Genomic DNA, 72,089 nt, shown 5'->3' with positions numbered 1-72,089 from the left:
TCTAAGTTTTTTTAAAGAATGTAGACTATATGAAACTTTGTAATTCAGGTGAACTTTCAGATATCCCAGTCTCAACTGTGTAGGGCTCAGAGGCAAGAACCTCACTTTGAATTGGGCTTGGATCTAAATGAAAGCCAGTTAGATTGATGTGTAGTTCTGAAAAGCACATATCAGGAAGTGTCAGGGCCACTGCAGTTTGCATCAGCCTCAGCTCCTGACATGCAGACATAATAAGTATGTAAGTTTAACAACTATGAAGCAGTGGTGGGCAATTTGTGACTTACCAGATTTTCTCCCCAAATTTTAAAATTTGTTTTCAGAAAGCACAATAGAAAGAAAAAAAAGGGGGGGGGGGTATGTAGGACAAAAAAAACCTAGGATCATTCCCAAGATTTAGCAAGCAACTCCTCATTTAAACACATTTCCAATAAATAAAAGTCTCTATCAACCACTTTCCCATCCAACCCATTCAGTTCTCAGTCATATATTTATCCAGAGCCTATACAGTTAGTTATAGGTCATAACATTGCTTTGGTGATTAATAGTAATCACAAACATTTGGAAAAAATATATTTTCTGTAACCATTATTTAAATTGTTTGTAGTAAGCCTTCCATCTTTGAGTAAATTATTTAACTGGTCTTCTGTTGTCATAATTCACTAGCTTCACCATTGTTGTATACTCAGCTAGTTTGTTTTGCCAGTCTTTGACTGCTAGGCAGTCTTCAGCTTTCCATTTTGAGGCAATTATCACTCTTGTTGCTGTTACCATTTATTTGGGATAGTCTCTGGGACAAACTCAGTAACATGTACTTGGCATTCACCGGAAAGTCCATGTTGTGTATTTTCTGCATCTCAGCATGTATTTGCTTTCATTTTTTTGATTCTGTCATATGTCTACCACATATAGTAAAATGTCTCATCTATTTCTTTGCATTTCTAACATTTTCTGTTATAATTCTTGTCCATTTTCTGTATATCTTTTAGGCTAATATACCACCAGAAATGTATCTTACGCCAATTTTACCTTAGTGCTTGGCATGTGGTAAATGTTACGTCCTTGTCCATAAGACTTCCCATTGATGTGCCAATATTTCTTCTTCAAGATTCTGCATCCAGCTCTTCATGCATATTTTGTCTTGTTGAATCTCAGTATCATAGTTAAACAAGGTTTATAAACATGTCCTAGGAGATGGTCTGCTTGATTTTTAATTATATTTTCAAAGTCTGTCAAGTTTCTTACGCCTTTTCCAGTTTGAATTTCATTTTTTTAATCTTGAGACTTTTTGATGATAAAAGAGCCACTCTTTTGTTCTTTCCTGCATCTTTAATTCTTGCCATGAATTAATCCTTCCAAATGTTTTGATCTACAACTCCCATCAATCTTAGTCAGTGTAACCAATGGTGAGCAAAATGGGAATTGTAAGCCAAAACATCTAGAGGATCACAGGCTTTCCACCCCTGCTTTAAAGGAGATGTCCTTTATCATGTACTGTAAGAAAATTGCAGTACATGATAAAGGACAGTAATTGGGTTTAAATTCATCCTGAGAACTGAATTTAAATAGAAAAAGAATAACTCTTAACCTCTCCCACTACCTACCCGTGCTCCACTGGAAAATATAAGTAAAAAAAAAAACAGCTTTTGCAAACAGTAGTTTATAATAAATTGGAAGGAGTCTTCAGAAAAAGCAACAAAATGCTAAATTATTATTGTTGTTATTTGGTTATTTAATTGATGTCTATGCCACCCAATAGTGTAAGCTCCATGGGCAGTTTACAGCAACACATTAAAAATATATACTACACCATGTTAAAACTTAATTAAAAAGTTTAAGGTAGAAAACTTTAAAGTAAATTTAAAACAGATATTTTTTAAAAGTTACAATAATTTTAAGACCTGTTTAGCAGCTAGCAAATTCCAGTAAACTAGTTAAGCGCCCTGTACTAAGATCTTTATCTAGCACCAAAAAGATAGTAAGGTTGGCACCAGGCAGGCCCCAGTGGGAAGCTCGTACCATAACAGGAGACCACCACTGTAAAGATCCTTCCCCTTGTCGCCACCAGCCAAGCCTCCCTCAGAGATAGCAATCAGAGGCAGGCTGCAGAACTTGATCATAGTGTCTGGATAGATGAAGGTTAGGAAAGGTGCTCCATCAGGTATCACCGTCCCAAGCCAAGTTGGACTTTATAGGTTAAAACCAGCAACCTGAATTGGGCTTACAAGCATATAGGCAGCCAGTGCAAGTGGGCCAGAATTGGAGTTATATGTCCAGACCATCAGTCCTTTCCAAACAGTCTTCAGGGCAGCCCTGTGTAGAATGCATTGCGTAAATGTTACTGTAATGTCTTGTATATATGTGTAGAAATACATGTTAGAACTTTTAGACTCTGTATTGTAGCAATTGTGCTTGCATTTTCCAGGATGAAATGGCTTCAGTGAAACATCCAAATAAAAAAATAAAAACAGAAAAAGAAAATGAAGAAAACCCTGATATAGATATTACTATGAAAAAGGAGACTGATGAGAAAAGAGAATCCAAGGAAAACAAGAAGGATCTAAAACGGGAGAAAAAAGAAAAAGAGGACAAGAAGGAGTTGAGAGAAAAAGATATAAAAGAGAAGAGAGAAAGCAAGGCAAAAGAATACATGCAGCGAGAAAAAGAAGTAAAAGAAGAAAAGGTAGTTACATTTGGGCAGTATTAGATCTCCCCATCCCCAGTGAAAATAGACTGTATTTTTATTTCCTGTACTATGGGGCTAGCCAACAAGGTGCCCTTGGGCACTAGTGCACCTTTGCACAACCTTCTTGACATCTGACGAGGTGCTCTCCATCCCACATTTTATTTGATTGAAATAATAATAGTTTCTTAGGGGCAGCTGGAGTGCTTCAGTGTGAATTAAGGGCATCTAGCTGTTCTGTCATCCTTTCAGATAAATTTCTTGAGCTAAACTTTAGGTTCAGATCCATTCTTGGGCAATGAAGATGGCTGCAGGCCAATGCTTTCATCTGCAGCACACCCATTTTGTAGTAGTTTCCAGGGCAGTTTCTCAAATTGCCAAATATGCCCACAGGCCCCAAAAAGTTGCCTACACTTGCTGTACTGTATGCTTCAAGTGGCATGAGGCTATAAGCTGTCAAAGGGGAGGGAAATTTTGACTGGCTCTTTGTATATTTGCTTTCCTGGTAAAATTATTTTCTATCCAGTGTACTTGTGCAATGTGTGAAGCAGTGCTTTGCATTTCACTGTATGTAACCCATTATTTTAGAAATCTGGGATCTTTTACATTTCTAGACAAATGAGTCCAAATCTGAGAGCAAAGACAAAACCAAGAAAACCCCTTCAGCAGACACACCTGTTCATATAACAGCAAGTAGTGAGCCAGTTCCTATATCTGAAGAATCTGAAGAGCTGGATCAGAAGACATTCAGTATAGTAAGACTTATTTGATGCTAATATTAAAGATACAATAGTATGTCATTATTTTGTCATGCCAGCTTGAATTATGAGATATATGAATCCAGTATCTATATTATCAGGGGGAAAACACATATACCCTGAGCCAATTCTGGCCTCTGGAAAGTTGTTGCCAGCAACACCAATCCAAGGGCAAAAGAAGAATATTGAAATGGCAACTGCAGGGATAGTGTATTCTGGTGGGTAATTCTGAGAGGTTAGCTTTGGAACATCCCTTTCTCACGGCAACCTTTGACCAAAATTAATTGCTGACCAGAATTGCACAGAGTGTGTAGCTTATTTATAGCAGGAAACTACGGGAGCTCAGATTCCTATAAGGAGTACAAAAACAGGTGCAGTTTCTTCCCAACCCCACTAACCTGAAAATAACACACGAATATCAATTAGCAACTTAGTTTAAAGCAGCAAATTAGCACAGGAAGGACAGATGTGAACAAGTGGGAGGGTGGGCAGGCCAGAAATAATGTGCTGTGGATTCAAGCAGAGTTGCAGCTGCCCATGCAGTACAGCACAGAGAGATAGGAAGCATTGTATGTGTTTTGTCCTCTCCACACTACTATTTTATGACTGCACCCTTGTTCACATGTCCTGCCCCTGAACAATTGGTTAAATAAAAATTATCCTACCATGCAGAAGAGCAAGATGCTTCCCGAAACTTCTTTCACATGCCTCCCATTTTGTCTTGCTTTCCTTCAGAGGTTTATAACCATTCAGATGCCCAGGCATACCAGCATGCAATTTGCCACAGGGTTTTTAAGTAAACTTGTTTATCATTTTACTGAACTCAGTTTCATTTTGTGGAAACTTATGTTAATTGGTCAAGTTAATTGGAAATTTATGTTAATTGGTCAAGTGTCATGAGTATTGATAGCACCATAAGTATTACAAATGGTACTAATGGACTTGATGCTTTAATTGTAAGAATATAAAAAGAGCCGTGTTGGATCAGACCAAAGGTCTATCTTGTCCAGCATTCTGTGCACATGGGCCATCCAGATGCCCACAAGCAGGACATGAGCGCAAGAGCACCCTCTCATGCATGTTCCCAGCAACTGGGGAGAGGGGCAGCATACCACCTCTCCTTTTGGAGATAATACATACCATAATGACTGGAAGGTGTTGACTGTTTTATGCTCCATGAATTTGCATGATCGTCTTTTAAAGCGACCTAAGTTGGTGGTCATCACTACCTCTCCTAATAGGAATATGTCATATAATAATATGCTGTATGAATGAAATAATCTATCCTGAATCTCCCATGATACTGCTTCATGAGATGAACCCATATTCTAGTATTATGGGAGAGGTTTTTCTCATTACATACATTTTCTATATATAGTATAATATATGGCTGAAACTCTATCAAGAACTCTATATGAAGATCAAAGAACAATAACATCAAGGATAGGGGTTTCCAGTACAGAACCCATAGGTGCCACAGTACTTATGGAAACAGCCTCAGTTGTTCCCAAGTTGTCCTAGCCTTTCTGATTTTACTTTTATCAAAAATGTGTCTGTGTCAGTAAAAGTATGGCTTTGATTTGCAGCATAACTGACCAGAAACCATTCTTAGGGAATAGGCAAAAATGGAGTCAGTTGTACAATGGTGCTCAATTTTGAATGTGCCCAGTTGCTCTGGAAAAACTTGGGCATAGCAAGGAGCACCTTCAGCAGTGAACAGTCTGCATTCTCAGAAAATTTGGTATTTTTGAGTAATAAATGTTGGTGGTTTTGTACTTCCAAATTGTCTTAAGAGATTTGAAATATCAGTAATTTATATGTAATGTTCAATAATAGAATTCAAATGGATGGAGTGTCATAGAAAATATGCCATGAAAAACTACTGTAAGCAGAATCTTCATAGTACATATGCTCAGTGTATCCATAAATTTGACCGTACTGATAGGTTGTTTGGTAGAATTATATGTCTCCATGTCTGGGTATTCAGTTGCATATTATTTTTACAGTGCAAAGAAAGAATGAGGCCTGTCAAAGCAGCACTAAAACAGCTAGATAGACCAGAGAAAGGTCTTTCAGAAAGGGAACAGCTGGAGCATACTAGGCAGTGTCTTATCAAAATTGGAGATCATATAACCGAGTGTCTAAAAGAATACACAAATCCTGACCAGATCAAACAGTGGAGAAAGTAAGTAACCTCAGAGACAAAACAAATGTTTTATAAATGCCTTTGTTACAACTATGGGCCAAAGTATGCATTGTCATGGTTCTATGCCTCCAGCTCCCATTTTCAGGAAAAAATATGCATGTGAGTTTGGAATCTCAGTGGTCGTGGGAAAGGGCTGCTTATCCATTCCCTCCTAGCTAAAATTTTCTCACCTGTTTTTGATTCTGTGTGGGAAGAACAACTTTAGTTTGCCTTCCATTTGTTGAAGGTGAAAAACACTGGAAAAAGTTACAGATTTGCCTTTTCTTTGTGGTTTCCATACATCGCACATATGGGCTCTGTGCCTTGGTGGGGCCTGTTGTCAGGAAGAATTTCCTAGCTAAACTTAATTTCAGAGGGAGTTCCACCCCTCTGCACTTAATATAAATAGGAGGAACTCTCACCATTTTCCCGAGTTCTTCTCCAACCGCTGTTTTGGGTGCCTCAGGTTTCTAGCGCTCCATTTCTTCCTAGCATCTTTGCTCGACTTCTAGAATCTTCTTAACCCTGAAATACCTGCTATCTTTCTCAATTTTATACCCACTTTTACTGAATCCTTATTTTTTAAAAAAAAAAATCATGTAATCCTTCTGTTTCACTTACCTCATCTCTACTCTTCTCCCTGATGGCCCCCACGGCAGCTTTTCAGAAATACGGCTGCTGTGGCACACAAATGCCCTCTACAGACATGGATTCTCTTTTCCTTTTTCGTCTTGGCAAAGACAGTGGCTCCTACTGCCAGGTTTTCACACAGCAGGCCCACAAAAACCAAACCAGACAGTCTAAAACCAAGATGTTCAACTGTGCCCTTACAGCAGTACAGTTTCAACCATGGATCCACAAGACCATCTTCTTTCCCTGGTACCGAGATCAAACTGTCAGTCTCAGAACTGGGGAAATGACAGGAGCACTTCCTATTTACCCTAAAGGGAAAGGGGGCAGAGCTGCCTTCAAAAATGAGCTTAGCTTGGAAAATCTTCCCAACAACAGGCTCCGCACAGGTGCAGAGCCTATATATGTCAATGTACAGATGACCACTCGAAGAACATCAGTTACAGGTAAGGAACCTTTTGATGTATAATTCAGCCACATGTAGGTATGTTGCAAATTAATATAATTTTTTGAGAAGATTTAGGAATTCGCCATTCTCTGATGCTTTCCGGTAATCAACGGAGATCCAAACGCCTCTTTTCTTAACATATACAGTATGCATTTAATGGATGGGGTTTGCTGCCTGGCCAACATTTTAAAGGCATGGAAATTGTGTATATCTTTTTGTATTTAGGGCCATATAACAAAAAACTAGTAAGCCTAGCCTTTTAGGGTAGGAGAAGGTTTACAATAAAAAGGCGTTTTGTCTTGTATTGTTCTTTGTCATGAAGCAACAAAAAAAAAGCAGCTATATCTTAGTGCAATCTGTATATTAGCCACTAGGTGGTGGCTTCTCTCTGTTAAATCTCTTGTTCAGTCACAAAGTCTAATATGTTGAAATAAAAGATTCTCCACCCAATTAGAGTATTTTTCTCTTGTGAAGATTTAGGTCTCTGTAATTATTTTTTATATTTTATATGGCACAGTTAATTTTATAAGAAAAACTCAAATGAATGGTAATACTGTTATACCAGTTATACGTTGGAGAATCAGAAGCATGACCTATTAATGGCATTTCATAACACTGAGAATCTAATTCACTTTCTTTTTCTCTCCAATTGTAGAAACTTGTGGATTTTTGTTTCCAAATTTACAGAATTTGATGCCAGGAAGCTACACAAATTGTACAAACATGCAATAAAAAAACGTCAAGAAACTCAGGTAGAAACTTTTTAAAATACGTCTTATGAATTTTAAATACACATTAATAGAATGCAGTGTAGCTGTGAACAAACAGTTTGTAAGAAAAGTTATTGTAGCTGAAATCTGACTATCACCAAACTAAACCTGAATTATGCTTTCCTTAATTCTTTCTTTCAGCAACACAATGAGCAGAATATCAGCAGCAGTGTGAATACACATTTTATCAGAAATCCAGGTGAGAATGTCAACCTTAATCTTTGTATAATAAGCACATATGTATCATAGTCCAGTTCTAAAATCAGTGTGTTTGTTTATTTGATGTATGTACTTCCAAACTGACATGTGCTGTCAGAGTGCTTCACAAGCATAAAACCCAACTCATCTGAAAAATAACAATCATCACAATAATACAGGCAAAGAAAATGTTAAGATTAAATGCTGGCTTGAAGAAAAAGTTCTTAGCCTGACACCTGAAATTATACAGTGAAGACACAAGGTTTCCCATGGGGAGGATGGCATTCAACAGACTGTGTGGCCACAGTAAAAATGTTTCTTCCCTGGTAGTCACCTATTGCACCATTTTGGGGGCGGGGGGCAGCACCCAGAGAAGAACCTCTAAAGATTTTCTTGAACCCTTGGGCAGGAGTATGTGGAAGAAGCCATCTAGGGTTGCAACAAAGCATGAAATTCATCCCTCTGTCTCAAGCTCAGCGCTGTCTTAGAAAGCAAGCGAAGCAGAGAGGCATCCACAACCACTTGCAGAACAAAGGTTGCGCAACCAGAAGCCTTCTTTCATGCCACATGGAACACAAGCAAAAGCTGGTGTGCCTGACGTGAAAGAGAGACGCCACTCGTGCAGCATTTGTGCAGGTCTTAGTTCCTGGCAAATGTTGCACAAACACTGGGTGCATTCGCCAGGAACTCAAACTCAAAGTTGCAGCAAAGTGGACTGTAGTCCAAGAAGCCAAGCCCAGGGAATGCCCAAAGTAGATTTGGCACACATCTCTGAAGGCATTTTTTTTTTCCAGCTGAAGTGCTCCTAAACCATTTAGAACTTTAAAGTTTGACATCAGCAATTCAGCTGTGTTCATACAACATGACAAGCAACCATGCATGGTTACCATTATTCAGTTTTTTTTACCAGGATCTACTTGACAAACAATCAAGTGGTTTCTGCTTCCCATGGTTTCCATCCTCCCCACTCGGTCTTCCCACTGTTGGCACATACCCTATCAGCCACTGTGCCTGAAATTCAATCCCAAGGTACATCATTCCTTGCCTGTGTTGCCTGCCTCTCCCTCATTGGTCCACACAAAGGGGCTGGATGGCTGGAGCAGCTTCTGTAGTTTCCCACTATTTCCTGAGTAGTTCTATGATAGTTGCATACTAGGACCATAGTAACCATTATCCTGGGCTCAGGCACATGGCAAACCATTGTGGTACAGGGAAACCATAGAACAAACCAAGGCTTGTTGTGTGGATCCAGCCTTTGAATCCTGCCAGAAAGCTGACTAGCAACCAGCAAAGTTTATGTATCACTGGAGTAGCACATTCAAAATTCCTAGTCCTGGCAAGGAGCCAATGTTTTTGTACAATCCTTAGTGGTCGACCCACATGTAACTTACTGCAGTAATCCAGGCAGGATGTTACCAGCAAATGGATAACGCTAAATGGGCTTTTTCTGTCTGGGCAGTATTCAGGTGGTATATCAGCTGAAGCTTAAAAGGTGTTTGGAGGCTCAGATGACAAAGTTAGATCTGTAAGCACTCCCAGACTACAAACATGATCATTCCAGTGGAATGTGATCCTGTTTAGAGCAGGTTGAATTCTATATATCAAGACAGACAAACCCAAGCAGAACCTCTGTTTTGTCTGGCTTGAATCCAGGTTAATCTGGCTCCTCAGTGAGTTCAAGGATAGTCACTGCCTCACCTGCATTTGATAAGGAACATTAGAGTTGAGAGCTAGTAATTTTGATTATGCAAATAAAACAAAAAAAAACTCTCTTCTTCTGTTTAATCAGATGTGGAGCGACTAAAAGAGAACACAAATCATGATGATAGTAGCAGAGATAGTTATTCCTCTGACAGACACTTATCACAGTATCATGATCATCACAAGGAGAGACTTCATGGAGACACCTACAAAAAAAGTGATTCTAGAAAAAGGCCTTATTCCACATTCAGCAATGGAAAAGATCACAGGGATTGGGATCACTATAAACAGGATTACAGGTGAGTTCAGTGACAGCAGCTGAGCCTTGCTTCTTCCAGTATTATAATTAACTTGTCATGCTATTCAGAAGATGATGATGATGATTGTTCATATTAGTTCTGTACCACCCAATGAGCAGTACACAACAGCAGATAAAGTACAGTCAAAATACAATACAAAGTAGCAATAACATATCCCAAACTGTAATATAGAATTTAAAACTCTGATTTAAACTCAAATTTTAAATGGTACAGCCAGCAGATTTTGAGCTCAGAAAAGGTTGCCCATAGTAGGTGGCCAAACAACTGCTAATGAATGACATCTCTTTTTTCATCTTCAAAAATATGAGTATTGGGAAGGGGCGGCATCAGCTGAGGGAGAACAAATTATTAAAGGGGATCAGGCATGGAAAGAAATTTTAACCCTCCCTTCCCTACTAAGAAAAATCCCTCTCATGAAGCTTCTGTTTGCATTTGAAGGAAATGCCTCATTGGCAGCAGCTGATGCAATTTTCATGTTAAAAAACAGCAAAATCAACCAAAAAGAGCGATGTAACCTTCGCTTGTTTTACATTGATCCTGTTCTGCTCACAAGAGGTTGATAGGATTGTTCTGCTAACTACTTACTTTCAAGAACCTTTTACTGTTCTTGCTTATCCTACTCTCTTAGGAAACATTTCATATACTTTTTTCTGACTGCAGTTTGAAGAATATGTTTTGCTTTTAGGAAACTGAAAACATTTAAAAATAATTATTTATTGATGCAAGCCCTAGAGGTTCTACTGTTTATGCTAATTTCCATTCACATTATTTACTTTTCCTATTTTTTAGATACTACGCTGATGGCAAACATAGAAAGCTGGATGACCACAGGAATAGAGATCATAGGTCAAATGTGGAAGGCAATTTAAAAGACACTCGGTCACACTCAGAGCATCGAATACACTTAGATCATCGATCCAGTTCAGACTACAGCCATCATAAATCTTCAAGGGATTATAGATACCATTCAGACTGGCAAATGGATCACAGAGCTTCCAGTAGTGGCCCTAGGTCACCCTTGGATCAGAGATCACCCTATGACGCACGATCTCCATTAGGACACCGATCTCCTTTTGAACATTCAACAGATCACAAAAGTACACCGGAACATATGTGGAGTGGCCGGAAAACATAGCAAAGACTTATTATTTCCTGGACTGTTTTTTAGCCATACACAATAAACTAACACAGCAATTGCCTTACATGACTTGAAAGACATGGACCGGATGTGCTATGAGTAGCAGTATTGTTACTACTTTCCAATATGCTAGGTCTATTATCCCAACAGAAAAAGAAATATTTTTGTATTTAAAGTTTTAATGCTGCACTGTGTTGCAAATGTTGTAGCACATTTTTTTAAAGAAAAGATGTTTACTTTTTACAGGGACCTCAACACTGCCCCACTCAGACTGGATCTTAATCTGAACTCCTTGTCAAAGTGGTTTTATCCTGAACACAATTTAAATTATGTTTGTAGATGAGCATTCACATCCTGTGATCATATTTCAGGAAAGAATCAAGAAGGGGGTTTTTTTGTTTGTTTTTTTTAAGAGAGAGAGAAGTATTCAAGGACTTTGTTCACTTTCCAAAGCTACTTGTTTACATTGTACACTGCGACCATCTTGCCGCTTTTTCATCACAAGCTTGAATATTTAAATTCTGTACCTATAGTTGTAAAATAGCCAGGCGTTCTCCAGTTTGATCAGTTGTAATGCCTTTTTACAAAATGGCTGTAAATTATTGTAAATTAAATGAGTTTCCCTCCCCCTTCAGTCTTTTCCTTTCAAAATTGGCCTGTGGCGATCAAGTGTGGAAAAAGCATTACCTTCTGAAATAAAATATCCGATGAAACCCTTGCTCAGAATATAAAACTGTGAAAAAGAAACCTCTTTACTCTTTCTGTAATAAGATTTCTAGTTAAACTATTGGTTGATTTTTTTTAGAACTAAAATGTTGTTGCTTAAAAGTTGTAATGTGAAAATGTTCATTGATTTGGTCATGCTGGAATTTTTAAATACATTGCTTTTATAACATGAACAAGTCTCACTAAGAGCAATTCAACAAGGGAGGGGAGTGAGAGTCCATGGTGAAACACTAGCCAAATCCAGCTGTAGTCACACTAAAGAAAGGAAAAGGGCATGCCAGCTGCACGACTGGTCTGTTGTCTCCTCTTTTCAGGTACTATGTTGGGGGCCTCTTTCCTGTTGATGTTCTTGGTGCAGCAAGAATGGGAGAAGTTTCTGTACTCAAAACAAAGATACTTTCCTGGTCAAATCTCTCTCTCCTCTACATGGACTTCACTCCTAGGATACCTTCAGGGTCTAGTGTGATTGTAAGCTGTAGAAGCATGAGTTTACCGATGATGCTTCCATCGTATGAAACGTGCATGGAAACATCCATTTCAGTGGTCAGCACAATTGCAATGTATTTGTGGAAGCATGCATTTTAGCAAGACTATCAGAACCATTACAATATGAACAAGCCCTGTATTATGGAACACGTTAACCATGTGGAGGTACTATAGCTTGATTTCCCACATGAGTATGAGGAGTTTCTCATATATGCCAACTGGACAGGTGGATAGTGCTAAGTTTGCAGTGGCTGACTGTAGGAAGGGGAAGTCACAAGTTGACAAAGTTTGCAAAATTATTAAGGATTCTTGGAGGGTGGCCATGTTGCCTTGAAACAAAAGCATCTTGCTAATTGTTCATGGACCAGGTACCAAAATGTGCATGAGGTGCATTTATGCTGCACTTGAACTCGGAAAATAGGTCTGTTCCAACTGCTGCTCCAGTGAGAGGTGCCAGTTCTCATTCAGTTCCTTTTCAGCCACTGCAAATTGAAAAACCTTTCTTATCTCAGTAAGTTTAAAATTTTTAAATTATGATACATGGCCACTGTGCATCTCGGCAAACTTTGATTTTAGCCAGGGTCAATATCCATGTAGCAGAAAGACCCATCCAAGGACAAAAGGCAAAAAATATTTAACAAATGTTTATTACATCAGAAAGGGAATAAAGGAATAACAAAGGAATTGAAAGGAAGCGGTCTTCACCAGCTTTGTACCCTCCAGATATTTAGGTCTTGCATACCTCAGCTAGCAAGGCCAATGAACACATAGGCCACAACAAGTGAAGGGCACCAGCTGGGAGGAGGCTGCTGTACAGAACTTGTTACACAAATCTATAGTAACACACAAAACAGTACATATAAAAATCTTTAAAGTTCGAATGCAATGAACTACATTCCAACACAAGCCAAACATGTTTAGGGTACAACCCCATGTAATGAAGTCTGGGGAAGGTTTAGAATTTCTGGAGACCCTAATCTGAGGTCCTGAACTGGGACATGTCCGCTTCCTTTCCAAGCATGCAACTGAGGCTTGGAGAGGATAGAAAGAAACATGCCAGGAAAGGAGGGAGGCTGGTTACACAATGATTCCTATCACTCCCCAGCCGCCACCTCTCAGCTTCTCAAGCATGAGAGAGCAACAACCAAACATGCATTTGCGGGGGGGGGGGGATTGCCACACCATGCTTCATTCATTGAATTCACAGGCCACAGGCTTGTATGCATCTACTGTGGATTATCAGATGGAAGTCTTGGATACAAAAAACTTCATTGATGGTATAATATCACAACACTCTACAAATGTGTAAAACAAAAGCAGTTAGCATTTCCAAGAGAAGGTTAAAGGAAGAAAAAATGTACTTACCAATAGGCTTTGGCCCTTGCATGCAAAACTACAAGAAAAAATTGAAAGACCACCCTAAATAGTCTTGACTGTTACTTGAATCATGCTCCTATTATCCTAATACTCAGGCTACAGAATTAATTTTCTCATAGTTTACCAATTTATTCCCTGTGGTTGAATAAAGGGGGTGGGACCCTACCAAAACCAAATAATAAATCAGATCCAATGTTGCACAAGGGTACTTCATTAATGGAACAAGACTTACCCACCCTTTCCTCCCCACCCCAGCTCCCCATGTGCCTCCCAGATCCACTCTGGAGGGTCCCCCAATCTTCTGGAGTGTGTTTGGGGGCTGTACCGCAAGAAGGGAAAACTTTCCACCAATGCGGTTTTTTACTTTTTTTTTCTTTTATTGAACCACTGGATCCAAAGAAGTGTCATAAGGATCAATTGTTGCCGCAATTTATTTAGAAAAGGAATTCTCCAATTTGAAAGAGTGAGTGATTTGCTTCCCCTTTCCCCTCCCCAGTTTGTTCTTTCAAGGGAGCAATTTGTATGGAAATGGTAATATATCATAGAGGTGTATCCAACTAAGAAAGCTGCAACATTTTCGAAGAATTGGTTCAGGGATTAGAGAGATTTCATTACTAAAAACCAGTTTAAGCCTTTTCTTCACAGGAAGCCTAGTGGCATTGGAAGAATGGCCATCCCAGGATGATGCTGTCTTTGCCCTTCCTCAAAGCACAGTGATTGAAGATCTGGAGTGCGAAATGCTGGTTCTGCATGTCCCACTTCCATCTTTCACCTCTGTCCTATTGCAGGTTCTGTATTTTCAGCACTACTACTAATCTGAGCCAGAAGCTTTCTTTCCTAGAATATCTGAATCCTTTCCTACAGCAGTGGAAACAAATAACTAAAGATCTTCATGTCCTCCAAATCTCTAGCACTGAATGGCAATGCAGAATTCCGAGGATGCAGCATCCCACTGAGAAATGACAGTTTGATTTGCAATCAAGTGTTTCTGAACTAAGCAATTGTTCTCCCAAAAGAAGCAAGGCAAGATGAAACTGGAGGACAGACAGGAAGGAGTTTCTACAAAAGATATTTTATAATCAAAATGGAATGGGGGAGATAAAAGCACCCATAATGGGTTTCAGGTACCTGAAAAGCTGCAAACCACAATAGACAAAGACTAGTCTGCTAATGAAAGGTTATAGTGGTTAACTGTGAACTTAAGAGACTGCCTATGTCTTTATATCCATTGCCATTTGCCACAGAAAATAGTCCATACTGCCAATATGATATGCCCTAATCACAAAATGTACAGCAAGAGTGGCAACATAGCTAAAGGGAGATGAGTTTCAATGTTTTATTTATTTATTTAAAACTTTTATATCCTGTCCACTACTGAGGTCTCAGGATGGCCTTACAGTAAACAGGGTGAAGCCCAGCATCCAAATTAATTGCTATATAATAAAACCCCACATTAAAATCACCCTGAAACCTAAAAATACTGGGAAAATAAAAAGGGTTTGGCCTGGCACTGAAAGGGATAAAATGTCGGCGCCAGGCAAACCTCTCTGGGGAATTTTATTCATATCTTGATCAGTTATTCATAACAGCGGGACTCAGCAACTCAGTTGGACTGGGACTCTTATGAGCAGAACACAGCATTGTTCTTGAAATAACTGAACTAGCCACCAATCTGTTTTCTGCTTGAAATCCAAGATACCTCAAATGCCCCAGGTGGCTTTGGGTCCCAGGTGCCTCCCCCACAAAAAGTTTGTAAGATCATCCTTCAAGGCCTTTGGTGGGGATGGCCTTTTTGGTTATGGCACTCCAATTTTAGAATGCTTTTCCCAAAAGAATCTCATCTGATTGATACCTGATGCTTTTCTGGCACCAGGTGAAAACTCTTTGACCCACCCAAGCCTCTGGGACTTCTTGGATGTTTTTTCTGTCTAAATATGCATAGGAGAGCATATTTAGCCTTTTACTCTGTTTTAAAACCATCTCAATATTCTACTGGATTTTCATCCTTCTCATCAGACTGTTGCCATTTTTAAATTTTGTAATGCCTCTTTGAGAACTGAGCATCATCAGGCTGACCCAGGGGGTTGTTATGTTTCTGTAACAAACTAATAAATAATGAGAACACTTAGAGAGAAATGTAGGACATACTATAATTATCACTCGCAACAATGGAAATTCTGCAGGCGATCCTGCAGTGTGTATGAATGTGGACAAATGCAATTTTCTTCCTGAATAAACACAACTCTGGATTCCAGATCTGAGAGCAACCAGCTTTGCAGATGAGTTACAGTAAGGCTGGGGCCTGCTACTGAAAAGCAATGCAAATGGAAAGGGCATTGGAGTTGGAAAGAATCTGCATTACACACAAATGCTTTAGAGCCAGGGTGGGCAAAGGAGAAGTAAAGTGATTGCTTCCTCTCCTATGAGGGAAAGTAGTTGAGTTGCAACAGACATTTATCTGAGACTGGTGGGTATATTCAAAGCAGCTTACCCTACGCAGCAGCCACAACTCAGCGGCATACATGGGAAACCACTGGGCTTGGAACCAGGCTCCCTTCATGGGTGAGAGTCAGGCATGAATTTAGGGCAGAGCTAAGTTCTCCCAACACAGGAAGGCTGGGTTCAATTTCAACGCTCTCTGAGACCCAATCCCAATGATGGCCAGAGTTGAAGGCTAAAGGCTGAGGGATGTATGTGCATATTTTGGCTTTCGAGGCACATTCTAGTTGTAACTGGGCTTCCTACACTACAAGCGATCAGTTCAAAGTGCCTTCGGGCCGTCTGGATTACAGCTTTGGTGTCATTCTTGCAGTAATAATAGCAAAGGGGCTCAGTGCCACCAGCCCGCCTGGCCCTGCCTCCTCTGCTGCAGAGGGAAAGCTCTCATTTCTCATCAGCAGGTGATCAGAGATAACAGCGTTTCCCTGAAGCACCGGCCAGGAGAGGAATGCCTGAAAGATTTGCTTCCTTCTGAACCTTATTCCACAGAAGCTTGCCCTGCTTCCTCGTGAGTAGACATTCTGGCATGGTATGTTATCATTATAGATGAAAGGGAGAATAAGAATTGGTGGAGTGCAATAAAAGGGCAACTCTATGAGATGCACTTCAGTTTTTATCTCCACATAGCCAATGGTTTTTCTTGCATACTTTTCTCATCGTGTTAGAATGGGCTCAGCAGAAAAGAGATAAGGTGGGGGGAAAGAAGATAAATTCCAGGTTTAAAGAATGAGAGGGAGACCAAAAGAGAAAAGAGAACAAATGGAACAAAATTTTAAAATCTGAAAAACAGAGCAGAGAAGAACCACCAGAGAGTAAAAGGGAACTAGAGATGGAAGACAAAAAGAGAGATCCTGGAATAATCAGGGAGTCAAATGAAGTTTGTAAAGCTATGGCTTTTATAAGAACTGCCAAAATTTCACTTTCAAAAATTTGATTAATTGATCCCCCAGATTAGGAAATTGAGAGATACAGGCTAGCTTCTGGGTTAATGCAGAAACCAAAAGAATACCAAGCGTATGTTCTTCTCCTTGCAATGGCCGGCACTGCAAATAATATTTGCTATAGTCTATTTAACTCTGCAGAAAAATAAAAATATTATAAGAAAGTGAAAAGCATTTGATGATAATTTTTCAGGAAAATGTCATATATGAAATAACCAACCAGATGTTTTTATCACTGCTGTATGCACCTCAGGCGAATGTTGTAGCTGTGGGACAACAAAAGAACAACTTCTTTCATGCTCTCTGCAGACCTGATGCTTGTGCTCACCTCTGAGAAGGCCTGCAGAGATCTAGTGTTTGAAATTATTATTATTATTATTATTATTATTATTATTATTTAAAACATTTCTATGCTGCCCCCATCGCAACAAAGCCTCGGGGCGGCTCACAAATAATACCTAAAACATACATAAATAATAATAATAAAGCAATTAAAAGAAGAAAAAAAACCAACATTTAAAAACCCCCAGTGCATTCTCGGCTAAAAATTTTAAAATCCTAATTAATACAATAATTTAGCAGTTAAAATAAGTTTTAAATAAAAAGGTCTTAGCCTGGCGCCGAAAAACAAATAAAGACGGCGCCAGGCGGACCTCTCTGAGGAGCGCATTCCATAGATGGGGCTTGTATTTGAAAGGATCATTGATATGATTCTTCCCCGCTTAATTCTGAGCAGAACTTGCAAGAGCTTTGTCCTGCTTAGCCAGAAACAAAAATGCTGCTCATGTTTACTTCTGAGTAGATACATTCACTACTATAAATTGGTAACAATGGAATAGGGAGAAAGTTGGGTTTTGCCTGTGATCTTACCCATCACGGCGAAGCATTTCTGAGACTGAAAAGGTCTCCAACCCCTGCTCTAGCAAAAGCGCTTGTTTGGGAAAAATCCATACTGCAGGTCTGCTTATCTACCAATCCAAATTAATCTTAGCCAGGTCAGAGGAGACCTCTGTATCCAGTATCTCCATTTGAGGCCTTCTAACACAGCAACTTGGAGCAGCTTTCAAGGAAAAATATTCTCCTCCCTGTAGTCTAGAGAAACAAGATGGCCCTAAGGAACAATCAGATAAAGAAAGGCAATGTCCCGTAAGTTGATGTTGCATGTTATGGCACATCTACGATAAGAGAGGCTGGACATGCACATGGTGGGCATGTTATGAGCGGAGCTGGCTGGAGCCAGGGGTCAGACTAGATGGCCTGGGAGACCCCTTCTGACTCGCTCTGTTTCTATGTTTCTATCTTCCATGCTTCAAGAATCTGTCAACTGACTTGCATCTTCCTCTGTATGTGAAGCAAATATTACTTCAGTAAATGCAAGGCTTGCTTTCAACATCTTAACGGTACATAACTGCAAACAAGATTTGCAGAGGTTGTCAGACAAACCAAGCAAACAACTTGCAAATGACCTACTTGGTTCTATAATCAGAAAGACATGCTGACAAGCTGAACAATAAAAAATTGAATGCAATTGTGAATGCTAATATGTATTTTTAAATAATTCAGTTCTAAGTAAGTTCACTTATGATGGGTTGAAAAAGCTGTGGATGCTATTGGCACTTTATTTTGCAAGTGGGTTTAGGATTGCAGACATACAGTGCAATGCTATGCATGGTTATTTCAAAGTCACAGGTCGCTGCTGGTCTGAGGAAGGACATGTGCTTCACAGGCAGGTCCTGCATTCAATCCGACACTTCCAATAGGGCCGAGAACCCTCCCAGAAGCCTTCCAGATGTTTGGGGCTGCAACTCCCACAATTCTTGGCCAAAGACCACACTGTTTGAGAATTATGGGAGCTGCACTCCAACATACCTGGAGGTCACCTGGTTGAGAAAGGCTGCCCTGGAGTACCACTGGTGGTCAGTGAAAACAGTATGAGCCAAGGTGCCTTGGCAAATCCTATCAGCAACTGCAAGGAAGGGTGAAAAGAACATCATTCAGAACCAGCCACCTGTAACATGTGTGCATATATCAATATTAGTGCCATAAACATAAACTTCCAGGCCATAACAGGCTTTCAAGCCTTGGGCCAGGTTGGATAGGCTTGAATTCAAGAGAAAGGACCTAGTATCCTGGGCTAAAAAGTGTGAGAGAAGGATGAATGGTTGAATTTGGAGGGGTGGTGGAGGTCAGATATTTTCCCTTTAGATTGATTAGGCAAAACAGCCCTGCAAGGAAGATGACCCATTGTCCTGGGAACCTAGAGATTACCTCATCCATAGCATCTAGCAAACACAGATGAAGAACTCATCTTACTCAGAGACACAATAGTTAAGGTCATCAAGAAGCAATCAAGCACTCTTACAATAATTAGCACAAGTCTGGGAAACTCATCTTTTCTACAGACAGAGTTCAGAGAGAAATAGTATTAAGAATTAGGGATACGCTCTGGACACTCAAGCTCAGACTGCTGCACGACCACCCCACTTCTGTTAGTCTCTCTCTAAGCAGAAAGTGCTTTTTCTCTTTAGAAATAAATACAGGGATGTTTGCTGTCTGGGAAACATTGGCTTAAAAACTTGTGCCCACTCTGTATTTTCTGATGGATAAATTTTCCTTTCCAAGTGTTGTCTGTGCATGCAAAACCAGGGCTTGTTCTCTGTGGCCACGTGCATCAAATCCCAGAAAAGATCCCAAATCTTTCAAGGCAATCCGGAGGGCAAGCACCTCCTTTTGAGGTGCATTGCTCCTTAAGATTACCTGGCACAACACACACATCCAACCTGTGAAGAAGCCTCGTGGTGGCCATACCCTGGCATCCACCAGGGGTCAGTAACAGCACATTACAAACATTCCATAACATGGTATGTAACTTTATTCTTCTATCGTAATAATTTAAAGTATTGTATACACTGCACGGTCACGTCTTTCCTTTTCTTTCTTTTTCTATTTTTTTTACACAAATGTAGACTTATTAGTATATCCATGAACCACATCTAAAGGGCTTTGCAAAAGACTGGGCACACTGTGGGTTTTTTTCTTTTTAAACAAGCATAAAAAAATGAGTTTGAAGCCTTCGAAGAGAGACAGCCGTTTGGAGCGTCTGTGAAAACCAGTGTTCCCTCTAAGCATACACTCTCCCCAGAGACCACTCACTCGCTGCGAACTGTCCATATGGTTGGCATTAACTAAAGCTGTCTTGGCTGCGGTGGACTTCAAGAAGCAACATGTGCATATAACATTTTCTCAAGAAATCCCACAACAGAACCAGGAGTATTTCAAAAACAAAAACGAAACTACAGCACTCCAGACACGCTAGGATTTCTGAAATATGACTTATCTCTGGACTTCATGATTTAGATAGTTGTGTACATATATACTCGTGAGGCTTGGGAACACAGGAAATTGGCTAGTGCGCAGCTGTTTCTTACGATGGGCTCACGTTGCAGCTACAACTCTAGACTTGTCTACCAGACTTCTTCCACAAATACCTTTCAACTTGGCACACACACAAAAATGGTAAAATCCAACTATTCTAAGACCATCCTATTTCTCTCCATACAGGATTGAGGGGAGGGGGAAAGACTCTTGTTGGTTAGCCGCTTCGCTTCTAGCTCTATGCTGCTAGTTTCGAGGAGGGAGGACGAAAGGAGCCCCCCCCCCCCGCAAAAAAAATTAGTTCAGAATTGCATGAACTAATTTGTGCATGCTATGGGGGAATGAGACCATGCAGCAAATTTGACACAGCATTTTGAGCCCAGGCATACTTGGGACTTTAAATACTGGCCAGCATTTAAACCTGCATTTCTAACTACTTCCAGTATCGACAGTTAAAGGGATGTAACTTACTGAACAATGTTACCATCTTATAAACAGTTATTACACTGGGTTGGGTTGGCTTTATTTCAGCATTTCTTAATCAGCCCTGCCAGATAGGCTAGTATTGTGCTAATGGAGGCATGTTGGTGTGTGTGTGGGGGGCGGGTCGGGGGCGGAATCAGAGTATTGAAGGTTGCCCACAAGTTCTTGGGTCAACCTTTTAGCCATGACCACATTAGCTCTCTTGCTAGTCCAGTCCCAGCAAGCCAGACAGCCAGTGGGCACAGCCAGGCAACATGGTGGAGGAGTTACAATCAATAAGGAGCCCATGTTTTGCAAGAACAAGGCAAGAGGTTTGATCTTTAGCACCTCCGGTTAAAGCAGACTGAGGAGAAAGGCTGCTTGGGACTTGGTCAGCCCAGGCCCAGCCACCTGAAACAGGCTGGCTGGAGTGACCGTGTGACCAGGAGGCAGCCTTTTTCTGCCTGCCATTTTGTTTAAGGCTGGATCTAGGATTTGTCCACAAGAGGAAGGAAACCACTTAAGTTTCTCCCCAGATTTTGGGGTAACTCCTCGCTCCACAACAGCCCACACAGTTCAGCCTGCTTTCCTGACTCTGCATGTAGCATTTTCAGGGGGCTGCCTTGGGAAGTGATCCAGCATAAACCTGGATCCAGCCCTTGGTGTAAATGCCTGTGCCCTTCAGCAGTAAGCCCAAGAGCCCCTGTGGTTTCCCCTGAAATGAGGCCAGCACCCCAATCCCTCATTTTCCCAGCAACAAGGTTGGCCATCTAATCTGAGTGACAGTGGGCCTACCCACTGTGAAAATTGGGGGGGGGGCATGGTGAGGCAACCAACAGCACACTTTAAGGCAGGGGTGGACAACTTCCCACCACCCCCTCTCCTGGCTTGGCAATTCCCTATCCCACTGCAGTGCCAATAATCCAGAGCAGTGACAAAGGGTCAACTACTTTGACCATTTTGGTGCACCATAAGAGCTATAGAGCAGACACAGTATTTTTTTAAATGGGGTCAAAATGGACATGTCAGCACCTTTTAATTTTGCTTTTGCCTTTTGGGGAGCAGCCGGAGCCAGAGCCTGTGGCCTTTGTATTATCCACATTTGCTTTAGGGTCCCAAGGCAGCAATCCAAACAGAATATGGGAGGTGTGTTGGGTCCCCACAAGTAGCACACTGGAAGTATGGGCTCCTGGGTTACAGAAAAGAGTCTCATGGACTTTAAAGACTAAGAGATGGCCTGTAGTGTGGAATAGCCAATGCCTGCACCACCTGGTGTAATGGACTCTAGGCCACAAAAGTTTATGGATGCTACATTGCATCTGCCAGCCTTTAGAAGGCCACCAAACATGGGCAGGTTTCCATGAGAAGCCATGGTGACATCCTACCCCTGTGGGTCTGCTTTACCGTCCAAATCCAGTTCCAGAGTTCCTGCATGTAGGATTAGTTTTCTGAAACCACTGAGTGGATCAACATTTCTAACGTTTTCATCTTGCACCACAGCTTCTCTGGTTGTCTGGAACTGGGACCACTATTTACTATGGTTAGTATGGAAACACCACAGAAATAGCTGTTTCTAACCTTTGACAGATGTGTCACTATATTCCCATTTGCTGAGCAATGTGCCTGTCTCCTTGTTTACTTTTGGAAACAGGAAGACAGCACAAAAATACACAGGAGAAACATGGCAAAATAGTTTATTTTCATTTAATAAACACCCCTTGGGAGAATGGAGCAACTGGGGAGGGTGGCATGCATGTAACTACACTTAGGAGGCAGATGAGAAAACTTCCTCAGGATCACAGTGGACCAGTCAGGAGAAGGCTGCTGTGGTCCACAGGCAAGAACAGGGAAATGATGGGGATTTCACTCACTAGGGCTGCTGGGCTACAAGGACACAGCAGGGAGCAACCATGATAATCCAGACTGGTAAGGCTGGGCAAAGATCCACACTCCGCAGAAACAAGCCAGAGTTCTTTGCCCTGTCGCACTGTGTGAATACAGCCATACTCTTTATTACAACAGACTAATGTGACTACTGTTACTGTAACTGAAGAACTCACTAAAAACTGACACAGAAGTGATGGTGAAACAACTCTTGGAACTCTGCTCTAAGCCAATGTTCCAGTTTTCTTGGATCTGCCCAAACAAGGCTGACCAGCTGTCCCCAGTGCAAACTTTGATGTATGCTGAAGTGGAAGGTTGCAGAGGAGGCTATAGGATTAGTTAAATTTCTGCCTTTTTCCCAGACAAGGCAGGTTGTTAATAACTCTAAAGCTTGCAAATAAAACTTTTATCAGGGGGAGGAGGGAAAAACAGTTTCAATAGAAACTAAGGGGTAGGGAGAGAAATTAACCAGTTACGGCCTACCACTATCATAGGGTACACACTTAGTACAAACAACTTGAAGACAACCATATATCAATATATATTAAGAGATCTGAGTCCAAAAAATCCAAGAGTGTTAATGGGAAAGCTTTGGGCCCCCTTGCACACACTTGGATGAAAAGACACAAGTTTTTACATGTGTGCCCTTCACAAACTAATACAAGTTATCTTGTATTTGAATATCAGAACTCAAGTACAAGGTATCACTAAAAGTGAGTCCTTCAGAGAAGGAAGCAAAGATTTCTGCATCAGGAACACAAAAGATGCAGTCATTAATGCTTTAATAATGAGGATCAATGGCAAATTCTGTTCCTATGGGAAAAAAGCCTACTGGCCTAGGGTGCAAGGAAGAATCAGCTCTTCCGGAGCTCTGCCTCTCTGTTCAGCCAGCTTCCTGCGTGGTCTGAGCTGGCCAGAGGAAGAGCAAGAATCAGAGGGAAAAGGAACCACACAAGACCCTAAGTATGTGAGTTAAGCTAGGTAGTACTTAGAGGGAGCACTGGGTATGAGATATGTACATGTGGATATATGCTGTATGGATTACCTAGGTACACATAAATATTTAATATATAAAAAATAAAGTGCTTTCTATCTGGTCCTGATGAAAGGACATTATAAAAACATTTCACCAACTGCAAAGCAAAAAATTGTTACAATCAAAAAGAATATTACATCCAACATACATTAAAAAAGGTAACACAGTATATACAATCTGCTGGGTGTCCCAGGACAAAAAAAGCATCCCTTCATATACATGGTATATACATATATACTCTTTACTCAATATATTATGACAATATATATTTTTAAACCTTTGTTCTCAAACAAACAAAAAACCCTACAAAAACACAACAAGCATCAAACACACAAGTCCAAAAGTAAGACACGAGTCGCTCCCCCCGCCACGGCCTCCATTGCTGGGGAAGATGTGCCATCGCTCCTTCTTGGGGTGCAGTGCCTCAACGTCCTGCAAAGCACTGTGGGCAGCTGCTGTGAAATTGGCATCACCAGTGGTGAGCAAGTCAAACACACAAGAGTAGAAGTAGATGTCCTTCAACAGCATCTTCTCATGGCATTTTGTTGTTGCGCTCTCCAGTGTATACACAGACCGACTCTGGCTTGAAGCACCAGGAGGGAGCAGCTGCCCCATCACTGGCAAGGGGAGATGCCCACTGTCGTCAATGCGTTCGCTTAGGGGGCAGCCGTTCACACAGAGCTGCAGATCCTGGCTCTCTTCATAAGCCATGGCCAGCTCCTCAGGCATGCGGATGGCCAGCGTTAAGTAGCGGCCAAGCTGGCGCACAAATACTGTGGTCCCAATGTATCTGGCATGCATTTCCACGGATTTTCCACTCACTCTCTCCACAATGCGCAAGCTTTTGGTGTCACCATCACCGCCACTGGTCGTGCCATCTACAAAAGCTGCTGGCAAATCATCAGTCACTGCCTGATAGACCTTCTGATCTGTACAGTCTTGATAAGATTTAAAAATAATGGTTATCTGTAAAGAAGAAAGGGACAGAATTAGAGCAGGACACTGCCTATTACAGGACTTCAGGATGTATCTAGGAGTTTGAGAATTCAACTGGTATTGCAGTTCCAGATGCTGTACTACCATTGCTGTATTTCAAATTCAACAACTGTAAACATGGTACTGTTAACGGTGTCGTCAAATAAGGCATGCACAGCCTGAAAAGGAAAGCACAGCTGTTCAACAAAACCCATTAACTACACCCAAAACTCATTAAAAATCAAAACATACCAAGACAACTACATTCAAATCGCAACTTCATGCACCAAGCACAAAACACCCATTCTGAATTATCAGTGCACACCTACAGCCTTACAGAAGCCACAAGAAGGTAAACACACAGTGTTTCAAAAGGTCTTCCGTTACCACTGCTTGGTTTCCTACTATCTGAAGGAACTTTCTATTCAAAGACAATGCAGTTTATGTGGGCAAGCGCAAGAACACAAATGAGGGTGTGTTTTTATGTGATTTATTGCAGTGCTTTAGAAACTGAAACACAGAAAGAAACATAAATGTATTTATTTATTTAAAGTTTTTCTATGCCGTCCCATTACTAAAAAGTCTCTGGACGGCTTACAAAGAACAAAAACCGTAACAACATCACACTTCATCTAAAATAGTGATAAAAACAAGTATAAGACCAATTAGGAAAGGGGGGTTTGTCACCTGTATCTGGAATGGGATGGTTTGGGGTGAAATAGCAGCTCCTTCAGAAGGGCTCCAACATGATGAGTAGCCAGTGATGCAAGTCCTTTATTTTTTCCATTTCCTAACTTTATTAGTAACAATGATTGGATGCTAAATGCAACTGCAACATTAAGCAAGCTTGACTGTTCCAATTTTGTAATTAATGCTTGCACATGATTAACTCCAGTAAGTTTGCAAGGCATTTCTACAACTCCTCCTCGTCCTTTTTCCTGTGTCTCTTCCTGGGAAAGGTTATAATCAACCAGCTACCTGGTATTTGCTTTATGTTTTGCTTTTCTTTTCAGAAAAGCTCCAACTTACACTTCATTGATTCCTGTTGGTGACCTTATGAAGACATTCTGCTTCCTGTACTAAACGGTCCTCATTAGAAGTACTTGAATCACAGTGGATTGGTTAAAATATACTAGTTTGAACCAGCTTTAATGTTCAAACAGCACTCTGTCCTCTGGCAGAAGATGGAAACCATGGGGAATGGTTCCTGCTGGTACACATTAGTGCAAGATAGCTAAATCTGAGCTACAGGAAAGCCAGTAAGATGCAGTGGTTCGAGTGTTTATCTGAGTAGGTCTTGGTCTACTCAGCCAAGAAGCTCATTAGGTAGCACTGGGAAAATCTCTCACTCTCAAGCAATGGGAGACAAGAAGGACCATATAAGCAACCTTGGGCTCTTTGCAAAACAGTGGGATAGAAATGTGGTAATAAAATACATAAATTAGTCTAAAGGTTTTTCTTCCAGAAGGGTTTATTCCCTGAATGCAAGAGAAGGTACTCAGAGATGCATGTCACGGACAAGTGCAGTACCATGCAAATCAAAAAATAAATGTTGGAAGAGGGTACAAGAGGGCTTCAAAACATACACACACAGCAAGCTCACTTCGTATGAGGCCTTAGGTTGGATCCAGATGTAGGTATGTGCAACTCCCACTTCCCATGGCAACCCTTCCAGCCACCTGAAAATGCTGCACATTGGGCCAGGATCCCTGCTGAGTGGGGCAAACTGACTGCAGTGCCTGGGGAAGCCAACTTGGCTAGGTGTCTCCTGTGCACGAAGCCCTTCCATTTGTGGAACACAAAACAGCCCCTTATATTCTCATTTTCTTCGTGCCAAACCACACTTCCAGAAATGAGACACTGAGCACACGGTAATTTAATTAGGTTCCTATTAATTTATAAAGCCTCTCCAAAGGTATGTAGAAGGCAAACATGCAAAAGGAACAGCCACAGATATTCATGCCTATATATGCTGACTGCATGTAGATATTTTATCAGCTAGAACACCCCTTGGGCCTTTTGACAACCAACATTCCCCTCAATCCTTCCCTCCTCCTCAGCCCTCCAACAGTGCATCACTCATTATTTTAGCTCCACATGTTCCCACTCAGGCTGTCTGACTGGAATTTTCCAACTGTTTCTTCAGTTTAAATCACTTCGACTTCCAACTGCCGACCAGCTGCAGTCAAGCAATCTGTTAAATGCATAGCCGTGGGCAACAGCTGGGACTGCGGGGCTTTGCGGGGAAGTCAAATTGCATGCTGTCTGCATTTAAGCAAGAATTCAGCGCTTTCCACCATACCAGGGAAATCTACAATATTCCTCTTCAGCATTAATCATGTTAAGCTCAGTTCAGAAAACCCGCGGGAGCATATTTTGGAGATTGTCCCACAAGTAATTTGTTGTGTAGCCAATTCTTCTCTTGGGCTCTCTCAAGGATGAGAGAGAGAGATGAAAAGAGTAGCTTTCTACAGAACGGATTTATCTAGTACTGAGAAGACACTAGATAGGGGAGAGATTTATCTAGTACTGAAAATGCACATGGAGGCTGGATCTACTTTGCAATTACACTCATGCCACTCAGGAAAGGAAAGTTATTTGATGGTCCAGCTGATATAAGAGTTCCCTGCAAGTTCTGGTCACATCTAAAGGAGAGATTGATTGTCTAAATTATTACCAGCTCCCCCCACCCCGTTCACCTGCCACCTTCACTCCATAAAGGCTCTAAGCCCAACACTGACAAAGAGGAACTTTTCCCCATGAAGTGTTTTCTCCAATTTCAGAGAGTGGTTTCTTTAATTCTGGTAATAAAGAAGCAGCTAGCTCTGTCAGTTGGAGAAATTATGTTATAAGCTTTCTAAAGGCGGAATTTAAAATAAACCCAAGAACAGCATGCACAGTGAATCGTGCTGCCATGAAAATCCAAAGCTGGGAAGGGGAGCCTTGATCCAAGGCTATGGGCAACCCTTGGACTAAACTGCATTTATGCCCCTCAGTCATCCAGCCCGCCAGATCATGCACACTGCCTGCTGCTCTCGGAGTCATGTGCACTTCTGAATCATGCGTAGGCCTGAGAGGAGGAGAAGAGACACAGATAATGCAACTCCACCAACTTTGCACCTTCACCTGCAGCCCCCCTCAAGTTTAGTGTTTCAACAGGCCAACATGTTGCTTCATGTAGGAGACCCCCCCCCCCCCGCCACTTTGGCCTAAAGGAAATTCAGGAAACATCCAGAAGTTTTGGAGCCAACTCCACAATTCCTAACTAGGGCTGATGTAAATTGTAGTCCAATTTACACCAGGTGGCAGCACCAGGTTGCCTTCCCTGGTTCTAAAGAGAAGACAAAAGGCATCATGTGGAGAAAGAGTCTCATTTCCTCTCTTTCAGATTCTGCCCTTTTTACACATTTGAAGGTGTACAAATGCAAGCGGCCTAAAAGATGCTCAGCTCAATACCCACAGGACCTTATGGCGCAATATTCCAGGTAGCCTGAAAGGGGTCGTGCGTTGATTACCTCCTTTAGCCATGCATGCAGCTATTGACCTCAGCAGCCTCCCTACTCTTATGCCCACCTGTTGTGCTGGACTACAACTCCCATTCTCCCGGCCAGGATAGCCAATGGTTAGGAAGTATGGAGGTAGTAATCCAACATATCTGGAGGGCAGCAAGTAGGGAAAGGCTGCTCCTTTGTCCAGGTCTACAACGCCAGCACACCACCCACAGAAATGCAGTAATTTTCTAAGAAAGGAATCAAGCCAGCTAAGTGGGTTAGGAGAGCTGGCTCTCGATGGGGGAGACGCAAGAGGATGTCTGAATTGCCATCTGAAGAGCCCCTGCCCCAAAAGTCTAAAATCCAAGTGTTTGCCTGTCTAAAACATGATGGTCCATATAGAAGTATGCATATGGACCCCCACAGAAGTACTTAATGGCTGCAAAACTCCAGCATACACATACATCATTTTAATCTCAGTTGACAAAAGGAGAAAAGGAAGAACTCACTGCTTTTAAGGTGGCATTACATCCTGCCTGCCCCCCCTTGTTTACTCCGTACAGTTGACCACACTCAGGAATGATACATGCATCTATCTTTGCATTGCTGCAATAGCTCTACAAAGAGGCTGCAAATGCATTTCCACCTGGGCAGCAGAACCTGCAGAGCACAAGCAGATATTCCCTCGGGACAATCCCATCTAGGTACTGCCCCTTAAAGGTTTCTAGATATGAAGCCTTTCAACCCCCTTCCCCGAGCCTTCCCAATCTGAGCAAGCTTACAGAAACGCTTTGTGTTGGTTTTACATTCTCTGAACCTCCAAACACCATCTGCATTGTTTACTCGTTTCCCTGGCCCAATCCATAAACTGCAATCACTTACTCCAGCACACTTGTGCCACACCGCACCATGTATTATTGATAGGGAATATTGCTGTGCATTTAAAACATCAATGCTTTTGTTAAACATTTCACGTCCCCTACACTCAAGTCCCCCCCCCCCCCGGCAAGGTACTTTGACTCTCTGGCTCATTCATTTTTAATATTTGCATCCCACTTGATCCTCCCAGCTCACCTGTAAGGTACGCCTGCCATAAATCCATGTTTTCTAGAGATAACCTGCAATACAAACACTTGCATCCTATATTTAATGCATAAGGTTCAAATCCCCACTTACTAGGTGGCCTCAGGGCTAAAAGAGGTATTCCTTTAAATGCGTGTCTAGAAGCAGTGTCTTTTCCCCACCTTTACCTTAGAGTAGGTGCAGGAAGGCCCATGCTGATCTTAAAAGCCCTGCTAGAGTCCTGATCCAGGTTGGAGGAATCTAGAGTGAAACTGAAGGGAAAAAATGCACAGGCCTTAGCACTTTTGAAGTAATATGTTTTGGCCCTTGGGCAACCGACCTGCCTCAGCTTCTCACTGCAAAATGGCACCTATAATGAGGTGCTTCAAAAGCACTCAAGTGCCCTGTTCTGTGTGTGGTGCTCTCCACCACAGCACCAGACCCGCCATGACAACATGCATGACACAACCTTGATCCTTCGATGCACACATGCACTCAGTGCAACTTCAGCAATGGACTCCCTCCTGTGAAAGAACCCTAATCCTGTTGACTGCCTATTTCCATATAACTGTACCCATACAGGTACCCCTTCCAGAAACTCCTCTGAATACACAAGAGGTATGTCAGTGGCCTGACTTGGGTTGGGAAGTATGGTCTGTCTTTCCATTTCATTAGGTATTTTAATCTACACACCAAGGAGATCTGAAGAGGCCTCAGTATCACTTGCAAGTGCAGAACATCTAATGCATTTACATCAAACATGCCTGGCTCGAAGACCTTGGAGCACACCCATTTACAGCTGAGGTGCTGAACCTTAGGCCCATGGACCAATTCCTGCCCTCCCAGGATGGCCACTGGCATACCTCTAACCTCAACCCATCTCCTGACCACCAATCACTCGGCAGTTTCTCAGCTTTGGTGCCTTGCCAAGGTCGCCACCAAGAGCTTCTCTGAAACTAAATTTGGTCCTCAGGCTGGAAGACGCACCTGCTTCAGACTGACCTATCTGCTTGCCTCTCAACTGTCCCAAGCCCTTTACACAACAAGAAAGCAGCTTAGCTAAATGATAGCCATAGCTAAATGATAGCTTTGGCCCCTCTACTTGCCAAGTCCAACTTTCATATCAGTGCAGATGGCATCTCAAGAGACGAGGCAGGCCAAGAGAATGGCTATCAAGACAACAGCACAGGGGAAAACTTGATGCAGCAGCAAAGGGAATGTACCGCCAGCAGCAGCAAGCAACTACATTGTGCTGGTATGACAAACATCCAGTCTGCAACTTAAGGATAATTGCAGCTCATACACGGTCTACGAAGTGCTGTATTTGTACAGGTAATTTTGGATAGTTCTGACTTGGGAATAGACAGCATTCCACAGAAAACAAGTGGATTCAACGGAGATTAGACAACCCTTGATACTGGTTTTGCAAATAAATCTAAGCACCATCTGCCTGAGCACATATATACAATCTTGGCATCTGACAGGCAGGTCACCTGTAAGGACCAACTACTATCCAATTAGCAAAAATATTCCTTGCCTGGTCTCCTGAAGGTTTTTCCTAGCACTCACATTCAGGGAATTGGCCTTGACACATCTGCACTTTCTAGTTATATTCAGATGTAGAGATTCAGAATAATTTATTTTTAATTAACTGTCACTGTGGAGGCTTAGGGTTGGAAAACAGACCTGCCAAGATTTTACTCACCTATACAAATCTTTGGTGTGGCCACACAGGTCACCTTACCTTAAAATGAGCATTACTGAGTTGTAGAAAGTGCAGAGAAAGGCAACTAAAATGATCAAGGGGCAGGAGGAACCCCTTGAGGTTACTGTGATGAGTGGCTATAACATACTGGGCCTATTTAGCTATTTAAGGGGAGACTTGATAGAAGTTTTTAAAATCATGCATGGTGTGGAGAAAGTGGAGAGGGAAAAATTTTTCTCCCTTTCTCATAATACTAAAACCCAGGGTCACCCAGTGAATCCAAAAGGTTAGAGTCAGAATGGCTAAAAGTAAGTACTCCTTCATAAAAAGCACAGAAAGTAGTGATGGCTAGCAATTTGGGTGGCTTTTAAAGGGGATTGACCAAATGCATGGAGGAGGAGGTATCACTGGCTACTAGCCTTGCTGTCTATATGCTATCTCTGTTATTGGAGGCGTCATGCCTGCATGTACCAAGTGCTGAGGAGCTTGGGCATGCAGATGTCTTGTACCCATCCTGTTTGAAGGATACTGTACACAGCTAGCCTGCCACCATGTGAACAGAGTGCTGGACTGGGTGGACCATTGGTCTGGTCCAGCCTGGTCTCTCTCACATTCTTGGTCTTAAAATCAAGCTCCAGCTGGTGACTGAGACAGAGGTGGACTTCCTGAATAAAGCACTGGGCAGAAATATTTCCAATATCTAGAACTGACAGAGAACCTTTAGTATATTTGATCTGTATTTCATCCATTATAAAATGTCGATTTGTGCATTATACAAATATTCTTAACATCCAGAAACAATTGGATAGAAACATGTGATAAAGGAGAGGGCAAAATATTAAAAAGCATACTGCAAGTATATTAAAATATTATACTCAAAAGAAAAAACAGAGTTTTATTTGGAAATTATTTTAGGGAAAAACTTATAAAGGTGTACTAACCCAACAGAATACACTTCCTTTACACTGACTAAGTTTTCATTAAAAATCAAGGTGCCTTAAATGGCTAACATGGTTATTTTAGCAAGCCCAGGAAACTGTGCACAGAAAGTTATACATTATACTACACATATACACACAGGTGTGTTTCCTTGGGGAAGTCACTTGGGAGAAAAAGCTCATTACAACGTTGCCCAGTTTGACTGGTGGTGTATGTTATAAATTCATTTCAGAAAGCAATGCATTCAAAACTGTGTGTTGGGGAGGAGGGAATATCCACAGGTAAGATATAACAGAGGAAAAAGTTCTTACCCACATCCCTGTTGAAAGTCCAGAACTGGGGATTGTAACTTTCTCCAGTCTATGTGGCACAGGATTGAAAGGGCCTGTCTTGCACATGGAACACCCTTCTCCCTGAGCATTTAACAAGCAAACATCTTCCAAGTACTGCTGCATGGCCAAAGAGAGTTTTAAAATGCCTCCTTCTCTTTCAGATGAAGGCTGTGGCTCTACCTATTTAAAACGGTCAGGTAAATAGTGTGAGGACACAGCTGACCTTCTGCGTTAACCTTTCTGAGTAGAAGATCCCTCCTGCATCCAGTTTAATAAACACAACATAGTTCTAATGCAGTACTACAGCAGAAGCCAAGTAAAGGAAAGCTGCATGTCTACTTCCACTATATCAGTGATGGCGAACCTTTTAGAGACCGAGTGCTCAAAGTGCAACCCAAAACCCACTTATTTATCGCAAAGTGCCAACACTGCAATAAAACCTGAATACTGAGGTTTTAGTTTAGAAAAAACAACTCGGTCAGTCCAAGCAAATATATATCTATCCTTGGCAGCGCACTGACCGGCCATGTGAAAGCTTGGCCAAGTCGTAGCTAATGAGTCGCAGCTCATGATGTTATCGCCTGGCGCCACTACTCCTTTCCGAGCAGGTGCATGGCCCCTGCATGCACTGTCATCTGAGGCATGGCTGCAGGGGCGATGCTGGGGCGACCTGGCTTGCATACTGACAGGGGGGGCTCTGCGTGCCCACTGTGGCATGCATGCCACAGGTTCACCACCACTGCACTATACCCTTTAAGCAAAATTCGATATTAGGGCACAAAGGAATGCATCCAATGTTCATATAATATAAATCCCATCCATTTCAATGGGTCAAATCCCATTCATTTCTGATGGGTCTAATCCAAATAACATTAGACAAAACCCAAATTCAGCATCCCCCCAAAATCAGTGTTTAATTTAAGAAGTTTCTAAACCACAAGTGTTTTTTTTCTTTTGTTTTATTTTTCTTTTAATGTTACTTAAAACAAGGACACTAACAGAAAATAATGGCCTAGAACACATTCTGGAGTATCTAAGGTTTTTAAGGATGAGCACAAGAAAGCTTTCCCCCCTCTCCTGTCAGAACTCCTCTGTGCCAGTTCCCGCCCCTACTTTTTCAAGGGCGAGTTTCCTTCAAAGAGGTTGATATGGGGGGGGGGGGGTACCCAGGAAAGGGTCTGCAAAACCTTAGTCCTGCAGGAGTGATCCAGCCCTATTACAGGCCAAACCCCAGTCTCCACCAGGCCTGCCCCCTTTCCCCTGACAACCAATTGTGTGTGAGTTTCCCAGCAAGCTTTCTCCACTTTCTGAACAGTTGAAATGCCCTTCATAATGCTTAAGTTACTGGCATTATGAACTTTAATCTAAAATGTCCCAGGATATTTTTTTGGGGGGATGGGGGGTCAATTTCCCTGTGGCCCCACCCATCACCAGAAAGTGCTTCCCCTAGAGCTTCTCTGAAACTGAACCCAGCCCTTGGTTAAAAGAGGTTCAACAGCTCTGCTCCAAGGGAACACAGGAAAAGCATACAACGAGCTGCACACCATTTCCCAAATGGCACTGAAAATACTCTGTGGTGAAATCTCAGTTTCATTCTGGGACTACAGAGGCCCAGTGGCATGTGTGTATCTTACTTGCTGCTACACCGATTTAATTTCTGATTAGCAGAAGAACAGGAATGACAAAAGAAGAAATAACTGCACACACTCCTATGCAAATTCCTTTCTATACTGATGAAGCCACAGGACAGCTTCCCATTACGCCCCAAGATACAACTGTTGCAAGCCCTCTTCCATAACTGTAACTGACTATGCAAGAAAATGCAACAGAGGAACAGGTCGGTCTACCTGACCTATCTCTGTATCTTTTCCAACACAGTAGTCATACAGACTGCTGAACTGGCACTTTGAATCCAAGGAGGGTTCACTCTTTGGTATTTTAACTTCTTGCATTTTCTGATGTAGGACTTGTTCTAACAGTATTTGAGGGCAAGCTTGTGATACTACTGAACAGAATGGTGGTTCGGTGGATTTATCTGAGGAAAGCCATTCAAAGTCCTCGAGAAGGGGAGAAATAAGAAAAGAAACTGGTTCCCATAAGCTGTGCACAGAAGCAAGCAGTTATGAAATGGACCATTCTAATGACACCGAAACACAACAACTTTTCCATTGCTCCCAATTTCCAATTCATGGAAGCAAAGAAACCAATAAGGTGAACACAAGCAGCCTTGAGGCCATCAACTTATTTAAGATAATGCTACTATTTCCCTTTTACTGTTTGTCATCTGTTCTGAGAGATTCCAGAAGGCCAGCCAGTGTGAGCCAACCTTTAGTTCTTCCAGGGTCACAGGCAGAGAATTCGAGGAAATCTGCATCTGCAAACCTGCTGATGTAATATCCCATTGGATCTAGGAGCTATTGGGATGAAGTAGCACCTAATGGCATTTTTAAGCAAGCCATGCTGGTGGGGGGTACAGCAATGAGGACGAAGCTAGATCCTCCTCCTCTCTGGTGACCCAGAAACAGCAATACCAGTTGTGGCTGCCCAGAAGGGGAAGGAAGTGAACGCCTTCTCATCCTCCACTCATCAGCTCATAAGCCACCTGCACTGCTGCTGTTGCATCATGAATGATTGCTTGCTTAGCTGAGGGAGTGGTGGCAGATGCTTTAATCTCCCCTCCTCCCTCAGCAACCCCTTAGGCAGTTGCATCCCAAAAGCTGTGTGTGCCTGACCAACACAGGCACTGTGGCCAGAGCTTTTGGGCAAATGCACCGTGACTCACATAATCGGGCATCCAGAAGGAGCAAGCGGCGCATTTGCCAAGGGCTAAATACAGTAGTCCCCTGAAATTTGTGGAGGTTACGTTCCTAAAGCACCCGCAAATTGTGAAAAACTGTGAATTTGGTGCCAGTGATGGGCGCCGGCCACCAAGGCGGTGTGGGCTGACCCAGGCTGGGGGACAGGCGTGCGCACGTGGCGAGGTAGGGGTGCACGTGTGCAGAGATCATTTTCTCTGAGCGTGTCCAAACTTGGAGGAAACAATCTCCTTGTGAGTAAGCCGCCGCATGGCAAGGCGCCAGCTTACTCGCTAGGAGATCAGCTTGGACTCGCTCGGAGAAAAATCCCACAAAAGACTGAAGCCGTGCACGCTGAACCACGACTTCACCAGGGTATACTGTACTAGAAGAGCTAATACCCGTTCTTCGACAGAAAGAGCCTCCTTGCCTTCCCAGAGCACGCAGGGGCAGATGCAGCACGTCTGAGGAAAGAGATTAGGCTGCGCATCTCTTCTGAGCAGAGCTGCCCAGGAATGCACTGTAAGATGGCCAAACTGCTCATACAGCGTTTGCTGGAGATCCACCACCCACACACAATGGAAGTTATTTGCTGCACAGCCGTACACCATTCATCTTGAAGCACACACCTGAGCCGGTCCATTTGCCAACAGAAGTCTGCCACGTCAATTATTAAACATGTTCCAGCTGAGAGTTTTCAGTTCAAAGAAAAATCACTTTGCCCCAGGGTCATTCCAATCATCTGTTTTTGTCCAACAAAAGCTGTTGGAACGCTGCTTTTTAGAGAACTGGGATACTAGAACCACCTGAATCACTGTAGCCAAACTGGAGAGACATTTACCCTACATGGGGTAGAAAAAGTCCTATGAGCCTGCTTAAAATTGTCACTTGAATAACCAATAAATTATGTAAGAATTCCAAGATAGGTAGTATACTAAATCAGAAATAGCACAGCAGGCGGGACTTGCACAGAATCTTTATTACAGAGATATGCAACCTGTATTCTACAGACTGAATGCATTTCTCTCCCAACCTTTTGAGCTCATTTTAAGAAACTTACTCTCCATTTTCTTGAACCGTAAGGGTGGGATATGTGTGGCCCTCCAGATCTTACTGCTGTAACATCCACTGCTCCTCACTATAAACTGTTTTGGCCCCAACATCTTCCAAGTAGGTCTTGGAAAGATTTCTGATTCAAACCTTGAAGAGTTGCTCCAGCAAGTGAGGAGAATGCTCAGCTGGATGGACCGGTGGTCTGATTCTGTGTAAGGCACCTTTCTATGTTCCTAAATGATAGTTACCAAGATCAGAACAGACCACAATCTTATGCGTACCATTTATATCAGGGTACAGAACCTCAGACCTGGAGGTTAAATCCAGTCTACATGGGTTCTTCAGAATAGCCATGCCCTCTTTCCATCAACCACCAGCTGATCTTCCAACCACTAACTGGTTTGGTGGTTTCCTAGTTTCAGTGCTTTCATATGCTAGCTTTTGCATATCTTTTCCTCCATTCTACAAGGTTTAAATGTCACTCCTAAGGCTCAGTTACCAGGAGCAAAAACTGTAAGCTAAAACATGCTGGTATTTTTCGTGTTTGATGATATCCTCTTTGCTTTTGAACCCAATTAGTACTGATGTTCATCCATGAGAGCATCTCTGTGATGGAATCCGGCCCCATCCTGAAATACATTTGATGCCTCTGATTTATATACTGCCACCTCAATGCAGCCATATTCCCACTCTCTCTCTCTGAAGTTGGTTAAAAATCCTGGTTTATTCTGATTGTGGTAACAATGAATCCTTGGTGCAGATGCAACAAGAAACTATGATTAAATGTTGCCAATCCTGGATGGAGCCTTCAAATGACCATCCAAACCAGGTCTGTGGGTGATGGCATTTATGCTTACCTCCACAAATTATTCTTGATACAAAGTTCTTCATCTAAAACCCAGCAGAAATTAAGAACCTCATTTACACCAATAATCTGGCTATCCTTACTATTCATATACAAAAGAGCAAATACACAAAAGGGCTAACAAGAAACCACTTCCCATGTTCCTGGAAACATGTCCAGAAAAACAAAACAATTACTTCAACATAAGGGACAGAAGAATAGCCAATTACAGTGTTGGAGTGTAACAGCCAGAAAGAGAAAGGTATCCAACAAGAGCACGGTTAAGGCCGACTTTTATGCAAGACCTACTTTGTACATAATCCTATGCATGTTTACAGTGGGAAAAGAACTCCAACTTTCACCAACCAGCATGGCTGGCTGTGGAATGCTGGGAGGAGTAGGTGCTTCTCTCCTTAAATGAGCAGAAGATTACACTCCTCTAGATTGCTACAGGCTACTCCCATCTTGTAGGAAGCTTACAGGAACTGCAGATTGATCTCTGTACATCTTCACCATGAAAAGAAACAAGCACACACCTAAGTTCTTCAGTCTAACCAAGTTAATAGTCCAGGCAACAGGGCGTGAAGCTAACATCTTGCCAGGACAGGATGTTAAAGAAAAATGTTACAAAATGTACTTGTAGTACTGCACAGAACTTTGCTCTGAATTATACTTCAACAACTCCTTCAGGAAGATGAGTAATTGGGCAGATCCCTTGCAAAGCCTGTCCCCTGACCACTGAAAGACTTATGTGGGCATAACAAAAATCCAGCATAAGGGGAAATATAGTCAGTGTTCAGCTCAGCTACTGCAGTAAAACCCACACTGATAAATCTAACACTAGTGCAGACACATTCCCCCGAGTTCTTTCTACACCATCACTGCATTGTGTTGAGAAGTTTTCTTGTTTTTAATAAAAAGAGCAAGCTATTTAATTATATCTGTGGGGGTAGAAGTGCCAGGGAATACCCATACTTTCTTTTTACTTTCAAACAGCAATGCTTCTACTTACTGTCTCCTTCTTACTTTCTAAGCCCACCATAGATGCACACTGGGAGACAAATGAACACATTTTAGTCTATAGCATGGAATATTGTATTGTTTCTGAAAGTTAAGTTGCATTGCCCTCCTTGAGACAGTCTAGCAGAATGAAATGTGCAGTGGAATCCTATCCATGGGAAAGGAAGGGTAACACTGCAGCCATAAATGCTTTCACCTTGGACAGCACTGCAAGCATGCTGCTGCTTTTAACCATAGAAGAAACACTGTTAATATCCTAAGGCTCAAACCCAAAAAAAGACATATTTATTCCAGCAAGGAAAATACAAGCATTTTGTTTCTGTTTGCAATTTGTGCAAACATGAACCATTTATAATTCCAAATACAAACAAGAGCACTTTGCACAAACTGTTCCTAAATCCTAAAATTTGCAACTGTATTTGAAAAATCTTTATTTTAAAAGATGTCTTTTAAAAAGTACATTTTTCCAGAAAAAAAGTACTTTGGTCAATGGAGAAAAAGACCCACAGAGGTGTTCATTTTTCCATTCAGCTGAGTCAAAAAAGGGAAAGCATGAGCCAACTGAAAGTTTTGATGTAACTTTCAAAAATTTTGGTGAGTTTAAAAATCACTGACTTTGTCTTCCCTAATCTCAATCCAGAATGGCGTCTAGCCCAATCCTATTCTCTTATGAGAAATCTATACTAAGAAAGAACTCAGATATGTGGGTTCGCATTTTGAAGACTTGCTTAAAAAGGTAACAAAACTACAGTTTGGTAGCTTTAAAAAAATCGCTTTTCTTTTTTATCATTATGGCAGTTTCAAGGTTTCCCTCAAAGTGGTGGAAGGTTTATCCATGAAAAAATTGCTAAATGTGTGAAAATATCCCCAGAAGGTAAAAGACTTTCATATCTTGGATCTTAAAAAATGAAAAAATTAAGCACTGAAGTCAAGGGTTTCCAATGATGCATTCAGGCTTTCAAACATAATTCATGCAGACCTGCCATGGCAGCAGAACAGTGCCTGAATTCCCACAAAGGTGTTCTGATAAAAGCTTAATTGCCTGGCAGTGGCAGCAAAACCTCAAGGCCTTCAAAGCTTCCAATAGAATCAACAGTGCCAAGAAACCTTTCTGAGACATCCTACAGTCAAAGTCTCTTTACACCCCCCATTAAATCTGTCTGCTTATTTAACCTTGTTGTGCACACGGAAAGACAGTTTGGATCAATTCTATCTTAACTTCAGTAATGGCACTTTTTGGTTGCTATTTTTGCTGTTAAAAGAATCGGTGTTGAACACAGCACTTTTCATAGGCTTGTGGGCTAGGGAAAGGAAGAAAGACTGGCTTTAAAGCCACATATGTAACAAAGAGAACACAGCACATGGAAGAGCACCCACACCAATATCTGACAGGTCCCTCTCAAACATTTCTATTCATTCACCAAGAGAACAAGTGTTGTGCTGAAATGTCAGAATAAAAATGATTTGCCATTTGCTGAGTGACCAGCCCAAAACATCTTAAGAAAAGGATAATAAAAATGGCTTTATAGTGAGAAAACTTCATCCTGCAAGGCCATCAGTTTTCATGTTTAAAGATAAACACTTATCTTCCTTTCTCCCAAGTCCACCAAAAGTCCAGATTCTCTAAGGAGTAAAACGCATCATGGGATCTTGGACAAGAAATTATGTTCTCTGTAGAATGGACAGGCTTCAGAAGGCGGGAAAGTGTAATATTTGAAGGTTACTTCAAACGTTGTTGTTAGTTGCATATAGTCAAGCCTATGGTTTTCCCAGTTGCAATGTATGGATGTGAAAGCTGGACCATAAGGAAGGCTGAGTGCTGAAGAATTGAGGCCTTTGAATTGTGGTGCTGGAGAAGACTCCTGCGAGTCCCTTGGACCACAAGGCGATCAAACCAGTCAGTCTTAGAGGAGATCAACCCCAACTGCTCTTTAGAAGACCTGATGCTGAAGATGAAACTCAAATACTTTGGCCACCTAATGAGAAGGAAGGACTCACTGGAGGAGTCTAATGCTGGGAACAATAGATGGCAAAAGAAGAAGGGGACGGCAGAGGATGAGGTGGCTAGATGGAGTCACTGAAGCAGTTGGTGTGAACTTGAGTGGACTCCAGGGGATGGTGAAGGACAGGAAGGCCTGGAGGAATGTTTTCCATGGGGTCACGATGGGTCAGGTACTCATCAAGCAGCAGCCATTCCTGTCTTGCTAATCATTGCAAAAAGCATATACTATTCAAGCGTGCAAACACATGTTTTACAGTGTATCTGTATTTCACTGTGAACTTATAAAATTTTACAGGTACACCTTAAATACTGAAGTGCACCCAAGTTATATATCAGTCCAAGAAAGCCTCTTTACCTTCCTTACAATCATTACTTGCGAAGTAGCAAATTTTGGCTAGAACACAGCTATTTGGGTTCCTAACACTACCCTATAGTGGGAAACAGGACTGAAATTAGAGAACTGGAAGCTTCTGTAATTGTAATATTGTAAACTGATATTTGATGTGAACTGTAATATTTGATGAGAGTTACGATGTTAAAAAATGTCCCAGGTTTTGGACTTCTAGTAGGAAGCATAACTTGAGAACTTAACCATCAATGTAAGCGTCAGCCGAAAAGCTATGATTCCTTAAACACAATAGCCCAGCTTTCATTTCATGACTACCTAGGGTAGGCTGCATGCTTCCACAGAGGAAAACCACCTCATCCCTCTTTTATCCTGATGTCCAAACCCAGAATGGTGAGGGAAAGCCACCCCAGAGTTAGCACCCAGGTTGTCTCCCTTCAACAACCTGCAATTCTGGATTCAGATGTCACAAACCAGGGACAGAACTTCCCCAGGTTGTTTAGCCATGCTGGACTGCAACAGGTGCAATCAGGTGGCAAGAACTTACTCCTGCTTCATTCACAACCACCTATGGGGTGTCGTGACATGGAAACTAGATTCAGTAAACTGATACGATTTGGTCTAGTTCTTTAGGCATGACTCACATAAATGAAGTGAATGGCCAGAAGTGAGAAAGTCAGTGTAGTGTAGTGTAGTGTAGTGGTTAAGAGTGTGGGTTTGGGACTAAGGAGATTTGGGTTCTACCTGTTTAGCCATGAAACTAAATGGATGAATTTGGGGCAGTCACAGACTCTCAGCCCAATCTAACTCACAGGGTTGTTGTTGTGGGGCTAAGACTGAGAGGAGGAAGAGGAGAATGATGTAAACTGCTCTGAGTTCTTTGTAGGAAAAGAGGCAGGGTATACATCTAATAAATAAATATATAAGTGCTGTTTAGCCCATGGTAGGCTGACCTCAGTATTGTATAATCTACCTTTTAAAGAACTAGAATCTACCTGCCCATGATCAATTTACAAAGCAAGTGGACATGTTCATCATCTCTTATCAGTTAAAGCATAACTGATCTCTTCTGTATTCTCAAGTATATACTCTAACATAAGTTGTTTACCATGCCAAAGTGTGCTTCTTATAGTAAGTACTCTCTAAAATAATCTCTTCAAACCAGCAAGCACCAAGTGGTCTATCAATAATTAGTGTCTCCCAGCAGAGTACTATCTCCTTCCTGTCCACCCCTTATTTAATTTCTGTGGGGGTGCAGAGCCTCAGCCTCCAAGTTTTCCCAGATGTCCAAATCCTCTTCCCCCATCCCACTTCCCTTGCCTCGGCTATAAACTATTTGATGGTTCTCTGGCTTTTGTGCAGTTTGCCTCATTCTGAAAGGTTGAATTGCCTCTTATTTAAGAGTTTTGTATTTAAGAGCGTTAAACAAGACTATGCTGGCAAATTTGGTTCCGTCCCCTTATGCCTTCAGCCCCCCTCACCACTAGAATATGGTTCTCAAGAACTTCTCTAAAATGAAAGTTGACCTTCAGGCTTAAAGAGGTTCAGCACCTCTGAAGATACCATAACCTGATAAACGCATTTCACTCATTATGCAGTTCCATCTAATTCATTTTTTATTTTTATTTATTATTGCATTTATAAACTGCCCCATAGCCCATCGGGCTCTCTCGATAGTGTACAATATAAACAGAACTAAATTAATATCAATAAAAAGACAGCATACATGGGATTTGGCAACTCAACAAGACTATATGAAGGATAATGTAACTTGGAACACAATAGCAGCTTGAAAACCATCAATAAAAGTAATTCCCAACCACATATTTCTTCATTTTCTGTAGAACCTTGTCTTTTATGCAGGTTCATTTACACCATCCCTTCCCCATCATAGCTCAGCTGTCTCTCTCAAATCTCTATCCAATGTTTCTTGGCTACATGACATAGGATCAAAAGAACCCCCGTAAGAGTTAAGCGTAGATGCTATGTTCACTCCTTACCAGCCAGCTCTTTCTGCTGTGTCATAAACTCATCTCTTGATCATGCATCTTTGGCCATGCTTTGCCATTTTCCCTTGACCAAGCACCACTACAAGCTAACTAAACAACTGCTGCCACATTTGTTCTCTGTCTGCCCTGCAGCTTCCTGATGATGCCTCTTCCATCCCATTCCAAGTTGTACCAGAAGATGGCCTAACAGACAGTGCCCACAGATCGTGCCTTGGGCATACCCACCATGAACCATTCCAACAGCAGTATCTGAAATACAAAATTCATTATGTGGCATTCAAGTAACAGCTCTGTTTCTTCACCAAAAAACATGGAAGCCCACCATGAAAACTCAGTCCGGTGAACAATTAAGCTATCTAGGAGCAACTGTTTGAAATGAGCTAGAAGAAGCAATCTAACCATGATCAATCATGCACATGCCTTACAGAAACGAGTAAGACACAAGCTCATCTCACTTATGAATTGTTCTCAAAGACCATTGCCCTTCTTAAAAATAAATTGAAAATAAACCTTTACATTGTTTTACATTTTTTAAATGCCACACTTGCTTTGGAAATAAGTTCTGAACACACCGGGCCCTACATACCTTATTTGTTGCAGTAGCACTGGATCCTGGGACCACTGGCACGTTCGTCACTTGCACTGACAAGTAGTTGTTGTCGATGAGAGGCCAGGCCCCTTCCACTTTGCATGTCTGAAAGTGATCCTTAAAAGTCCGTAGGTGGGGATCTCCAAACAAGCCACAGAAAAAGTAAGTGGGAGGTGTCTGCTCTCCTCCTCGGTGTTCTCTGGCTCCTTGGCGGCCAATGTAATTACATGGGTCATGGGTAACTTCAGGGTTAGTGGAGGACGTTGGGCCATCCTTGGAGCAGTTTCTCTGGCTCATGAGATCACTGATGCCCAGTACAGCAGAATGATAGACCAGGTTTCCTCGGCAGACTTTGGAATTGCGGTAGGTGCAGGCAGAATAGGCACGCAGGGCTTTGCAGAACTCCAAATCAAAGCCATCAATGGAAGAGGTTAAATGCGAAGTCAGCGAGACAAAATCCGTGGTGCACTTCTGGATGCGACAGGGGGTTTGCAGCTGGCAATCAGCTGAGGAGGAAAACAGAGGAAGAACCATTAACATTTGGCATAATTTTCTAGGACATGAAAAATAAAGAATACACAATACCTAAAAATAGCCCAAGACTTCAGACTCAAATAAAATATATGGGCAGAAGTCTTACTAAGAGGCCATTTTCTATTCTATGAAGTAGAGGTGGGCAACACAAGGACCCCTGTGACTTTGACCCCTGCCACCAGCACCCCATGGAAATTCAGCAGTGCAGTGTCAATAAATAAATCAGCTGCTTACCACCAACATTTGGCATGACCCACGGAGACCCACAAGTATTGATTCTAGCTTGTTTTAGAACTAGTTTCTGTGGCAACTTGCTGAGCATTTAGGTAGGTTTTTTCTCCCCTTTTAACTACTGGTAGCAGTGTGGCCTCTGGGTCAGTTCAGAAACTAGAAACTGGGTCCCAGACTGCCCAAGATTACCCAACCCTGCCAGGAAGGCATGCTGTCAGTTCTACCCTGTCCATGTTTACTCAGAAGTAAGTGCCACTGATTCCAATAGAACTTATTCCTGAATAAACCCTTTAACTTGGCAGAGGGCCAGTAACTAAGATGACTTATTTGCAGCATGATCCTCTATGTGTTTGATTGAAACAAATTTCCCACCACATATAATTTGAGACTAATTTCCAGATAAGTATCCTTGGGATTGCAGCCAAAAGTGATTTGCAGCTTTGTTGGGTAGGGTTTTTTTTTTTTTTTTTGGGGGGGGGGGGAAGAATCTCTATTGCAGTGTCTAATTTCCAGAGAATAAATTGCTTTTAAAAACCGCACCGTAAGACTACATACAAATGCATCATAATTTTTTTCTTTTAATTTAAAAAGTAAAGGTTGTGTCTTCGTAAGTAATGCTGTGCAGAAATCCCTCTTTCCCCAAACCCTATATAAGAAAGTAAAAACTTTTTAGTGCAAGAAATCCTAACTTCTACAATTAGAAGCAAGCATTTGAGGGGTTTGGAGAATCAGTATCTTTATTCTGCTTCCGAAATGCAGATTTGAAAAACTGAAGTGTTGCTTACAAAAGAATGGGAAATCTGAAAATAACTGGAAAGGGGGTTCAAGGCTATAAAATTGCATTTAGATTACGAGGAGGAGGACTGAGAGAAAAAGCAGGAATCTGAGAAAGAGGAACAGCAGGGGAGAAGGAGAACAAGAAAGATCCTGCCTCCCAGATTTTTCCGCAACTCAAAAATGGTGGCGGTTGTAGAATTCTTAAAGTCTAAAGAAAAAGAAATGATTTGCAAGTTTCTGTGCTTGTGCAGAGATACTATGCATATACACAAACTGCACAGATTCATAAAAGTTACATTTTGCCAAGGAAGAGGGAATACAGGCCCCCAAACCTAGCTTGATTTCCTTCCTGGCTGAAACCTGAATATTTTGCTTTCTTTAAAGAAAGATGCAACTTTATTTGGCCTCCCCCATCCACCCCAATCAGGCGCATAATTATTTGAAACAACACACTGAATATTTGTTACCTATTAAAAAACCCACATGCTGCAGCTATGCCTGGTAGCCTGAGGGAGATATGAGGATATGGAAGGCAGGTGGTAAATATATAATTCAACTTACACAGTAAAAAAAAAAAAAAAGGCGATGGAAGAATTAAAGAAAGAACCCAGACTTGACTGGCCTCACACTACATCATGAATGCCTAGCTTCTAGAAAGAAGGGCTTCATACTCCAATGTCAACCCTTTCTGGTCTTACGTGAGCACTGCAGAGAAAAGCACGATGTTCTTACAAGAAACCCCACTGAAACCACATACTTCTCCAGAATCCTAAAAGGAACCCCACCGAAACCACATACTTCTCCAGAATCCTAAAAGGAACCCCACCGAAACCACATACTTCTGGAGAATCCTGCTAGACTCAACCCAATACACAATGCCAGTGTGTGCACTTAGGACCACTTCACCCATTATACTCTTAGCACACATATCCAGGGCATGCAGATGAGCCAACATGGGAGCCAATGGTTGGCAGAGTTCCACTTCTTAGAACTATGCTTGTCTTCTATGATAAGAGAGGCCACAGCTCTGCACAACAGAGCAAATGCTTTGTATGATCCTGAGATGGGCTGCAATGTACCACATCTGCAGGTAGGGCTAGGAAAGAATCCTGCCCAAACTGCTGGAGGACACCTGCTGGTCAGTGCTGACAAGACTGGAGCGGATAGACCAATGGCCTGACTTGGTATAAGACAGCCTCTTAATGCATAGAAGATCCACCAACAGAGAGGATGATGGGAAAAGCCAACTCATATTCTTGCTCTGTACTTCAGGGAAATGATGTGTGCGCACTGGTGTGAGAGTGGCTACAGTGGTGGCCTGGGACTGGAGAGATGCAAGTTTTGGTCCCCACTTCGCCATGAAGCTCACTGGGTGACTTTGGGCCAATCACTGACTCTCAGCCTAACCTACCTCACAGGGTAGGTTAGGCTGATGATAATATGAAGATGGGGAGGAGGATTGTCAGCTGACTTGGTCTCCTTGCAGGAAAAAGGTGGAATATCAGTTAAGAGTACAGAAGCAATTATTATGTTAACAGACATATTTCATACTGTATATTGTTTCAGTGCAGTTCTGTAAAGTCCACTGTGTCTTGTGTTGAGCTGTAACTGGGGATCCATCTTTTCTGTTCTGCAGTATTGCTTTGTCATTTAGCTACATAAGAGCAAAGGGCAGTCTCCCCAGGTATGCTGCAGGACAGCTCCCCTCAACAGTCATGCTGACTGGGAATTATGGGAGTTGTAATCCAACTCTACTGGAAGGTGCTGGGTGAGTAAGTCTATTCTGTAGCACAGCACAGCATTGGTTCTACACCAAAGGCTGCAGAAGTGCAGAATGCTAGTCTGCCAAAAGGTGATGTTGCAACCTGAAAAGACAAATGTAGGCATAGACAAGGAAAGAAGGAAGGGACATCAAAGATTCTTCCAAAAAAAAAAAAAAAACCAATGAACTTTAATAAGGACATCAGCTGATTCATTCATTTTAAAAGAATGAGATTCTCCAAAAAGGAAAGAGATTTGGATGGGGAGAGAAGAAACAGTGCCCATACCTAATACTACCCTTGATTCAGAAAGAAAGAGGTCTTTGTTTCAGCTACTGTGGTAAGGTGGATACAGCAGAAATCTCCTGCCTCTACTTTGAACTAAAACTAAAACTCTCAGCAGTCCCAAACAGCCATGGCAAATGCTTGGAAATTATGGGAGTTGTAGTCCAAAACACCTGTAGAGCACAAGGTTGCTTATGTCAGGTTAGCATATTAAGACCAGGCCTGGGACGAGCCTCCTTTCTAACCTCCTCACAGGGATACTGTGGAGAAAATGTGAAGGGAATCACATACATCACCTTGAAACACCATGGAGGAAAGGTGGGAGGTAACATGAGAAATAAAAAGTAGCATGGGCAAGTTAAAGTAAAAGAAATGGGTAAGTCCCACACAGAACAAGGAAGCAAGGGAGGAAAGGGGGGCCTTCAGAAAGGATTTGCCCTTTCTAAATAAGCCCTTGGAATTTAACATCCTAACAACATTCTTGGGTGCAATAACTTACAAAATTGATATTCTTACCCTGTATTCTAACAGGGGCTCATGGGCAAAAATAAGGTATGCATAAACTTAAAAGAACAAAGGCCATAAATGTCCTATCTGCACTTAAGGTTTAACTGGTTATGATAAAGAGTATGCATTCTTGGCTTGGTTTTTGGACATTTGAGGGCTGACTTTCATGTTACTTTACAATATACTTCCAATGACTCTTGTTCGCAGATTCAAGATTTGTGTTCAGAATTAAAAGAAGAGGGCAGGGGAAGGAAGGAAGATGAATGGTCACATTGCACAGAAGAAATGAGAAAATGTAAAGGCAGAAAAGTCCTACAGAAGGCTGGTAATACGGGTTTTAAAACCCATTGTTCTAAAGATAACCAAGAGCAGCAGGATGTAGTAGATCCAAAAGGCAAGTGCTGATCCTACTAATTTCAGTGGTGGAGTTAAGAAGGGGTCTCTGTTCACCATTCGATGTTCATGGAATATCTATCCCACTTAAAACGGGAACAATAGCTGAATTCTGTCCCTATATCCTTCTAAGAGCATGTCAGTACTCATTTGAAAACCAAACCAAGCTGCCAAGTATTCAGCTCACTGCCACCCACTGATGAAACTATTAAAAACACCCAAAGTGTTTTTGGTAACTTACCCAAATGTGATGCCCTGTGTGCACAATATATACAAAAACCTACTTGGTAATAAAGAAATATTCCATACCAGGGATTTATCCTCTGCCGTATATTTGACACTCACAACTTGAGAGATTTGTGCTGACAGCTTACGAAACCTTAAAGCTAGTTTATGCATGCACAGCAAACATATGATGGGGGCAAAATGCCATTATCTCTTCTCCATTGCTTTCAGCTTCCTTGCTGGGCGGAGTAGCAGCATGCTTATTGGTTTCCCAGGTAATTTTTTCAGTTTTGATAGAAAAATCAATCAATCAATCAATCAATGAGGATCTATGTTCTAGGAATACTCATCTAGTTTTTTACATGCTCACTCCCCAGCATACGAATACTGTCCCAAATATTTCCGAACCTTTCTTTTGTCATACTCTTCAACATTCTGGCCAGAATAAAGTTCTGAAGGATCTGAAGCATCATTTCATATATCAAAGCTACCCTGTTTTTTCTAAACAGTATTAATTACATTGCTGTGGAAACAAGCTATTATAAGGAAATTTGCATCTGTATTAAGTATATGTTCAATCCGCAAGAGGTATTTTAAACTGCATAGCACAACTTTACTTCAGGTCACACTGGGACATCTCCAAGATGGACCATAAGCTGTTTTGTCCTCTTAAGTATGAATGTTTTCTGGAAGCTGTAGCCTCTTGGGCCAGAAAAAATGGGCAAAGGCATATCGGGACTAAGTTTGCGCAATAGGCAGTCTGATGACATTGCACGTGATGCATGCAACACCTTCGCAAGAGATGAGTTTTGCACTCATTGGGGGTTGCTGTAAATATATTTACAAGCGTGAACACCCAGTTGTATTTATGTTAGTTAGTAACTTACAAACTGATCACAATATCAAGATGAACAGCCAGGTTGCGCTACCCATGAGAACAGAAGCATCTGCAACTGATGTAAATGGAGAAAGCAACAAAACAACAAAATCTATTTTAAATGCAGCTTTTCTTCGAATCCCCCTGGCTCTTGATCCAACTCCTGCATTCATTTCCCCCACTTAATTAGCTGGTTGCCATGGACACCTGAATGCAGTGGCAGTTGCTTTCAAACTCAGATTAACATGAACATGCACAAGGGAATAAAAACCTTAATAAGGGTACCATATGACATAAAGGTTTTGTTTGTTTAAAGTGTTCCACAGAGAAGACAAGACTGTATTAGCAGCTTCATGTTCTCTATTAGGATTTATAGGTTGGTCTGTTTCATTACTTTTAGAGTGAACAAAGAAATAGACCATTTTAAAAATCAAATGTCTCCTTCAGAGAAATCTCTAACTTCTAAAAGAATGGTTGTGATGATGGTAGTAGAGGGTAACACTTTGAAAATAATGAGTTCTGGTCCTGGACTTTATTATGCAAGAGCAAGGCCTGGCCTGGCCTAGCAGATTAAAGTAAATCTAGGCGTCTGGTTACAGTGCAAGGAAAAGGAGAAAATATACCAATAGCTCAATACTATACATTTTCTCTTAGAATTGATTCTTCACCCATTTCCTGGAAAGTTAATGTAGTACCTAGAGCTTTAGCCTGTTACTCTGAACTAAGCTGCATGCAATTCATCTTTCAAGTAATGAACAGGGCAAGCCCAGGGACACTGTGGCCCTTCAAATGTTGACAAATTGCTATTCACATCATCCTTCACTACTGGCCAGGATGAATGGGACTGATGAGAACTAGAGTCCAGCATCCAAAAGGCCCATGTTTCCCAGCCTGAGTGGATAAGATTGATAAGATTGCTCAACAGAGGCTGCTAACTAAGAATTACTGTTCATATCAAAACTATACCCATTATCCCTACAGACTGATGTCAAGGTGATTCAACCCTGCTTTGAATGTCCCAAGCGAAATTAAGATAACTAGTCCAATTGTATTAAGTATCAAAAACAGTGTATTATTTAGCATTCCAGTGTACTATATAGTTTTAATCTACCATAAACAATATATAAATAAAGGCAAATAAAAAAGGAAAATAAATTCACAGGGAAAGCAATACAAAATAGCCAATTTCAGCTAAGCTAGTCCCTGTTCCTCTGAAGTCCAATATTCCTATTAATTTCACTTGCTATTCAGAGACACAGAAGTTTTAAAGCTGCACAAGTAAGGAAGTAAGCCATCTGGGTATAATAGAACATATGTCTAGCCATCTGCATGGCAAACACATCTGGCAGAATCCCTTGCAAAATTCTGCCACAAAACACCCCCCACTAAAGAAGGGCCTCTTTGAGAACTTCTCTAAATAAAAAATGGGGGATACAAGTTATGACTAGGTGCATAACAGGTGTTACTCAAATATCACAAGCCACACTTAGCTAAAAAGGTCTGTTTGAGTGGGGCAACTTACATACCACATCAGTTTGAATATATTATACCTCATTCTGCCATCTTGACTTCATATGAACAAAGAAATCTAGCCAAATGTTAAAGTTGAAAGGGACTGAATCTTTAACACCCACTCTCAAAATTGAAATAGGGTATGGAACATTAGTTGAAATCTCCCTTGAACTCTACTTAATGGCAGAGCTGCTATTAACTACTGTATGTGCATGCTGGTATATCTGCTTTGGCTAGATGGTAGGAAATCAGGGTGTGGAGCTATTATATATTATTAAGCGCCCTCTGTATAATTCAATCACTGTTCTGTTGCTACTGAAGTTGTCATTGAGCATTTTTCCTTCCTGCCCATAAAGCAGAATATTTATTAATAAGCATACCCAAAGGGACAGGCTGTATGGTAATTAGCCCTACAGGAACTCAGACATGCTGAGTACACCAGCTTGACAGTACCTAAACTATGGGGGTGTTACAATGAAGGTGGGGAAATGGTCAGGCGGCAAGGGTTGAATTGTGCACAAGGAACCAAGAAAGTGCCTATATTCCTAGGTTAACTAAAGGGTACCCTCCACATTCTGTTTTGTAAGAAAGAATTCACTATCAGCCTATTACTTTCTTACCATGTTTCAAATTCTTTTACATGTAGAGCACTTATCAGTCTGGCAGGTTAACTGTCTATTGAGTCAATGTTATCATAAGCAGACTGATTTGTTTATGATAAAACTGGGTGTCTAAATCAAAGTTAACATCAAAATTTTCCCTCTTCAAACATACCAAACAACCTAACAAACTTTTACTGGCTTAAACCAGAATGTCAGTCCTACCTGAACTCAACCAGAATCGAGCAAACAAAAAAATGATGCTTTGATTCTGTGATTCAAATACATTTAAAAATAGCAAAGGACATTCAGTTTGACAAACAAAAGGGATAAGCCAAGTTGTTTCTGTAAATAACTCGTTTGACCAGTAAGAGAGACCTGTCTTTTATTAGGCTATAGCTTGTCCTAGTTCCAAAGATTTAGGGCATGCATTGAGGTCACGGTAGTACTACTGGGCATGGATAATTGTTAACTACCTTTGCATTCTACTTTTCAAAACTATGACAAGAGGTATTCTATTTGCCAATTATGCCAAATCATTTTTAATTTGAATTGTGTAGAGGTTGCAACAAAATTCTAACCCAAACAATATTTTACTATAGGACACTCTTCCTCAAACTGGTGCCCTTCAGGTGTGTTGGAATACAACCCCCATCAGCCTCAGCCAGCAGGTCCAGTAGTGAGAAATGCTGGAAGCTATAGCCCCAAAAATCTGTAAGGTACCAGGTTAGGGACTGCAGTAACAAACTTAACCCTTTTGCACAAATCAAAATCTTCATTAAACATGCCTATATAGCGGACTTCCCCAATCAGGTCCCCAACAGATGTGCTGAGGTCACATCCCTCACAAATAACTAGCCTAGGGCACATCTGGAGAGTGAACAGTTGAAAAGGGCTGCTGTATTGCTTACCACTGAGCCTCATATCCCAGTTCTAGGTTTGTACCAGGCATATGGTTGGGAGACTTAATTCCAAGTTTTAAAATCTGTATATAGCCTAATACCCAGTCTTAAATCCTACTGATTTTAATGTAGTTTTTTTACTGGATTGGTAACTATATTTTTTTCTAGCAAAATTCTTCTGCCTTTAAGAGCTCCAAGATCTTTTACTTGTTAGATAAAAAAGACAGGATAAAAATGTAATGAAATAATTGAAAGGTGAAGAGCATGCAACTACATGAAAAGAAAAAGTTTTAGTGCAAAATAGGGTTGTGTAACTCACAGTACTGCCCTGCTATCATAGCAGGCTTGGAGATACTGGGAATGGTAGATTGTTTTTCTGTCTAAATATGCACCTTTACTTGCTTAGTTCCTAACCACTGTAGAAAAGTTAAGGGCATAGAAGCCGTACCCCCCTTGTTGTACCAAAATTTGCTATTAATGAAAGCTGTTTTCTGCCAACAAACACCAAAGTTGTTTTTACAGTGCAACCTTATGCATGCCTCCTCAGAAGTAAGCATCGCTGAATTCATTGGGCCTTACTCCCACTTAAGTATGGGTAGCACTACAATGATGAATCGCTCCCAGCTGATGGAAAACGGAATCATGCAGAAACAAGACAGGAAGGGCAAGCCTCATCAAGTTGTACCAGAGCACAGGTTCCAAAATGAAAAATAAAAGAATTTTTAAAGGAATTCCGGCCTTGCAAACAGATCGGTCGTCAAGTTCAGCCCGTGAAGCTGAGAGGAGGGGGAAGCGGAGGGGAGAGAGCGATGACTTTTCACCGAGATCGCCTCGCCTTCTCCTCCCAAGATCCTTCAACGCCAGCTGCAGATTACGAGCGCCAAGGCTCTTCCTGCCCCACCGAGGCGGCGGCGGCGAGAAGAGGAGAAACCTGATCTCGGCGCTGACTTAGTAAACACCATGGCAGGGCGGGAGCTTTGCCAATCAAACTCACCCAGACACAGCAGCCCCCCCGCCCCGAGCGCGGCCAACTCCGCGCCCTTCCACTCCACTTTGCTGGATGGGAGGTTAGGAGACTATTTAAACAAACAAAAAAGGAAGGGAGGAAAGGAGATGGGGGGCGCACTCGCGTGAGTCAGATTCCTCCGGGCTGCAAGCAAGAGCTCTGCACAAGGAACTAGAGTTTTAGGAGTGAGTCCGAGAATCCGACGTGCCTGCAGCAAGGCGCGATCCGCCCGTCTCTACGCTCCAGGTGGCTTGCGGTTAGCCAAAACGCTCCCTCCCCGCTTTTCTCCTCCTTGCGCCAAGCACTCTCCTTATGAGCTGAAAACGCTCCCCCATCCGGGAAATGAAATCATCGACTTACACCTAGGGAAGGGACGTCGCGATCAAGATGTTCAGACTCGCCCGCAAGTTCCGTTAAAAAAGCGAGAGCCACCATGCGACCTCTCGCGAAGAGGCGCGTGTGACTGTGGAGTCCCTCCCACCCACCCACCCAGTCCACTTTAGTAGCGACCCTACAGAAGTCCCCCTTACCCACCCACCCGAGGCGGCGGCGGCAGCGACCGTGGTACCTGTATGCAGGAGCAGCCCGAGGCTGAAGAGCAGAACAAGGGCGGGCAGAGGCGGGGGGCGCGGGCGAGGACGGCGGCGCCGCGGCCGCTGCTGCACCTCAGCCCTGGCGGCGGAGGCGGCGCTGGCGCAGGAAGGGGCCGCTCTCCCCATACCCGTCCATGCAGCTCCTCGGGACTCCGGCGGCGGGGCGGCGGGGCTGCTGCATGAGCAAGCGGGCGGGCCTCCGCGCTTCCTCTTCTTCCTCCTTCGAATCAAGCCCACGGTGGGAAGAGGCCGCCAGGCCACACGCGAGCGGGGGCAGAGGCGAGCCAGGGCGGCATCATGGAAAGGGAGAAAGAAAGAAAAAGACACAAAGCGGATGAGCGAGGTCCAGATCTATGAGCGAGCCATCCAGCGATCGACCCGTCAGCCGATCGATCGTCTCCCTCCTTCCGCGCTTCCTCCGGACGCAGCGAGACCTTGCAGCAGCCGCGCCGACCGCCACCCTCCTGACTGCGAGCAATCTCGGCTCCGCACACTCGGCTCTGGCCTCCCCTCCCCCGCGAGCCCGACACTCCTCCCGGCGCGCGCTCATTGGCTCAGCCAGGCCGTCCAACAAAACAAAGGCAGCCCTCATAGGAGGCCGGAACTTACCTCCTCCCTCCTCCCCCGAACCCATTTCTGGAGTCGCTTTTCCAAGGAGCCGAGTGCTGCTTAGGTGTTTACAGCTTGCAATGGCTGAGGGTTGGTTTACTTTCCTCGTTGCTTTATAAAGCAAAACCAAACCGAAAAGGGAGCCGAAAAAGTAGAACAGACTGGAGATTTGCCTATTATATAGTGAAATCAACTCTAGGTTTCCTTTCCCATCAAAGGAAGGAAACTCCCCTCTTGAAGACACTTTTGTTCGTTTTCTGCACCCTTAAACTTCACATGGATTCCCAGTCACGCTGCTGGAGATCTGCGGCCTGTATCTTCTACTCCCAAGTCTTGTAGGGGGAATCCGGCTAGTGGATGCTCGATGTAACCTAGTGTTTCAAGGAGTACGTGCCTCAACTGCCCCCCCACACACATTTTTGTCGGGGGGGGGGTGACCTCCAATCAGATTCTTGGAACAACCAGTCAAGTCCTCTTGCTTGGAACGTTGGTAACGTTCACGTTCCAAATCCGAATGCGGGAACAAGATTGCGGGCGGTGTGATTGGTCGCAAGACATGCATTGAAGGACCCTCGGATTCTGCTCTCTACCTTCTTGCAGTATGCATTCAGCCATCGTGCTAAATTTCCTATAACTCTGTGTCCCCAAGTTAGCAGCAAAGGTTTTAGATTAGAGAAGGACATAATACTTCCTTAGCCATCAGCTAAGGAAAATGCTGGACTTTAACACTGCAGATCCAAGCAAGTATATTTAGAAGTAGCTCCCATTGTTCCAAACAAACATGGACAAAACTGACCTGCAAATCTTTTGTTTAGAATTTGGGATTGCTGCATCTTCAAATCACTCAGTTCCAGATCTCATCAAAAGGGGAAGCGGGCGATTTGTTGCTTCTTTGAAGTGGATATAATTAGCCCGTGGTATTAATTTTCATTAAATGCTTGCTCTGGCTTAAAAAAACTTAAAGAGGAACTAGAAGTTTACTCATAACAGTGGGGGAATCTATCAGCCACCTTCCTTCTCTTTACTAGAAAATACGGTAAGTTGGGTAAAAGTTGGTTGAAAGGGATGTATTCCCCCATTAGTATTGTAAGCCTGTAGAATTCATGTGGCTTAGGGTGCTATCCTATGAATGCTTTGAAAAAAAGTCCTATAACTCCCAGCATCCCTCTAGCCAGCCATGCTGGTTTGGAACTCTAAGAATTGTAGCGCTGTTTTTCTGGGAAAGTGCATAAATTGTGGTCTTAGGCAAGTTATGCTGAATATGCGCTACACTCCTACAACTGGGCATCTACTCAACAACCACTTGATTGCCAGTATAATGCAGGAGGGCTCTTCTTAAAGGATTAAGGATTGTTCCCTATATCTTAACAACTTTGGACTCTCACCTTAAACTGCTCCCAGGCACTCGGACAAGAGTGCAGGAGGAGGGGAATACACACAACCTGGGAGAGGAAGTCTAACAGGCATCCAGTTTCCTTATCAGTGAGTGTAAAGTGGATTCTAATCTTCATGAATTGCTTTAACACTTGAATACACTTTCCTTTTCATCAGTTTCCAAGCACATATCTCTTTGGGTCCTGCTGAGATTTTTTTATACCCCACCCCTTTCAAGCTGTAAAGGCTTGTTTCTCTGCAAAAAGGTTTTGCAAAAATTGTAACCAAGAATATTTAGACTAAAGTTTACAAAATTAGTATCTCAGAATTGCCTATTTTAAGGGCAATCTACTTTTATTTATCCTGTGTGATTGCTAGGAAAATGCTGCTCCACAGAAGTGAATGGGATTAAGCCTGAACAAGCATTTAATGAACTGACTTTTAATCCTGAAGATATTTGCGCTAGATTTTTAAAATTCGTATTAACCAATACAAAGCGGCCACAAAAGGCACAAGATGGCAGCCTTGATAAAATATTTATATACCTCCACTGGGGTAACAAATTAACCTGACATCACAGATCCTAAAGCTATTTTCCTTAGAATGATTCGAGTGAGTGTTGGGAGAGTTAATGATAAACAGTACAGCCACATGTTCTAAAAAGAGGGCCAGCTCATACCATCTTTCTTCTCTGCAGCTGCCAGCTTTTTAACTGGATTTGCTCCTGTAGGTCTAGCAACAGTCTTGAACACCGCAAGTTAGGCAGGCAATGGGGGAAGTGCCAGTTAGACTTCACTGGCTTTAAGCTTGAGTGGGCCGTGCAGTTCCAACTGCAGGAGCCAGGCCAGTAAGGGAGTAATTATATTCCTACAGGCAGGCACAGCCTGACCAGCCTCTCTCAACCTAGTACCCTCCAGGTGTTTTTGACAACAACTCCCAGTCTTCCAGAACACTGGCCATGCTGAATAAGGAGTTGAAGGAAAACAGTTTTCATCAGGAGGAAAACAGGTTGAAGAAGACTGGTCTATAGTGCATAGACAGGGAAAAACAATGTATGTCCAGAACAATTTTGGAGAGCATAATTGGTGGCTGGAAAAAGCACTCCCTACACTACAATCTACCAGTGGTTTTTGTAACAGCTGTTGGTCTAGCAAGATAGCATCTTGATTAAGGTCTGTTTCTATATTATCATTACTACTAAATTATTTCATTTCTCTACTACCCCATTGCTGCAGCCTTCTGGATGGTTTACAACAAAACAAGTATAAAATCAAAGCAGCATGAAAATGAATTTAAAGCAGCTAACCATATAGTGAAAGAGAAAAACACTTAGGATGAGTATTCCCTTAAAGACAGCTGGGGAGCTAAATAAATCGTAAAGGCCTTACTATAAGGAGCTGTATTAACTTGGTGCTGAACAGGTGACAAGTTTTGTACCAGGCAGGCTGCATTACATTTATACCTGTCTGTCTTCTTCTTGCAAGGGACTCAAGAAGGCTTACATATTTCTCCATTTTATCTTTATCACAACCATCTTATGAGATAGGTAAGGCTAAGAATCTGTAACTGGCCCAAAGTCACCTAATATGCTTCATGGCCAAGCGTGGATTAGAACCTAGATCTTGTGAGTCCCAGGCTGGCACTCTTAACCTCTACTCCACACTGCACCTACATGTCATGACTATAGCATGGAGATTTACATGCAAAAACCCTCAGAGAGAGAACCTGAGAATGTACTCCTATGCCCACTTACCTTGCAGTAAACCTCACTGAATTCTAAGTAGATGGGTAGAGGATTGCACTGCAAATTAACTTAAATATAAGCATTCTGTCCAAAGACTAAAAGACTTGTGAGGTCTCTATTTATTACTGGCAGTTCTGCTGACAAGAAAGAGTTACAGCTAATGTCTCCTTTGGAATACAGTTCACATTTGTTTAGGTACATCCACCTACCCTAAATATTTCATTCTAAAGTTTAGAATTTAAACTTTTGAACTGAGCCATGTTTTGCATGCCTGTAAGAGTTCCCATTACAGCTTACTTCTGAAGTCTATTGACTTCTGAGTAGACCTGCAACTAAGTACTGCTTTCTATACATTGTGGGAAAATGTCTATACAATTTACATTTTAAGTAAATTAGAATTATATTTGTGTGTGCACACTGCTAAAACCCCTTCCCCATCCTTGTTTTAAAAACTCATGAGGAAGGGGTAGAGTAGGATCCTGTTCACTGAACCAGTAACTGCTAGAGAAAGATATCCTGTCATACAAGATTTAGTTCAATCAACCTAAGCAATATTTTAATTCAGAAATGCTCCCTCTTGCATAATCCTCCCTTTATGATTTGTTGTTTGTTATTATGTGCTATCAAGTCACCTCCAACTTATACAGTCCTTTGAGTGAAAGCCATCCTGTTCACAACATCCCCACTCAAGCTTTTGTATACTCAAGGCTATGGCTTCCTTTATGGAGGCAATGCACCGCATATTTGGCTTTATGCTTTAGCAGCTGATATAGCAATTCTCTTATTTATCTGAATCCTGAAAGAGCTATCAGGAGATGTCTGTCTTAATATAGATAAGTGCTTTTTCTTTTCAGAACAGTTAACTTATTAGCATAACCTTATTAAATGAAGAGCACAATGAGTGCAGAATTCATACTAGCCAACCTGAAAGAGTTGTGGCTGCCTAGACCCTATTGCATCACAGCCCTCGCACTGTAGAGGGCGATCTTGAGTTACTGTAAACATTCAGGTCATGAAATGTTACAGCTTTCATAAAAAGAACCTACATTTCACCAGAGAGCTTTAATGCACAGTTAAGATGCAGAAAAACTTAGGTTTGTTACTTTCCATATGCATCCTTTACAATGGTATAAGTGTCAGGAGGGAGAGATATTATTTTTTTCTTTTAAAATGCTACTAATGTAATACTCCTGGAAGAAATTGTAACCCACCCCCCTTCCAAAAAAGGTTTCTTTTTCACTAATGAACTTTTTATATGATGATCAGCGGTCATCATAACCTTTGGGGTGGAGGGTTGATTTCTAACGTGCTGGCATATCAAAATAGCTTGATGGGGCTGTGTGTGAAGATTCCAACAAAGCCCGTAAGCTGGAAGGAACTAACTAGTTCAATTTCTCTTGTCCTGAAATGGGATTCTATCTAACCACTAATACGTGTTCAACATTTTACCAACAGCAGTACTTGCATTCTGTACATTGTCAACCCTATTACTTTGCCAAAAGCTAGCTGAGTTCCACATCAGCATCCCATAACTTGGGTCCTTCAAATGTGGAAGATACTGGAGGTTGCAGTCTAACACAGGGGAGCATAAGGTTGGAAGGTAATTCCATTGACACTGTAATGGCTAACTGACTAGTCACATACAGCTAGATCCAGTTGAATTCAGAGTGGTTTATAGTTCAGGCCTGAACATGGTTACTCAGAATCAAAGGTAGGAGTGCTTGTTTAAGGTCAGGAGTTTGAGAAAGCAAGAAAGCATACCACAAACCTGCCCACATCAATCTACCCATTGCTTCAGAGCACCTAAAATCACCAAGTCCATTTAACTGTCACTTGAATAAACAAGAAAATGGCTGGTTGGCAACACTCAGTTATTTAGTTTTTGCATTTGCCAACCAACTTGATTGGTAGAAGTCAAATGGCAAGGGTCAAAGAAGCCCATTACTTAAAATTTCCATTAGTTTCAATGGAACTACTTTTAAGTAAATTGAAATAGACTTCCAAGTCAAGCAGGATTATGATCACAGCCTTTCACATTCCATTCAGTGGAATCTATTACATTCTACATGTTGGGAATGCATGTGTGGGAGTTCACTTTTAGACTCTGGATGAGTCTGATGCTTCTAAATGCTGGTTTTCCATTGTCAATTGGGCTGTAAAGATTGCATTGACCTTCATTGTCCAACTAGCTGTGATCCAGCTATGCACATTTACCTGGGAACAAGTCCCACTGAAGAGATCCAGACTTACTTCTGAGTAACCACACAGGACCAGCCAGTTGCCCTTGAGGAAGGCAGTCATATAAGGGAAACAGAAAGAGAGCAAGGGGCATGAAGCTTAGGTCCTCACAGCATGAGCTGGGCTAGTCTAATATAGGTTAGGAGCATGCATGGATCTGGAGGGGGGAGGGGGGATTTCATTTCTGGCCCACCCTCAGACAGTACATGAACTAGCTAAACCTCCCAGGCATCCCTGTCCTGTTGATCTGAGTTCTGTTTGCAGAATTATCCACCAATAAGAACCTATCCTCTAAACTTGGTCAATGGCTGAACTGAGACAAGCCCCAGGGGCTGGGGGGGGGATGGTCAATATGCGAGGCCAGCCGCCAATTCTTGCTCCTGCCATTGTTTTGTTTCTCTACCCTTCCTCATCAGTGCAAAAAGGCGCACAAAAAGCGCTTCATAAATCGCTCTTGGAAGACTGGGCTACTTACATCATCTTTAACCCTTCTGAAGCCGAACAGATCCCGGAGACTTGTCAAAACAGCATCCTTGAGGGCGGGACCCTTGGGAAATCAGAACCTGAATGGCAAGAAGCACGACAAGAATAATAACAGCAATTATAGTAATACAATTACTTTAAATTAATCTAAGGCTTAGCTGTGAGATGGCCCTCCTGCAAGGCTGGGGGAAAGGGTTTCTTTCGATCCAGCCTGACTGGAAGGAAGTGATGCGATGGGGGGGGGGGTGAGGTGGGCAGCTGCAGCCACGAACTGGAAAAATGCAGAGTAGCAGGTGCAAAAAGCATTTGGGAGCTGCTGGCCCGAGCAGGGGAAGCAATTCGCTTCCTGCCCATTTATCTCAGGAAACCAGCACGCTCGTCCCTCGAAACAAAGTTAACCTCTTGTTGGCCAGCAAGCACCCGCAGCTCTGCAGTCTCCTTAATGCATCCCATGCTCCTTCTTTCTTTCTCTCTACTGGGGCAAACGCAAGGGTCTTTATGGCTGTCAGTGAGACAGTGGGGTTCAGGGGCTCTCCTTTTAGGCAGCGCCACTATATGGGCAGATTGGCTGCTTTGAAGATAACTCACCCACAGTCAGCAACAAACGACCCCAAGATGCAAACCCATCAACAGACAAGTCCTGCAGCACCTCAAAGTCTAACCCATTTATTAGTCTGCATTATTGAGCAAGACTTTTCCCCCAGCAGATCCTTTGCTGGTTTTGCAGCCACAAAGCTTTGAGTTGGGTTATGGTGTTGTCTGCACTCGGTGACTAGCATGACTGTTCTCCCCTCACCTTGGAAAAACTTAACTCAGGGGCTAGCATATAGAGCGTTAGTTCTATTTAGAGTTAGCCCAATGAAATGAACGGGGCATAGATTACGGGAAGGATAAGAAGCTGGAGGACCCAGGAAGCCCGACCGGCAATTCTGGTCCCTCGATGGCTTAGTGATGCTTGAAATAGATTCCATCGCCTACTTCCAGATGCTGCCTCCACGGTTTGCTAGGAAGAGACAGATCGCGCGGACGCGTCTTCCGCCCATGTAAAAAAGCTCTCCTCTGCTCCCGTGTTGTTGCATTACCGGGCTTTGGCCGAGTCACTTACGACCCGGCGCTCTCCCCTGACCAGAACCTGTACCAAACAAACAGCAACCGAACCAGAGCACGGTGCACTTTGAAGTCGGAAAGCCGCGGGCTTTCCCCCTTCCAAGTAAGCGGAGCTTAGAGTCGGGCTGTTGGAGACTCCGCTTTGGACCGAAGTAGTCCTCCGCGCGCGGGGGGGCCATCGCGGGACAAGCCAGTGGAGATCGCAGCCCGACGCTCCTCCGACCCCGGGCTGAGCCCAAGCAAGGGGCGGCCAGTGCAAGCACGTGCGAAAAGAGCCCGCGCGCCACGCAGGTCGCGAGCAACGACGCGCGGGAAGCGAGCAAGCACCTATGGAGCCGGGCTGCGGCCCCGCGCCCTCCGCCGCAAGTTGCTACCACGCTCGACCCGCTCCTCCTGCCGCTCCGGACGGAAGCATTACGGATTACTACCACTGCTGCTACTAGTAGTAGCATGATCATTTGCGGCTCTCTACTCCTATTCCCAGTGGCCGCTCCTAATCCCAGGGCTGGTTAGTCCACCTTGGCGCCGTTGCCTGGAATTCTAGTCATCGCTCGAGCATTCCGTTTCCCAGCGGTCCGAAGCTAATCCTACGGCGGTTTTTACTCCGAAGCGGGATCCGCGGGGCCTCCTCGCAGGCGGGCGTCGCAGCCGCCGCGTGGGAACGCGCTTTGCTGCCGAAAGGTGAGCGCGGGGGCGGCGCGCAGGGCCCGGCGCGGGACGCCGACCTCGTCGGACTGCCTCCGCCGGCTGCCCTGCCAGGGGCCGGAAGGGGGACGGGCCGAGGCGGCCGGCGGAGGGGCTGCGCCGCTCGCGCGCGGGCTCCAGGTGTTCGCCCGCGGCACCTTCCCGCCGCAAGTGGAGCGGTTTTCCATAGGCATGTTTACGGAGGGGGCGCGACCCTCCCCTCCCCGCCTGTCCCCTCCCCTCCCCCTCCCCTCCTTCGAGAAAAGCGGCTTCTCGGAAGGGAACGGGGAGCCAGCCAGGGGCGAGCGACCCGCCGCCACCGCCTTCCCCTCCTCCCGCTGCCCCGACGGGCCAAGCCCGCAAACTCACCGCGCGCATCGCCTCGCCACTCTCATCGCTGGCGCTCCCCCAGCTGGAGCCGGCCGTCGCTGCTCGGGCGATCGGGCAGGCCGCCCCCCGGCCCTCCAGGAGCGGCGGGGACGGGACGGGGCAGCGACTCCGCGAGCCTGATCCGCAAGTGGCTGGCCGGTGGCGGCCGCAGCGACCCGGCGAGAGCGCCCGGGCCCGCCTCCGCTCCCCAGCGCCGCCGCCGAGGCAGAGGAGAGGGGCAGACGCGCCTCGGCTGCGAAGCGCGGCGATCTCTCCGCAAACAAATGCAGAATGAGAGCGCGGAGCGCCGCCGGGCGCGACGCCTCCAGACCCTGCAAGCTCCCAGCCGCTCGCGTCGCCCCTGCTCCGCCCGCGCTTGCCATCACTTCTCCCTCCCCCTCCTGAAAACCGCTGGAACGTACCTGCACATCTGGACCGTCAGCGGGCGCTCCCTTCTGGTCCTTTTTTCTGCCATCACACAAAGAAGGCTTTTTCTTCTGGCGTTCGCAGCACTTTCTTTTGCTTTTTCCTTCTCTCTGTCCTCGCGCCCATTCCCGCCCCCTACCCCCGTACCCGCTCACAATGTGGTGCGCTCTCCAGTTTTTAATTCTTTCCACTTTATTTCTGGGTCTTTCTTGCTACCACCCATCCTGCATCTTTCCCCTCTCCAATTGCCAGTCAATCAGCAATTTTTGTTGTAGTGGCTGATTTCCAAAGTTGGCTTAGGTTTGAAATAGAGCGGTTAGATGATGATGATGCTTCCTCCCGTTCCCCACTCCCCACGGTACCCCACAAGGGACAAAGTAGAATGTGTTGGTGAAGAAAATAAAGAAAAGCCCAGAATCTCTTTGTTTACAAAAAGAGTACCCACAGTTTGAATTCTGAATGGCTGGCATCCTGCAAGAGCTTTCTCTGAAAGGAGCCTTCTTGATTCCCAAAGAGCTAGATACTTTGGAGAACATCTCTTAAAGCACACAACCTAGATTATAATTTCCTGTGAAGGGCAAATTGTGACTTTGTTCTCTGACCATTTTCAAATCAAAGGTTACTTCCAATTCTGCAGTACTGTTCACAGGTGCCTCCTCCTCAGTACTGGAATAGATAAATAAGCCAACCCAGAACAAATGGCACAGAATACAACCGCAGGGTGCGATGGCTTCTTTTATTTTAGATTTGATCTTAATTCATTTCTATCCTGACAAATACTCAGCTTCATTGAAGAGCTCATATGCATTTACAGGGGGCATTAGCAGGCATTGGTTGCACTTTGCCTCACCTGTGTGGCTGGCACCTAGCCAGCATGGTCAGTGATGAAGGTTGATAGGAGTCCAAGAACATGTGGGCGGCCCAAGTTGCCCACCTCTCACAAGCTAACTTGCAGTTTGCAAATTAATCTTTGTTAGCTGGCAGCTGTGCTATCAGAATAATATTTCAGGCCTGCAGTTCAGCTGTGTGCCCCTTCACAGTCAAGAAGATTCACAGTCACCACCTTTTGGATATGGCAGTCAGCAGTGCTATGGGCCTGAATGCCACTGTAGATTCATCCCACAAGGGCAACATCCCAGGTGCCAGGGATCCTGGGAAATACTGTTTTCCCAGGACACCCAAGTTGTTACTGTGGATATCTTATAATGGCAAGTCATGGGACTTTTTGTATCTGAGACACTGCTAGGTACGTGTATTGCGGGGAGGGAGATGCTTAATTTGTAGTGCAAGGAGCATTATGAATGGGGCAAGCTGGTACTCCAAGCCAAATAAGGTTGAACCAACTAAGTTTGAACTTTGGTGGCATCACTAAATATTCCCTACCTTTTCAGGTCACATTTAACCAGTGTCCACTTCATCTACTCCAGGTTGGATTTATTTATTTTCTATACCACCTAACAGCTGAAGCTCTCTATTCCCAAATATTTTGAACTACCCCACTGCCTTGAGATGAGTTGATTGTCTTGCTTTCTTGAAATATCCAGATTGTTTTACAGAATCATGTTTTTAGGTGATTTTGGTATCTTATGGTACCCTGTTTCTCTGCCAGGGTTTCTACAACTTTATCAGAGAGCTGAAATTTCAGTTTTCAGCTTTATTCAGGAGCTGAAATTTTCTGTCTCTTCATCTTCATGCTAAGAGAATCTTGTCCTGTTGACTTTTTGTCATATAACTGTAAGCATAAATCTGTCTGCTTGCACAAGGACTTCTTGTACAAGACAAAGTTCCCTACTATTGTTTTCTATTATATTAAATGCATCATTACTTTTCATGGGACTCTGTTCTAAGGACAAGCCATGTCAAGTGGTGGGGGATTAGAAATACAGTAGAAAGGCAAGGAGGTTTAACATTCAAGTAATACCCCAACAAAAATAATCAAAGGTGCCTTAATTCCAATGCAAATACCAGCTTCAGGGAAGGAATTTTTTATTGGGACCATGAGGGATTTCTTTCCCTCTTCCTACTGGCTATTATTTTCTCAAAGGCTGATCTTAAGGAAGCAATATTTTGGCAATACTAGACAATGTAGTTTCCTTGAAGCTGGGAATGATGGTGCTGCCCCCTTGCAGCTGGGGCAGAAATAACCACTGGCTGCTCTCTAAGATCAGGAAGAAGACCTTGGAAAGGGGACATTTGGGGGAGCAGGGAGGGTTAGGAAAGTAGGGCTGCCAAGCTAGGAGCTTTGCTGATGTCTCTCCAACCTCCTTTCCTCCCCCTTCCTTCAGGGTACTCCAGGCAGAAGGGCAAAAAAGGCCCATCTAGCAGAAAAGGTCGGGTGAGAGGAAACAGAAACAAAGATCACCTGTGTTCTTTCCTGCACGGCACTGGATGGCCACAAGTGTCTGGATTTGGCAGTTGATGGCCTTACCACCATAAGTCTGTAGCCAAAATGCAGTCGCACATTAATTTGGCCTCAAGACATTACTATACAATTGAAAACTAAATTCTTAAACTAGGGACAATATCCAATCTGGCACTACCATCGATGCACTAGTGTTCATCAGAATACTGATAATTTGCCAAGCATGACAAGTTTACCGGTGAAGCCCGTCATGCCAGCCAACAAAAGGTATTGGTGTCGCAATAGGTTGTTTATGCCAGCACAATATAATTTCGTTAGTGGTAGTGTCAGATTGGGCATGCCCTGGAAATTTAACTAGGGTTGCAGTCTTTAACATGTTTGTTTGGGTGCAAGTATATTTCGTGCTGGGTTGCACATGCCACTTTTATGCACGAGGCAGAGTTTGCCTGCTCAGAATCTGCTTTGCCCTTTGTATGTCTCCCACATTTGTGTCTTGGTCTCATACACAGATGGCATCACCATGCTTTCAGTAGGACCATTGCTAGGCATTTAGAGCTGTGGATGCTACAGCAGGATGCAGGGTGACACCAGGACATTAACCTCTGTGCGGCAGAGCAGTAGATATGTACCTGCCCCTCAAGTCAAGGAGCAGAGCATGCAAGGTCGGTCAAGTCATTTTGTTACTTGTCCCAGCACCTCTCCCCTTTCCTGGCAGTATAATTAGAATAATAATAACTGAACATTTGTCACCTTTTGATCTGCTGTGCCAGGCGGCTGCTTCTCCTTGCTTAATGACAGGAAGGACACCACTGACAGGACAGAACTTTATGAAATAGCTGGGAAAATGTTTAACTTTGCAGCAGCAAAAAATGTGAGTGTTTCATTGTTATTGTATCATTTCTTTATTCATTATGTGTATTTATATCCTGCCCTTTTCCCCTCTTGGAATTGACTTACAAGGTTCTGCTCTGTATTTTATCCTCGCAACAGCCCAGTGAGGTCAGTTAGGCTGAGAGTCAGTGAGTGGCCCAAAGCCTCTCGTTGGGCTTCATGCCCAAATGGAAGTAGAACCTTATTATTTGCTTTTCGGCACCAGGCCAAGACCTTTTTATTTAAACGTCATTTTCATTGTTGATTTTATTTATTGATTTTAACAACTTTGGCCAGGATGTCTCCAACTGTATTTTATTGTGCTAGTGATATTTATTTATTTGTAAGCCGCCCCAAGGCTTAGGCGAATGGGGCAGCATATAAGCCTGCTAAATAAATAAATAAATAAATAAATAAATAAAATCTGGGGATCTTGAGTCTCAGTCCAGTACTCTATCCACTATGAAACACTGCCTCTCCATATAGGTGGTGTGGTGCCTTTTAAAGTATTTCTGGCAAAGCTATGGAAAGGGCTTTTCACAATTCTCCAGTTTATTTGTCAAATGAGAAGCTAGACCAAGAGAATGTTTTACCAATTTTCTCCAGGGATGCGATAAATTCTGCAGCCATTTCTTGGGGTTGTGGTTCACCATTAACAGTGGCAGTAGCACAGCATCCTTCTGCTTTCCTAAGATTCTTCTTGTTGCAGCAGCAGAAACTGTCTTGGCAGCCTGACGGTCATTTTGTTTTTTTTTATAAAGATTTTAATTAAGATTTTAAACTAAAACTAAAAGCATCAGTCATCAAATACATTGGACGTACTGGGTCAGCCCCCTACTACATATCTTTTTAACATTCTATAGTCATATTCAAATCGATTTATAAAAATTTTAAAACATCTTTAAATCTAAGCCAAGTCCCGTTTCTCCAGCCAATCATAAAAAAGGTCCCAAGTTTGATAGAAGTCAGTATCTTCTTTCTCCTTCAGTGATAGAGTCAATCTGTCCATTTCTGCACAGTCCAGAATCTTTTTTAAAATCAGTTCCTCAGTGGGTAATTCCTCACTCTTCCAGTACTGAGCAAGTGCAATCCTCGCCGATGTGATTAAATGTAACATCAAATACATTTCTTGTTTGCTAATATCTTCCGGTATGATGCCTAACAAGAAAATTTCAGGTTTAAAAGCTAAGGGTTTTTGTAGCATTTCCTCAAGCCATTTATGTATTTTAATTCAATACTTTTTCACATATTCACAGGTCCACCACGCATTATGTTTACATTTCCAACATCCATTTGACATATTTGGAAACATCTTAGCTAATCGACTTGGTGACAAATACCATCTATAAAACATTTTATATAAATTTTCTTTATACGAAGTTGCTAAAGTTACCTTAATATTTCTCTCCCATACTTTTTGCCGCTTTTCTAATTCAATATTATATCCAAAGTTTTGTGCCCATGTTATCATAGTTTCCTTAACCTGTTCCCCTTCCATTTTCCTGTCAAGTAGGAACTCATATACTCTTTTAATCATTTTCTCATCTGTTTTTCGCATCACTTGATCAAAGGCTGTTAGATCTTTATAAAACCCCCATATTTTACAATCTTTAGCATATCTTGAATGCATCTGCACCTTATATCACCAAGAGATATTGAATCCCTGTTCTTGTATTTCTTGATCTAGTTTCAGGCCTCCATCCTTATCCAAAATATCATCATATCTTATGACCCCTTCAAAGTTCAATACATTTGGATACACAAAAGCTTCCATAGGTGAAAGTCATCTTGGTAGTTTATTATACAATTTTGACTTTAACTTTTCCCACACTGACATTAATGATCTTCTGATAAAGTGACTTTAAAAAGTCCCATGTGACTTAACCTTCTCGTACCACATATAAGCATGCCAACCCATTTGCAAATCATGTCCTTCAAGATACAAAATTCTCTTATTTCGCAAGGTTATCCATTCTTTTAGCCAAGTTAAAACAGACGCTTGATAGTACAACATCCAATCAGGAAGACCAAAACCCCTGTTTTTTTGGTTTCCTGAAGCATTTTTAATTTGATCCTTGATTTCTTTTTTCTCCAAATAAATCTCAAAATTTGAGAATTTAAATCATCAAAGAATTTTTTATCAATTTTTACGGGAATCATTTGGAACAAAAACACAAGTTTTGCTAGTATATTCATTTTAACAAGTGCTATTCTTCCCATCAAAGACAGTTGTAAATTGGCCCATTTTTCCAGATCACCTTTAATATCCTTCAATAATTCATCATAATTGTCTCCTTTCAAAGTTGTACATTTAGCTGTAAGATAGATTCCCAAGTATTTAACCTTTTTAACAATCTGCAAGTCCACTTGTTCTTGGAGTCTCTTTTTCTGATCTTGCGTAAGATTTTTAACTAAGAGTTTTGTTTTTTCTTTATTTATTTTCATCCCCGTAACCTCACCATAATCTTCAATCTGTTGTAAAAGTTTAGGGATTGTTACAAAAGGTTCCTCTGTTATGAAGACCAAATCATCTGCCAATGCTTGCAATTTATAATTTTCATCCCTAAGTTTAGTACCTTTAATGTCCTTGTCGTCCCTGACATTTCTATTCAAAACCTCTGAAGTCAGAATGAACAATAGGGGGGACAACGGGCATCCTTGCCTTGTACCCTTTTGTATCTCTATAGCCCTTGTAAGTTCGTTTTGTGTCCACCACAATACTGTGGGCCTGGTGGTACTGCGTGGGGCATTTTGAGGGAAAAGTGCTAGCCGTACAAAATAACAGGGGAGGCTATTGGGAGAAAGTCCTGCTGCCTTTTGAGAGGGAGGTGTGTGAAAGAAAACCTCAAGGATTTTCTCAGGAAAGCCTTTTGAGAAATCTCTGCTTTCTGCCCTTGATGCAGTGGAGGTAGGAACAAAAAAGCTACTCGCAGCAGGAGGGAATGGAGCCTTCTCAAGCAGAGCTACTTGCTCAGTTCAAAAGGATGAAGGGGAGAGAAGAGCCTGGGTGAGGAAGGCAGCAGGCAAAAGGATAGCGATGATCTTTAGTCCTTTGTCCAGCAGGTTTCCAAATGCACTTAGGAGTATGCTAAAAGGCCTGAAACTCCAGGTTCAAAAATCAATCTCTGTGTAGGTTGCCAAGGAGTTCACTAATTTGAGAAACCAGCAGTGATGTCTCTGTTAGGTAGTATCATAAAAACAGAAAGCACATGTTGCCATGCGGCACAGCATTGTAGCAGCTTGGGGCTTCAACAAATACCTGTTTTTTTGTCCTAGGAATTAAGTACCCAGTTTTATTTTACTTCTGGAGTACTTTGCCATGAGATAATTACTGTGCTGATCTCGGGTTTTTTAAACAACATTTTAATAAAGCAGACAAATAACTGCCAGGTTTTCAATATGTCAGCTCCTCATTTCCATTTTCTCAATATAATAGAATAAATAATTACATAGCATTGATTCCAGTTAAATAAATACATCACATCTGAAGATGTGTATGATCAGTAAGGGCAATATGCTATCCATATTTTTAAACATGTGTGTTCGTCTTCTTTTACCCTCCTATAGTTTCTGTGGTTTTCTCTGTATGGGGCATCTAGTGAACTTACTGAAACACATCAGCTGGGAAGTTCTGTCCGCTTAATCGAGTTCACAATATTGTTGTGAGGACAACACAGGATCAGTCCTCTGTATGTTGCCTTAGCTTCTCCCCGTGGAAGGGAAGTTTGAGAAGAGCCAGTGGAAATACTGGAGATGATACATGAGACATTCTTTGCACAGCTGTCCATGGACTTGATAAGGGAGGGAAGATGTATTTATTCAGTGCCACTGAGCCTCACAAGCCACATAGCAAATAGCCTAGGCTAGCTTCCTGCCCAACCAAACACAGCGGAGGTGTTGCTTAAAAGACTGCCAGGGCCACTCAGCTGAAAGACTTATCTATTCAGCCACAGTCTCAGAGAATGGCTGGCTAGGCATATGTCTGTAGCTCACAAACAGAGCAGGATTAATGTAGCCTTTCCATTTTCTCCCCCAGGATCTGGTAATTGGAAGTATATGGCCTTTGAATACCAACGTTCCATTTTTAGCCGTTATGCTTCATAGTTATTGATAGATGCATCCAACATAAAATCATTTCTTTGTAAAAGCCATATAAGCTCACAATCATCGCCACATCTCACAGCATGGGTGTCAATCAGGTCTGAATTGTGCAAAGTGCTGCTTTCAGTTTATCCCAAACCTACTGTCAGCCAGTCCCATTGGGTGACCCACAACATCAGGAACAGCACAGACAGTGGCATTCCACCACATCAGACCATGTTTCTGGTGCTTCCTCAGCAGTTCCAAGTACTACCTTGGGAGGGAAAGAAGTCCTTGAGCCAAAGCTCACTTCTTGGCCCTTAGGCAATGTTATGTTAGGTGCTCCCCAAATTCAGCACTGATATTTCTTGGCTACATCCTCCTTTTAGGTTTTGAGGTGTGGCTACTCCTGTCCTGCGAAAGCTTCACCAATGGAATAGCCATGGTAAGGACACAATACCACCATATGCACAATGAAGTGAGAGGCTGTTAGATCTACTCCCCGCCCATAAAAATATCACACCAAGATTTCAATGTGCTGGACTCAAAATTCATGGCAGCAATGAGGAGAGCGGTGACTTTGATTTTAAAAAATCCTAAAGGCAGCTTTTGTGGATGTGTCTCCTCCCTCTCTTTCCCCTGTCATAAGTGTAAAAATGATCCTGCACATAAAATAATGATGAGGAAGAGTTCAAAGCAATTCCAGAAAGCTCGCCTCAGAGACTGTTTTCTAATGCAGTTCCAGCCTTTTTCTCCCATTTCTGTCTCATGTTTGAGGTCTTGACTGGGAAAAACAGTGAGTTCTTGTAAGGAAAGAATAGTTCTTCCCTTCTCTCAAGGAAGATTATGCAGCATGTCTAAGTACTTAGCTTGTTAGGACTAAAATAAACATAGTAATGAAATAAACACATTGTAATTCAGTCCAGAATTGGCCCCCTCAGTCCATCATCAACACAAGGGACCTTGGCTTTGGCAGCCTGGCTGATTTTTGTCTGATTTCCAGCCCTTCTGACACTCAGAAGAATGAGCCCCTTTGGGGTTTCCTTTGGGCTTTTTAAGCAATGAGAAATACTGCAAAGGAAGATGCAGTGGAATCCGTTTATCTCTTTGGCTACCCCTCAGAGTTGAAACCAACTTCTCAACACCAGCAATGTGCATGTGCACACACCCACACAAAATGATATTAGTCTCAGTATAATAAGCAAGCATCTTTGAACTGCTCTGCACATGACAAAATATTTTGTCTGCTGCTGGATGCTGTTGAAGTGACTTCATGATGCACAGAACTGAAGGCAAATCCACTTCTGAAGGAAGATGATGTTGTATTCACTGCACATCCAGCCTCCAGTAAGTCTCAAAAATATAACAGCCATGCTGGAGCAATCGAAGAATCTATCTAGTCCAACTTTCTGTTCTCACAGTTGCCTGTAGGAAACATACAAGTAGCACATGAGTGGCACAGCAAGTCCCTACTGCTGCTTACCAGCAACCAGTACAGAGAGCCGTGCTGCCTCTGAAGCATGACAGCCCTTGAAAATGGCACTGTATCCTTCATGCATTTGTGTAACCCCCTTCTAAAGCAAACCACATTGGTGATTCTCATCACACCTTGTGGTAGTGCATTCCATTGTTTAATTATGTGCTGTAGATTCCATATGGCTGCTTCTGGTGCTCACCAGACTGCATAACTGCAGGGCTGATTTAAGCACCAGCTTGGCCATTATATCATGCTTCTCTACCAGGCTTGGAAGCAGCGCTTGACATTTCCAAGTGGAGGCTGGGGGTCCAGAGTGCCGATCCAGACCCATTTCTCAGGACTCAGGATTACTGAGCAGCAACAGAAGGTGGTTGGGGAGCGGCCATTTTAAATGTCCGGCAATGTCCTGAAGCAACACTCCATGGAACGCTTGCTGCAGATCACAGTGATCACAGGTCACTGGCACTGGTTACTTGGAACCCACTAATGCCAGAGGCTCCATCAGAGGAGAGGTTGCCCAGAGTTTCCTCCTACTGGGCCCAACTTTGCTGTGCCCAAAATGTACCAATGTTGTTGGCTTCAGGTCCCATACAGCATAAGCACCAAAATGATTTCACAGGACATGCCAGCTTGGGCACAAGTCCAACACATGGTTGTTCACGTTGAATTAATTCTTTGGATCTTGGGGACCTGGGGCAGCTTCTGGGCTGGGCATGGCTCCCAGAGGTTCCCTATCTGGCCCCACAAACTTATTTTGTGTTATTGCTGATATAGCTGATTGAAGAGGCTATTTAATCATATCAATCAGCAATAAGAGGCTATTTAAAGGCTATTCACCTGTAAAAAGAAAGTCCTTCAGGATTATTGGTTAATGAGAATTCTAAATTCACTTATTAATAAATGCATAAATAAAAAGCTTCTGCACAGAATTGAAGGTTACATTTTATGGACAGAGTTTTAGGTACAGTTTGCACAACTTCATGGAAATGCTTCTCTTTTGCCTATATTTTGCAAATTAAGATACATTTAGGTAGGATAGCGACAGCATGATTTCTACGGAGGATAGGAATAATTTTATTTTCTCTCAGTGAAAGCACCAGTCTCCAATCACAAACTGCTTAATGACAATTGACCTGGAAAGATGAAGCATGTGCTATGTAGCTTCTACACGCCATCCATGTTTACTTTCTCTTTCTTCTCCAAATTATACTGCATACATTTGTTATGCTGAAGACACCTGGGAAGATTGATAGTGTGCTCAAAAGGACAGTTTCTCCCTCCTCTCCAGT

At 42.7% G+C, this 72,089-nt stretch overlaps 2 protein-coding genes across 4 annotated transcripts in view; one reads left to right on the top strand and one right to left on the bottom strand.

The window, feature by feature from the left end:
* Positions 1-11,457, top strand: part of CHD1 (chromodomain helicase DNA binding protein 1) — a 66,419-nt gene extending 54,962 nt beyond the window's left edge. For all 3 annotated transcript variants that reach the window (XM_044445844.1, XM_044445845.1, XM_044445846.1), the window contains exons 31-37: positions 2,423-2,680; positions 3,295-3,435; positions 5,445-5,623; positions 7,357-7,453; positions 7,613-7,670; positions 9,459-9,669; positions 10,480-11,457. In XM_044445844.1, the coding sequence (XP_044301779.1) occupies positions 2,423-2,680; positions 3,295-3,435; positions 5,445-5,623; positions 7,357-7,453; positions 7,613-7,670; positions 9,459-9,669; positions 10,480-10,825 (1,290 nt within the window). In that variant the 3' untranslated portion in view covers positions 10,826-11,457. The remainder of the gene's footprint in view (positions 1-2,422; positions 2,681-3,294; positions 3,436-5,444; positions 5,624-7,356; positions 7,454-7,612; positions 7,671-9,458; positions 9,670-10,479) is intronic.
* An 8,256-nt stretch (positions 11,458-19,713) lies between these two features.
* RGMB (repulsive guidance molecule BMP co-receptor b) lies at positions 19,714-59,506 on the bottom strand. The gene is made up of 4 exons (XM_044446722.1): positions 59,418-59,506; positions 52,953-53,197; positions 42,774-43,282; positions 19,714-24,580 (listed from the first exon to the last, which is right to left on the bottom strand). Exons 1-4 carry the CDS (start codon positions 59,420-59,422, stop codon positions 23,918-23,920), a joined length of 1,422 nt encoding a protein of 473 aa, XP_044302657.1. The 5' UTR covers positions 59,423-59,506; the 3' UTR covers positions 19,714-23,917.
* Positions 59,507-72,089: the final 12,583 nt, after the last annotated feature.

The sequence above is a fragment of the Varanus komodoensis genome, unplaced genomic scaffold (genome assembly GCF_004798865.1).
Source record: "Varanus komodoensis strain SLA01 unplaced genomic scaffold, ASM479886v1 scaffold5, whole genome shotgun sequence".
Taxonomy (NCBI): Eukaryota; Metazoa; Chordata; class Lepidosauria; order Squamata; family Varanidae; genus Varanus; species Varanus komodoensis.
This window is presented reverse-complemented; position numbering and strand designations above follow the sequence as displayed.

Bases quoted from the DNA above. Each gene is read 5' to 3' on its own strand.
- RGMB (XM_044446722.1), bottom strand. The intron at 43,283-52,952 runs GTACCACGGTCG...TTTCCTCCTCAG, and splicing joins CGGGCTGCTCCTGCATACAG to CTGATTGCCAGCTGCAAACC. The intron at 24,581-42,773 runs GTATGTAGGGCC...TCTTCTTTACAG, and splicing joins GTGCTACTGCAACAAATAAG to ATAACCATTATTTTTAAATC.